Below are 72,089 nucleotides of genomic sequence, written 5' to 3'. Positions count from 1 at the left end.
TTTATTCAATGATTAAAATTCAAAGAAAAAATTACATATTCTACTTGCTTTGGTTAGGGAAACTTAGACTCTTGACTAGACACAAAGAGTGAAAAACAGGGGTTGTCAAAAACAAAAGACAACAGGGTTGTCCTCGTCCATACATTGCAATTTTACAAGCCCAAGAACAAGCTCTTAGCAATTTACTTAATCTCTGAGCAAATATTCTCCTTGAAAAGTATCAAATTGCATATACATGAAAGGTGATAAAACAACCTCTATGGTAATAACTTAGATAATTTCAGACTCACTCCATGGGGGTGAGGAAGAGGCATGGGTCAAGGTGCTAGCAGCCACTCATCACTCACAACAAAAAAAGCAAAACCTGACAAAAAAGACTAACCGTGTAAAACAAGCTCCCTTATGAGCAGCCAAGGGTCATGTGCTTTGCTAATTTAGACAGTGTCCTGATAAATAGAAAATCTCTCAAGGTACCTATCCCAAGGAGTGCCTTCAAATGACAAATATGTTAATGCAATGAATAATTCACTGCAGAAATTCCCCATTGCCAGATGTTCCTGGAAAAAATGTCTTTGAACCCTCTGCCTCAACCTTCTGAGTTCTCACCATTCTTTCTACTGTTCTTTTGCAAAACAATGGTCCAGGATGCTTTTTAGTTGCCCAGGAGGCCACCCAAACTTGCCTTCCCTCCAAAGGACTCCAGCTTCAGGTTCCCTTCAGGAATTTCTCTCTTTATCAATCCTGAGCACTACTGCCAACAAACTGTGTGAGGCTTTCTTGGAAGACAAGCTAGCTTTGGTTGATAGGCAAATTCATGAGAAGTTAATGACTGATAGTGGGTTTATTCACCTATCTCCATATGTATGATATTGAGTCAGCTACTTAACCTAAGCTTCAGTTTCATCACTTGTAAAACAAAAATGGTAATAACCTTATACAATTTATGAATTTGTCCTGAAAATTAATGAAATAATTGCATATGCAAATAGTGATAGTTTTACTTCTTTGCCATGTTGTCCGTATGATTATCACCCTAGCCAGTTCAACACATCGATTGGAGTGGGGGCCCATGGAGACCCTGCAAGGCAAGATGTTTTAAAACAAAGCTTTGTTGAAAAAGTGAGATATGAAAGAGAGAGAGAATTTTCTAAGTTTCTTCAGTATTTCAAGAATCAAGCCTGGAAACACTGAATCATACTGTTTCTTCCATAAGTAATAATAACACTGGCTAATGATCTGACATTATTATTATCTCCCATTTACAGACAGGGAAATTGAGGCATAAAACAGTTTAGAGAGTTACCCACGGTCACAAAATTTGAACCTAAACTGCCTGGCTTTAGGGTCTGTGCTCATAAGCACTATGCTTACTGCTTCTAAAGAAGAAGCCCTAGGCTTGGGTCTATGTCAGCATCACCATGGTACTTCTGAACCATGGGAAAAAGGAGAGATATGGACAGGAATGGAAAAACCAGGAGCCACCCCCTTCTGGAGAATGAGGGAGGGAGGGGCTGAGGAGGGAAACAAAGGACAGGAGCCCTGCTGCACAGGTGGAGCCCATGGGAAATGCAGCTTCACTTCCTGGTGAGGCAGGGCAGGTCCTCAGTTCAGTTTCCCCTAGCCACCTTTGGTCCCTGGGCAAGAATGGGATGCTGGTGGTGGGGCTGGGTCACCTGGTGAGCAACACAGCACACTGGCAAAGCTGAAAGAAAGACCCTGTGATGAGTTTCGCCAAGTAAACAGAATTTTGGTCCCCATGACCTTGGATCCCTCGTGAATATGTTACATTTCATCGTAAAGGAGATTTTGCAGATATAATTAAGGTTACTAATCACTGGACCTGAAAATAGGCAGATGACCCTGGATTATCTATGTGGGCCCAATGTAAAGCTGAGCCCTTAAAAACAGCTTTCTCCTGGCTGTGGGTAGAAGAGGCAGTCATACAGATGCAGCAGACAAGGACGTCAGGCAGGGCAGAAGAGGAAGGCAGAGGGATTCAAAGTGTGAAAAGGACTCAACCCACCACTGCTAGATGGGGCTATATGGAAAGCATGAAAAGAAATGTGGGTAGATTCTGCAAGCTAAGAGAGGGCCCTGGCTGACCGCCAACAAGGAAACAAGGACCTCCATTCTACCATCACTGGGTACTGAATTCAGCCAAAACCCTGAATGAGGTTGGAAGTGGACTCTTCTCTGGTGCCTTCAGTAAGGAACTCGGCCCTATCAACACCTTGGTTTCAACCTTGTAAGATGCTAAGCAGAGGACTCAGACCAAGTCCACCTGGGCTTGTGACCTGCAGAGAGTACAAGATAAGAAATCTGTGCTAAAAAATAAATAAATAATAGAAAAAAAAAGAAATCTGTGCTGTTTTCAGCTGCCAAGTTTGTGGTCAATTTTTACGGCAGCAATAGGAAACTATGACAGGTGGCTCTAGAATCTGTGTGTGTATCACAATCACCTGGAGGGCATCTTCATACACAAACCCATCCAGAGAGTTTCTGATTCATTAGGCCTGGGATGGGTCTGAGAAACTGTTTTATTTTTCTTTTCTTTTTTTTTTTTTTTTGCACTTGTAACAAGTACCCAGATGATACTACTGGTCCAGGAATCACACTTTGAGAACCACTGTTGTAATCACAGTTCACAGTCACACACGTCAGCAGAGAAGCAGTGATGAGGAAGATATGGGATATCTCTGTGGAGATCCTGGGACCAGAAGCAATAACACTGCTGTTATTCCAATTATCACTGGAATCATTATTATATTTTCTGAAAGGTACTTATGCTTTTTAGGGGATCCAATGCCTTGAAGCGATTCTTAACAGGGAAATGAAATGGCATACCATAATCATTCGGGTTTTTTTAAACCACATGTGTGCCAATCCCCAATATCCCCCAAAGTTCTGACAGTTTCTCCAGAAGATGCCTTTTCTACTGAGAATCACTGCCATAGTAGTGATCCCTGTGAAGAATGTAAAGTAACAGCGGGAGAGAGTCACATCCCTCAGTTCACCAAAAGCAGAAATGAAGGTCAAGGTATAATCGCTTAATAGAGAATAAATGTTTCCAAAGAAACTGTATTCCTAAGTACTTTGAAGTTATTTGAGGGCTACAAAAATAAGTCTTCCAAAAATGTTATCTAAAATACAATAGCAGTTCTCATTTTCTGTTGTTAATAAAGGAAGGTACCTCTAATATTCAGGCCCCCTATTGTAAGAGGGGCTTTTTTCTATAGTTGAGAAGAGTATGTGTGTATGTGCATCACAGGCAGGAGTAGAAGTTGAGAAACAAAACAGAGAAGGAGGCACCTGATTATACTTCAAACACCCCTAGAGAGTAAATCTAAATGGATGGTGAGGGGTATTCAGCACTCTTCCTGGTAGTACCCTGGGTATGGAAATGGCCTAATCAAGTAGCTTAACTATGGGAAAGTCCTGCTTCTTATTTTCCACCATTAGCTTTGCTCAACTTCAGCTCATTTTCTCTTCCTCTGACTCTAAGGAGGCAGCGTGTCGCCCATCACTGTCCTCTACGTGATAAGCATTCAAAGCCCTTGCTCAGTGAACTGACAGTTGACCCAAGATGCAAGTTGCTGCTGCAATTAGAAGATCCATCACCATTTTTAACCAAAATTGAAGTGATGTGTAATTTCCAACTGTTCTTTGCTATTTGCAGTGGAAGGGGGTGGGGCAGTTAACTCTAACACTACCCTCAAGTACTGCAATATCTTCAAGACTTCTATTTATGGTAAACCCGTACCTTTTAACAAAACACAGAAAGAAACACTGCTGAGCAAAAACATCATTCTAATAATTTTAAAAGGTTGCAATAACACTTCACGTCTAAGCAAAAATGCCTACTAAAGAATACCTTAATATTTTTAAACTCATATTAAATAAGTATTAAACTATTAAATCCTCTTCAGAGCCTCTTTTTGCTTCTACCCAGATAAACAAAATGTCACCAAAAAGGAATATATGAAGAAAGCTCCACAGCCTGAAGGCCGTCAGGGTGACAAGTTTAGACTAATAGTATATAGCCTAGAGCTTGCTGATTAAACAAGAAATAACCATGTCCATATCTCACTGAAATGAGTTTTTATACTTAAAATAGCATACATATAAAATTTAAAACTATGTGCCAACTTAATAGAAATTTACTACTCCTGGTGTATACTAATAGAAAGCCAGTAATTTGAAATTCAAAATGAAAACTAGTATCTGTCATATTCATTTCCTTGCTTTTCACTACATTCGTAGTCTCATCGTTTAAATTCATTTTGGAGCATAAACAGGCTCAGTCTACTCCTAAATTATGGCTTGTTTTCCATTCAGATGTGAACATATGTGTTATCCAGATAAGCAGTGCTGAATCTATATGCTGTTAGGTTTCCGAAGTCCCAACCAGCACTCTGTTTTTTCTAAACAAAATATATCTGACCAAAGGTTAACACTGTTCTACCTATTATCCTTCAGCAGCATTGCAATTCTGATTTAGGCAATAGATTCCAAAAACTGAAAATAAGAACCGTTAATATTTCAGACAACATATTTTTAGAAATTATCTTTATAATCCAAAAGTAACTTCAAATTATTTAATAGGAACATATTATTTAATTGGCAATTTACTTATTCTATGTCCTTCTAACCTCCTGTAAATTAGAATTCCATATGCAATGATTATATAACTTTAATCTTCATAAAAATCTCAACGGGCTTCCCTCGTGGCACAGTGGTTAAAAATCTGCCTGCCGATGCAGGGGACGCAGGTTCGTGCCCCAGTCCGGGAAGATCCCACTTACCCCGGTGCGGCTGGGCCCGTGAGCCATGGCCGCTGAGCCTGCACGTCCGGAGCCTGTGCTCCGCAACGGGAGAGGCCACAACAGTGAGAGGCCCGCGTACCACAAAAAAAAAAAAAAAAAAGAAATCTCAACATTTCAGATTCAGATTACAGCAAAATAAACATACACTGCTCTCCTTATCACCCAAACTAATTTAGGGAAACATTCCTTTTCTAGAACAAAGTAACTGCTTAACTCTCTTCTCCAACAAGTCCCAAGTCTTTGTAACAAGGCTGTCATTCCACTTTCTGACCATGGTCTAATGGATCTTATTTCTTTAACATAAGTCTTCTGCTCTAATCAGGTTTGGACCACATTATAATGTAGGGTTCATGCCACTTCCCAAAATCCCCACCTGGAACATATTCCTTGCCATTCTCCAAAATCCAGACACTGATTTCACATTGTGTCTTCTCCACAAACCCTAAATTGCTACTGGATTTACAGTCAGTAACAGAAGACCTTACTTTTCTCGTAACTGGCTCATTGTTAAGAAATTGACGTTAGTTTTACATGACCCACTAGATTTTAAACTCATTATGGCACAAATCAAGTTTTTGACCTCTTGTCTATCACATGTACAATAGGGAATTACATCCTTCATAAATGTTTGCTTAAGCATACATATATAAGATGTCCCAAATACCTATCTAATTTTTTTCAAATACCAATTTTTTATCTTTTTTTTTTTTTTTTTTTGCGGTACGCGGGCCTCTCCCACTGCGGAGCACAGGCTCCGGACGTGCAGGCCCAGCGGCCATGGCCCACGGGCCCAGCTGCTCCGCGGCATGTGGGATTCTCCCGGACTGGGGCACGAATCTGTGCCCCCGGCATCGGCAGGTGGACTCCCAACCACTGCGCCACCAGGGAAGCCCAATTTTTTATCTTTTCAATAGTAGAGTCTATTTCCTAGGAAGTAATAATTTTATAAATATCTTTTGGACATATTTTTAGATATAGGTCAGTACTTCTTAGAGACCTAAAACAAGTGATATCTTGGTATAGTTTAGAGAATATAAATTTATACAGTTTATTTATAAACTATGTTACACTTATATTTATGTTTAAATTTATATTTGGGTTTCTTTTTATTTACATATTTTTAAAAAATACACAGTTTCACTATTTATTTTAACTGGATCACTAGTTTTTATTTATTTTGCTTTAAATCTGGGTGTCATTTTGTTCAGGAAAAAGTAACCTGAGGGCTTCCTTCAGCAAAGTAGTGAGGTCTGCCTTGGTATTTGATTCTCTGCTGAGATCCACGTGGTGAACTCTTTGTGAAGGATTGTACAAGCTCTGCAATTTGGCCCACAATAGCCCTTAGGAAATCTTCTTTCTCCTCATTGACCCAAATTGCCTTTTGTCCCCAAGGCCCAATGACTTTTCCTTTCTCTGAATGCCATCAGTATTACATCTAATCAGAATAGCTGCCACATATTTAATTTGAATACAGACTGCCTTGTGCTGCTCTCTATAGGCTTTAGATAAATTTTGTCCTCTCAAATACACTCAGGGACAGGGACTCTGCCCCCTTTACAATGATTAGGACAGTACTGAACAATTAGGAAAAATGTTATGAGTACTTGTGGACTTGTTTCTTTGCCAAGTTCAAGTCTCACAGTCAGACACACACACAAGCACACACAAAATGACTCTAGTTAAAATACAATACCAGTGCTCTTATGGAAAAAGGAGATTTTCAACTCAGAATGCACCACTTTAGATACCACTTACCTGAAAAACGAAAGTGGTTTTCCTCCCTCAGAGTGCCTTCCATATTCTAGCAGAAAAGTCAAATCCCATATGCTCCAATTCTCCCTTCCTTCATCCACTTATCCATCCATTCACTCATTCACAGCAAATGTACTAACCAGCCAATGTGAGCAAGGCCCAGGTAAATGCTGTGGGAAACATCAAGGTGTATCAGACTTGTTAATGCTGATTGGTGAGATGAGACTGGCAAGAACCATTCACCGAGCAAGGAGTGTTCAGAGAGTGAGCTTGGCTAAGAATGGACACCTCTAGGGCCAGTATCCTTCCATTTCACCAGGGCACTTAAATCAGGTGGTAGGTAACCAGCATCTCTGAACTTTGCATGCCCTGGTGGAGCGATATTGAGTAGTTTGTGCAACAGAATAATGGGAAAATACTGAACGCCCTTTTGAACTGCTGCCAGAAAAATGCCAAGAACAAAAGTGGGCAAGAGTATGAAAAAGCATTCAAGTAACCCCAGGATGGAGATTCAAGAAGACAAAGAAATCAGAATATTAAGACATGATATAAAGAAATAAATACAGATATTTAAGTAACAGCTATTTTAAATTGTTCAGTGATTATAACAATACTTAGTACTTAAGGATCTGTATATTTAAAGCAAGCTCCGGTGTGTTATTATATTTTATTTTATTTTTTGTTTGTTTGTTTGTTTTGCAGTACGTGGGCCTCTCACTGTTGTGGCCTCTCCCGTTGCAGAGCACAGCTCTGGACGCGCAGGCTCAGTGGCCATGGCTCACAGGCCCAGCCGCTCCGCGGCATGCGGGATCCTCCCGGACCAGGGCACGAACCCACGTCCCCTTCATCGGCAGGCAGATTCTCAACCACTGCGCCACCAGGGAAGCCCTATTATATTTTATTTTAAAAGTCAAAGTTAAATCCATTGATGTACTGGTGAGTTAACACGGAATTAAGTTGCAGAAACTCAAATGATTTAAGCCTAATACCGCTGCCTCTTTCAGTTTCCCATTTTAAAGTGGCTTATTCACCCATGAGGTACTGCTGTGCATCTGTGGCAGCTTAGTAAAATGGGAGATGATTCACCTGCATTGTGTTATCCTTGCCCCATTCAACTGAATTACTAGACTTGAGAGGTCATAACACATTATAGCAATTATATTTGCTTAGAAGTCTTTTGTAGTGAAGATTGATATTTCAGTACCAGTGGTACTCAGCATATATGCCTGCTGGTAAATTACCTTATAAAGCTTGTTGTTATAGAAAATCATATGTGAAAAGAGAAACAATAACCCAGGTTTCCTTCTGGTCATCTGTGGCATTAAATTTTGTGCTTATGAGACAAAAAAGTACCTCATGTGATATGCTTTTGTAAATACAAAAATAAAATGTACCATGGCATTTAGGAAAAGAAAATGGGCTGTTGAGTCTGTACATTTCAAAGTAGTAGTCCTTTCCATTTAGTTCATGATATTTACATTTCACAGCAACAAAGATTTCTCTGAACCTGGCCCAAGATTTCTCCTGGTCATGGGCCAAAGTTTATAATCATTAAGAGTTTCATGTTTCTATCAGCAAATCCTGGTGTACAGGAGTTAAAGGGAGCCCTTGATCACTGAGAGTGACAAGATGTGTACAACAAAGTAATGTATGAAGACACTAGTATGTGGTGAACACTCACATATATTACTACCTTACGATATCTTCTATTTGCCCTGAGGTCAATACGATAGTATCCCAGTTTTATAAGATAAAAGAACTAATAGGAGCACCTCAGTACATAAGGCAAATACTAACAGCCATAAAAGGGGGAATCAACAGTAACACATTCATAGTAGGGGACTTAAACACCCCACTTTCACCCATGGACAGATCATCCAAAATGAAGATAAATAAGGAAACACAAGCTTTAAATGATACATTAAACAAGATGGACTTAATTGATATTTATAGGACACTCCATCCAAAAACAACAGAATACACATTTTTCTCAAGTGCTCATGGAACATTCTCCAGGATAGATCATATCTTGGGTCACAAATCAAGCCTTGGTAAATTTAAGAAAATTGAAATTGTATCAAGTATCTTTTCTGACCACAACGCCATGAGACTAGATATCAATTACAGGAAAAGATCTGTAAAAAATACAAACACATGGAGGCTAAACAATACACTACTTAATAATGAAGTGATCACTGAAGATATCAAAGAGGAAATCAAAAAATACCTAGAAACAAATGACAGTGGAGACACAACGACCCAAAACCTATGGGATGCAGCAAAAGCAGTTCTAAGGGGGAAGTTTATAGCAATACAAGCCCACCTTAAGAAGCAGGAAACATCTCGAATAAACAACCTAACCTTGCACCTCAAGCAATTAGAGAAAGAAGAACAAAAAAACCCCAAAGCTAGCAGAAGGAAAGAAATCATAAAAATCAGATCAGAAATAAATGAAAAAGAAATGAAGGAAACAATAGCAAAGATCAATAAAACTAAAAGCTGGTTCTTTGAGAAGATAAACAAAATAGATAAACCACTAGCCAGACTCATCAAGAAAAAAAGGGAGAAGACTCAAATCAATAGAATTAGAAATGAAAAAGGAGAGGTAACAACTGACACTGCAGAAATAAAAAAGATCATGAGAGATTACTACAAGCAACTCCATGCCAATAAAATGGACAATCTGGAAGAAATGGACAAATTCTTAGAAATGCACAACCTGCCAAGACTGAATCAGGAAGAAATAGAAAATATGAACAGACCAATCACAAGCACTGAAATTGAAACTGTGATTAAAAATCTTCCAACAAAGAAAAGCCCAGGACCAGATGGCTTCACAGGCGAATTCTATCAAACATTTAGAGAAGAGCTAACACCTATCCTTCTCAAACTCTTCCAAAATATAGCAGAGGGAGGAACACTCCCAAACTCCTTCTACGAGGCCACCATCACCTTGATACCAAAACCAGACAAGGATGTCACAAAGAAAGAAAACTACAGGCCAATATCACTGATGAACATAGATGCAAAAATCCTCAACAAAATACTAGCAAACAGAATCCAACAGCACATTAAAAGGATCATACACCATGATCAAGTGGGGTTTATTCCAGGAATGCAAGGATTCTTCAATATACGCAAATCTATCAATGTGATAAACCATATTAACAAATTGAAGGAGAAAAACCATATGATCATCTCAATAGAGCAGAGAAAGCTTTTGACAAGATACAACACCCATTTATGATAAAAACCCTGCAGAAAGTAGGCACAGAGGGAACTTTCCTCAACATAAAAAAGGCCATATATGACAAGCCCACAGCAAACATCATCCTCAATGGTGAAAAACTGAAAGCATTTCCACTAAGATCAGGAACAAGACAAGGTTGCCCACTCTCACCACTCTTATTCAACATAGTTTTGGAAGTTTTAGCCACAGCAATCAGAGAAGAAAAGGAAATAAGAGGAATCCAAATCGGAAAAGAAGAAGTAAAGCTGTCACTGTTTGCAGATGACATGATCCTATACATAGAGAATCCTAAAGATGCTACCAGAAAACTACTAGAGCTAATCAATGAATTTGGTAAAGTGGCAGGATACAAAATTAATGCACAGAAATCTCTGGCATTCCTATATACTAATGATGAAAAATCTGAAAGTGAAATCAAGAAAACACTCCCATTTACCATTGCAACAAAAAGAATAAAATATCTAGGAATAAACCTACCTAAGGAGACAAAAGACCTGTATGCAGAAAATTATAAGACACTGATGAAAGAAATTAAAGATGATACAAATAGATGGAGAGATATACCATGTTCTTGGATTGGAAGAATTAACATTGTGAAAATGACTCTACTACCCAAAGCAATCTATAGATTCAATGCAACCCCTATCAAACTACCACTGGCATTTTTCACAGAACTAGAACAAAAAATTTTGCAATTTGTATGGAAACACAAAAGACCCCAGATAGCCAAAGCAATCTTGAGAACGAAAAAAGGAATTGGAGGAATCAGGCTCCCTGACTTCAGACTATACTACAAAGCTACAGTTATCAAGACGGTATGGTACTGGCACAAAAACAGAAATATAGATCAATGGAACAGGATAGAAAGCCCAGAGATAAACCCTCGCACATATGGACACCTTATCTTTGATAAAGGTGGCAGGAATGTACAGTGGAGAAAGGACAGCCTCTTCATTAAGTGGTGCTGGGAAAACTGGACAGGTACATGTAAAAGTATGAGATTAGATCACTCCCTAACACCATACACAAAAATAAGCTCAAAATGGATTAAAGACCTAAATGTAAGGCCAGAAACTATCAAACTCTTAGAGGAAAACACAGGCAGAACACCCTATGACATAAATCACAGCAAGATCCTTTCTGACCCACCTCCTAGAGTAATGGAAATAAAAACAAAAATAAACAAATGGGACCTAGTGAAACTTCAAAGCTTTTGCACAGCAAAGGAAACCATAAACAAGCACAAAAGACAACCCTCAGAATGGGAGAAAATATTTGCAAATGAAGCAAATGACAAAGGATTAATCTCCAAAATTTACAAGCAGCTCATGCAGCTCAATAACAAAAAAACAAACAACCCAATCCAAAAATGGGCAGAAGACCTAAATAGACATTTCTCCAAAGAAGATATACAGACTGCCAACAAACACATGAAAGAATGCTCAACATCATTAATCATTAAAGAAATGCAAATCAAAACTACAATGAGATATCATCTCACACCAGTCAGAATGGCCATCATCAAAAAATCTAGAAAAAATAAATGCTGGAGAGGGTGTGGAGAAAAGGGAACACTCTTGCACTGCTCATGGGAATGTGACTTGGTTCAGCCACTATGGAGAACAGTATGGAGGTTCCTTAAAAAACTACAAATAGAACTACCATATGACCCCGCAATCCCACTACTGGGCATATACCCTGAGAAAACCAAAATTCAAAAAGAGTCATGTACCAAAATGTTCATTGCAGCTCTATTTACAATAGCCCAGAGATGGAAACAACCTAAGTGCCCATCATTGGATGAATGGATAAAGAAGATGTGGCACATATATACAATGGAATATTACTCAGCCATAAAAAGAAACGAAATTGAGCTATTTGTAATGAGGTGGATAGACCTAGAGTCTGTCATACAGAGTGAAGTAAGTCAGAAAGAAAAAGACAAATACCGTATCCTAACACATATATATGGAATTTAAGAAAAAAAAAATGTCATGAAGAACCTAGGGGTAAGGCAGGAATAAAGACGCAGACCTCCTAGAGAACGGACTTGAGGTTATGGGGAGGGGGAAGGGTGAGCTGTGACAGGGCGAGAGAGAGTCATGGACATATACACACTAACAAACGTAGTAAGGTAGATAGCTAGTGGGAAGCAGCCGCATGGCACAGGGATATTGGCTCGGTGCTTTGTGACAGCCTGGAGGGGTGGGATAGGGAGGGTGCGAGGGAGGGAGACGCAAGAGGGAAGACATATGGGGACATATGTTTATGTATGACTGATTCACTTTGTTATAAAGCAGAAACTAACACACCATTGTAAAGCAATTATACCCCAATAAAGATGTTAAAAAAAAAAAAGATAAGAGAACTAAAGCACAAGAATATTGTTATTTTCCCAAAGTTGATGGAATTCAACCAAGATTTGTTTCAAATCTGTTTTCCCCACCATACAATGCAAACTTCCCTAGGTTAAATACTTTACTTCACAGGGGGCAGACAAGCTAACAAAGTACACAGCTTCAAGTAGCTTCACAGAAATATGTAGATAATAAATCTTAATAGGCTATTTAAGGTAACTAAAGCATTTGGGGACCATTTCTGACCTTACATCTTGTCAGAGAAGACTAGACCTTTCTGACACACATCTCTTGGCATTGTTCTCAGGATACAAGTGAATAGATAATGCATCTTATACAATATGGCAGTTTTTTTATTTCTTGCAAGTTCAAAAAGACTTCATCAAATAACTGACTACTTATGGGTACCAGCCATCTTCATTCTGAGGTGACCAGAATCACCTCAGGTGAGTCATCCATAAACTTATCAGCATATTTTCCCACTCTCTTCTCCTCCCCTGTTGCCTTCTTGGAAGATAGGTTTGGTCCCTCTTTTCTACACCCCTTCCCTTCCTGCCTCCTAAGGCCTCGATTCCATAAATCACAACCTCTAGTTTGCATCTTCAATTCATCCCTGATTGCTGGCTCCTTCTAGTCAGTGGGAAGTCCTTGTCCAAGTAAAAACTGAAAATACAAAAGAAAAAAAAGAAACTCCATCCTACTCCTTTCTTGACATCTTCTACTTCCCTTTCCCTTCGCAGCCTGGTTTCTTGAGAGGGCGGTCTACAATGTTTGTTCCATTTCCTCACTGCCTACCCATTCCCCATCCCACACAATCTGGCTCCTACCCTCACCATTCCACTGAAATTAGCCTGGCAAAGTTACAAATGATCTCCTAGTTGCTTAATTCAATGGACGCTTTGTGCTTCCCCAGCTTATATACTAAAATTGGAAAGATGTGGAGAAGATTATCATGGTCTTTGGACAAGGATGACAAGCAAATTCATGCAGTGTCTCATATTTTTATAGTAGGAACTCATTTTGTTATATATAGACATATATCTAGATAGAGAATATATTTACATATAGGAAAAAATCTAGAAAGACATACATCACAATTTTAGCAATAGTTCTGTTGGGTGATGGGATTTATGGCAGTTCCTAAATTATACATAATTATGTATATTTCCACTAAATATATATATTTTCACTATATGTATATCTATCCATATATATTCAACTTACATAATGGTTACATATACCTTATCTAAATAAAGATAAATCTATCACCTCAAAATATCCAGTGGCCCCTTTTCAGTTCTTATCTTACTTGACCTCTGAGCAGTATTTGACAATATTAATATTGTACTCTTTCCTTGGCTTCAAGGACACCACTCTCTCCTGGTCACCACTCACTCTCTCCTGGTCTTCCTCTACCCTCTTGGCAACCTGTTCTTAGTCTTTCCATGCTCTACACGCAGTCTCTGGGTGGTCTCATTCATGTCTGTAGTTCACATTATGTTGAAAGCTCCCAAATCTATTTCTCTAGCTCAGGGCTCCTGCTCGGGTTTCAACCTCTTATAAGCAATTATTTATTAATACTAGTTTACCAAACACTTCAAAGTCAACATGTTTAAAAGTGAACTCATCAGTTTCCCCCCAAACTGGTCCAACTCCTATGTCATATGTCAATGAATAGAACCACTCACTATCCATCAAGCCCTGTCAGAAATCTAGGAGTCATTTTTAATTCCTTTCCTTTTCCTTACCTCCTACATCAAAACACTCATCCGGTCAAATATATTCTACCTCTAATATTTCATAAATATCACTTTGTGTTTCTCCATCACTACTACCTTGATCAAGGCTCTCATTATTTCTTCCTTAGATTATTGAGAAGCCTCTTGACTGGTCATGTTGCCTTCAGTCTTAGCCCCTCTGATTCCTCCCCTATTCTGCAGTGATTTTTTTTCCAAAATATAAATTACATCAGGTCACTATCTATAGAAAAGCCTCTGATGACTTCCACTGCAAAAGGATAAAGTTCCAATTATATTTACTGTCCTTCAGTATTGACTCATTACTCAGCATTCATCCACCTTGCATCTTAAGTTTTTATGGACTCTAGATTTAGTGAACTGCTAGTTGTTCTCCAAATATATTATATTCTCTGATACCTCTAAACCTTTGCCATGTCATTCCTTCCACAGGGAAGCTCCTTACCCATTTTCTTCCCTTGACTTACTCTCAGTTATCCTTTGAAACTCAACTCGGGCATCATTCCTTGACCTGCTCAGACCCACTCTTGTTCTGAGAGCACATTATGCTTCCCTCCAGTGTGCCCTAAATCACACTCTATTTTAATTGTTCATTCATTTGTCTTTATCGCATTAGAATGTTGGAATCCTTGAGGACAGTACTGAGAATTTAATTTTTTTAATAAACACATAAGTAATGATTGGTATAAAAGAGGCTGATGTGATGTGAGGGAGATACAAAACAAAGCCTCTTGAACAAATTTACCCGCAAAACATTACTGTGTCACTCTTCAAAATCACTAAAGTAAACATAGGTGCATCTAAAGGTATTTGTTCAACCCCAATACTGACAGCTTGAAGAGCTCAAAATTCAAGAACAACTCAAGGAAAAAAATTAGAACTTGAATTAGAGCCATCCCCACTGACAAGCATAAGGTCTTTCGAGAAGGCACTTTGCTGCAGGAATGTCATGATGTAATGCAGGGAACATAGCACAGGAAGTGGGAAACCCAGTTGTTTTTTTTGGTTTTTTTTTTTTTTTCCCCAGTTTTTACTTATATTTTTACTTTCCAGCCACCCAAATGATTCTCTTGGCAAATCACCTGCTTTACCTGAAATTATAGGGCAGCATGTTTGTGAGCCAGAAAGAACCAGATAGTCTTCTATATTCCCTTTAACACTAAAATATTCACAACATTTCAGTGTGAATGCTTTTCAACCAACTATTTTCAGTTTTTATAATACAAACCATATGACACACTAACTAGGTATGATTATCTGGGGGCTTATTGAAGATGTTCCTTAAGGACTACCAAGTAATCTTTGTTAACCAAATTTAAATACTGTCTTTCACACACTGGTATTAGGGACCTCACAACAGGAAGTATGACTCTACATTGGCTTTTCAATACTAGAGAGAGATTACCTGTAATCAATGGGTAGAACCTTGATTCAGGCTCCTCTCTCTCCTCTGACCAAAGACAGGCATGCATGAATACTCCCTCTGACTAGATAAAAACAGAGGGAAACAAATGGTCTCAAATAGCATTGGTATAAATTATAATATAACTGATATGGAAAATACTGCACCTCACAGACATTTCCTTCCACAAATCCCTCAAAGCTTGCTGCTCTTTCTTTCAAACACAGTCTCAGTTCGTTCAAATATTGTACATCCACAGCTTTGAGTTAGGGCTTGATCCTTCTCCAGCCCGAGAAAGAATCATAGTCTTTTTCCACGGCAATTACGTGGAATTCCACATGATTGGAATTTCCACTTTGCCATTTCTTAGTTTAAGTTTGGGTTTGTCACCAAATGAGATCTAACAGCAAGTCAGCTAAGGACTTCTGGGAAAGGTTTCCTTAGGGAACAGACAGACATGTTATCCTTCCCTGTGCATTACTATAACTACATGTGACTGCTGAATCCATTTGTGATAAAGAGAAGAAATAATGACCACAGCTAAGGATAACAGAGTAGAAAGAAGGAAGCCACTTGGGTCTTTTATGACAATAATACATTCAATTAGCCAAGACTGAAACTATCCTGTCTTTAGAAACAGTAGATATGTTTTCATATTATTTGCAGCCCAAAACCCTCCTAACTGACATACTACTGATTGTTTTCAAGTATTCTTTATGTTGAAATTGGCAGACTTGCAGTACATACAAAGGGGCTGGCAAACTATAACCCAAAGGCAAACTCTGCCCACCACCTGCTTTTGCAAATAAAGTTTTACTGGAACACAGTCATCCCTTTTCATATTGTCTACAGTTGCTTTCTGCTACAACAGAAGAAGTGTTGAGTAGTAACAGAGACTGTGTGACCCACAAACCTGAAAATATTTAGTATCTGGCTCTTTACAGAAAAAAGTTTGCCAGCCCCTATTCCATATCAGCAGATCTCAGCTCGGGGCTGTATCACCAGATAACATTTTCTAAGGGCCATTGTGGATGTTCCAATCATCATGAAGTTCTACAGGGTCAGGGTTGATTAATGTCATGCAAAGTTGAAGTCCCATGCTAAAAAGGATACCCTCACCCAAAATATCAATAGTGACCTTGTTGAGAAATACTACTTATACCTAAAATAACCCTTAATTCTATGCCATGTCTTGGGCCACATGAATATTTTTTTCACACTACACCTACCACCACAAGTGTGGTAAGTTTACCAGCTCAGGTAAATAACAAATTAGAAGTACATTGCAGAACACACTATTGATCCTCATTAGATATTTGTTGATTAATTAGAGGAAATATATGTATCGTTTAGGAGATATTTTTAAAATTAAAATTTTCTGTTTTAGGGGCTCATTTAGATATAAACAGAACACTCCAAGTTCTGTTCTAAAATACAAGTTGGCTCAGCACACAATTTTTATTGAAGCATACTTTATTTTACGTTCATGAATTTTTAAGTGCTTTCTACTTTCAATTTTACAGAGTGATTGTAATTTCTTTGGAGTTCCTTTTATATTAAGCAGTATTTTATAAATAATGATAATTATTCTAATTCCTGCTTTAATAAAAAGACCTTAAAATATTTCATTGGAAGGAATTAAATTAGCCTCAGTATAGAGACCTGAGATCTGGAAGAAAAGCACATGCACCTGAAACCACTGGAACTGTTCCATAATCCAGAAATATATACCCCTAACTACACAGTCAGCTGAAAGTGAAAATTATAGGGGTATAAAAATATGTGAATTGCATTCATAAAAACAATTCAAGGGATATAAAACAAATCTATCTTCAGTGGAATATACCAGAGGTCCTAGAAATCTTAACTCACCTAAAATTGTTATTTCAATCAAGATACTGCAAAACTAATGCCTAGGAAAATCAGGCTGAGGCACTGCTTCAGTGAGACCAGATGATGATGGAGTTAGTGGTTTAGGCATTTAGAAAATAAACAGATAGCACTCCACCTTTTCAGATTTGAGCCAATTGTTTTTTTTCTGCTTTGCAGAATATGGAAGACAACAAGAGGAAGGCATTAATGTGCTCTGAACTTCATTTGTCACAAATATTATCCCAGTTTACTACTAATTCCTTTCATGTTCTTTGAAAGTTAGGGCTTCTTGTATATTTATAGGCCAAAACCACCTAAAGATTTCCTCAGCATTCATGAAAGAAGTGTCACCAACTCCTCTCCTAACTAAAATGGCTGCGCTGTATATATGAAAATGATTCACTATGAAACAACCCCCTGGTTAGACAGCAAACACTGTTAAGGTACTTCTGCCTGGGAGACAGGCAGCGGTTCTGTGACTCTGAGCAGTGGAAAAGTCATTTCAGCTTGGACCCCAAATATGAATAACCTTGCCCACACAAAACACACAAAAGAAGCGTAAAAAAAAAGTGTAAGAGTATACACCTCTCGTGGGCATACAGGACATTGATCCTAACAAGCATGTAGCTGGTGGAGATAATACATGCAGGACGCTACACCCACATTGGCAGAACTGGTTGAACAGACAGATAAAAGCAAAATTTAGGACTTAGCGTATCAGGCATACAGCATTATGAACACAGCATAGGAGAGAAAAGGGAACCCTCCAAACGACTGTGCTTGGAGAGAATGCTGAGAAATACACCAAAGAAACTCAGAGCTTCAGTAAAATGCAGCAGCAAAAAAAAAAAAAAAAACCTGCCATGGAACACACAAAACAGGATCCCACAACATAGGAGAAAAGAACACAGCCAGGAACAGAGCCTGCACAATGAAGCGTTTTAACCAGTTTTCAGTGACCAAGAAGTGGAAATTGTTATCCCAATATACTATTGATTATTTGTACTTTGTTACATTTATGTGTATAGTACAATGTACATAATTCTCAGTTTAGAGACAAACTCAACCATTTGCAAAGGGAAAAAAAAACTTTAGTTGTAGAAAGAAGTTGAACGCTCACCCACACCGTGTTGTTTGGTACATGTACCTGGATCAGTGGCTCCTCCATCTCAGTCACAATCAAGGTTTTAATGCCCCAAAGGGGCAAAAGTTAGGTTAAGTGACACCACCTTTAAACTTTGAATCATACAAAATGATTCATAATAATTGGAAAAGAATTAGGAAATACATATAAACAAAAAGAAAGGTTTTCCCAAATTCCGCTCAACATTTTGATGTATTTCACACCAGACTGTTTGTTTCTGTGTCTCACACTGTGTATGCTGAAAGTTCTTCTTTAAAATTGGAAACAGCATGTACACTGTTTTAAACAACCTTCCTTGTTTGTTGTTTCTTTTACATGGTAGATTGGTTTTCAATGTTACTGTGTTTCTGTGTATAAAAGCTACATAGTAGGCTATTTTATTTAATTTTCTGGCCCAATTCTTTGTGGTTAGACACACACAGCGTCTCCCCATTGTTGTAAATGTGGCTGGGATTTAATTCACAGAGGGGACTGAGTTATGGAGAAGTCAGTGCCATTGAAAGAAGCTTTATTACAGTTACCAAGAAAAGGAGGCATGCTATATACCACAGGGCCACATGGGGAAGCACGGGGGTTTGTCAGGAGGCAGAAAGGGATGAGGGAAGAGCAGGGTCCAGAGATTTTATCATGGTTTCCAAGGGAAGAAATGGGTGACTCAGGATAGGTAAGTCTAAGTAAGTGCAGAATTGGATAGTTTGAATCATTTCAGCAGGCTCTGAACTATAGGGGAGGGTCCACAGTGGTCTGATACCTAGCCCTGGAGTGATTTAGGACAGGAGAAATATTGGCTTGGTGTGTGAGAGTTAGATAAATTAGGTGGTTGCATCTGTGGTTTGGATTGGTTGGTTTACACATGAAAGGCATGCTCTCAGGCAAGTCATTTACTGTCTTTATGAATCAGCCAGTCCTGGGAGGGAGGCTCTCTCCAGGACTAGTAAGGCACCAAGATGATAAAACATCGTAAAATACAAAAAAATATATAAAACATGATTACTACAGCCATACAAACAGATACTTAGTGAGCATCCCTTCAGCAGTGTCTCCTCCCTGTATCATCTGTCAAGACACTAGGATTCAATCCACCTATATCACTGATGCCTTCATCACCTGGCACCATTCTCCTTTAACCTTTGGTGCGGGCCTCTCACCGTCGTGGCCTCTCCCGTTGCGGAGCACAGGCTCCGGACGCGCAGGCCCAGTGGCCATGGCCCACGGGCCCAGCTGCTCCGCGGCACGTGGGACCCTACTGGACCGGGGCACGTACCCATATCCCCTGCATCGGCAGGCGGACCCTCAACCACTGCGCCACCAGGGAAGCCCGGTATTATTCTAGATGACCTCAAAGTCCTGTGTCTAAATCATCTAACATTCCAAATTGTCCAGTCTCTGACTTTTACTTCTCTCCACCTCAGCCACTCATTCCACACAACTACTTCCTTGGCCTATCAATCATCAGAACCAGCACCACCCCAAAAGGCAGTGCTGGAAGCTATCATGCCAAAGGATTAAGGGTTTAGGAATTCTAAAAACTAATTAATCAACTCAAAGCTACGTTCTTCTCATGTTAAAAAGATTACCAAAATATGCCCAAGATTAAGATACCTGAAAGGGCATCAATACAAGTTTGGGAAACAAGTACTCTTCACTCTTCTGCATAGACAGTTTTTTGTTTTTTTTGTTTTTTTTTTTTTTGCTGTACGCGGGCCTCTCCCTGCTGTGGCCTCTCCCGTTGCGGAGCACAGGCTCCGGACGCGCAGGCTCAGCGGCCATGGCTCACAGGCCCAGCCGCTCCACAGCATGTGGAATCTTCCCGGACCGGGGCACGAACCCGTGTCCCCTGCATCGGCAGGCGGACTCTCAACCACTGCGCCACCAGGGAAGCCCTAGGCAGTTGTTTTGAGGGCAAACTGGTACTCTACTTTTTCAATTGAAATTTTTAATTTTCATATATTTTACCCCTGAAATTCAAATTCCAGTCATTTATTTCACTGATAAAATTTATAAAACATGATTCTCATTATGTTTATGTTCTCATAGTGTTTGGGCAACTGCACAAAGGCCAATGTGGCTAGAGCACAGAGGAAGAGGGAAAGGGAAGAGATGGGACAATTTGGAGTGTTAGATGATTTAGACACAGGACTTTGAGGGAATTTGAGAACTGGGAAGCGGACAGGTCACAGGAAGGCTCACAGGACAAGGGCAAAAATCTGGACTTTATTCTCAGTGCAAAGAGAAACCAACATGGGGTTTTTAGCAGTAGAGTGAACCCCAAAGGCAGAGTTGTTGGGTTTCTGAAAGATACGCCTGAAGGGGCACAGCTGTGAAGAGGGGGAAAAAGAACAAAGCTGCTGCCAATGAGATAAGAGAGAAAAATCTCTTGAAAACAATGTAAAAGGATAGGAATAATATTGTCAAGTGGAAGAAAATAAAAACAATAAAGAAGTTGGTGAAGTTGGGAGAAAGTAAGTCAGAGGTTATCTAAAAGCTATAGGAGAAAAATTCCATTGGGGAAAATATCTTAACAACAAATTAAGTGATATCCCTGGCAGAAAAGAGAAATCAGAGGAATAATCTGTATTGGTTCCCTGGAACAAAAACTAATTCAGTCTGGACCATACTCTTTAGAGAAATGTTAATAATTCTTTAATGCAAAAATAATAAACTTTTATAAAGAAAAAAATTCAGTTGTTCCACAATTGACAACTTCACCAACTTCAGGCAACTTCTCTGATTTTAAATTGTTAATTTAAAATAAATATGTTTTTGAAATTGGAAAAACCTAGGTCAAAATATCAACTAAGTTCCACAAGGACCTGAAGAATGACTTAAAATCACAAATAGACTATTTTTTCAAAAATAAATCTGCACTATGGAACTATACATTCAATCTATTGAGCAAAGAATTCATCATTCTGTATTATAACATCCTTACTATTTGGCACAATGTCAAGGCTATTCAAGCAATATGTATCCTCTCATTAAGTAGAATGTCTGTGTTAAAAAAAAAAACATGTTTTTAAGACATCAAGTATCAAAAACCTTGAACAAGAAATGTTAACACTTTCAGGATGTGTAATTAAATACTAAATTAACTATAGCTCCAAAAATAAATCATCAACTGAATGTGTTTAGACAGGGAGTTACATGAAAAATTTCTAAGTCATTTGAAGCACAAAAGATGAACCATCAAAATATACCAGAGTGGAATTCCATTTTGATACCAACAACAGAAAGTATGATTTAACAGAGAAGTACCATGATATAACAAGGGAGTTCAACCGTATGTTTATGGAGACAGAATTTAAACTGTGATGTAATCACAGTTAAGATATATCCAGCCAAAAATAGTGAAATTGCACTTTATCTGTTCTACCAGATTGGTCACACACCCATTGGAAATCTGCTACTAGGAGGAGGTGGCAGGCAGCTCTGTACAGGGTATTTACAGGATAATAATCATCCCACAAATTTCCTCTAAAGTTGCTGTGAGAACATGGATGTGTAGCACTACTATTATTGTGTCAAACCCTCCTTGGCATATTTCAAACAACTCTGGGAGCTTCTATACTCCTTGAATTCATATGCTAACTTGATTTTATGGTTTATGGCAAAACAGAAGGCCATAGCTGAAATAACTAAGAACTATAGGCTTTTAGAGTTGGAAGAAATCTGGTTTTTTGAAACAACACATTCTTCCCTTGGAAAAACCATCTGTATCTTTAGAATCAACTCTGTAACTCTTTCCTTCATGTTTAAATGGTGATCTCATAATGTAGGACCAAAATACATTCCCAGAGCTACAGTATCCAGAGCTTCTGCCACAGAAGCAGTCTTGAGGAGAAAGAGTTACACAGAAGGTAAGACCCAGGGAAAGGAGAACTTGGAAAACATGCATCTAACTACACATCTTTACCAAAATGAATCAATATTCACTACCTAAGCAAAAATATTAAGTATTTAAAATTGCTAGTTATATAATATTTCTACAAGTGTTCTGGAAATGTTTCCTACTGTAATATCACTATCTCCCTGCCCCAATCTCAGACCCCTCCATATAGCCTACTGCACTAGCCCCAGAGCAACTTTTCTAAGCTACAATCCAATGTTGTCTTTTAAAAGACAACCTAAAATCCTTCAGCTACTTGCCATCGTCTCCTATCACACAAGGTTGTTCATCATCTAGCCCTGCTTTCCTGTCCACGCTGCTCTTCATGCCTCCTCCATCATACTTTCCAGCTTCACATTCATTTTCCACACCTTTCCCATCTCAGCAGTCCACACACACACACACACACACACACGCATACACACACACACACAAACACACAAACCCATTTGCTATTCCTAGGACACATATGCTGACTCAAATATACAAGATTATGCAAAACCGCTCTCTGTGTGGGTCTCTCTTGCCCAGCAGACAAACTCCCACTGATCTGCCACGTCTCAACAAAAGCATGCTTTTTTCAGTCTTCTACGTTTCTTGGTTCACAAAGCATTTCTAGGCAGAGATTTGACTACTTGGCACAGCAAATTATCCTTTACTTTAATTAGGTGTTTATATGTTCTCCCCTCAAACAGGCAGAGTCTCATGCATCTTCACATCCTGGAACCAAACGCACTGTCCATTATACAGGACACTTTTAAATCAATGCGTCAATGAAATCAATAATTCAGTGCATACATGTATCTATGAACTTGAAAAATCCATTTCTACTTATTCTGATTTTACTATATATGCTTGCAAATTAGAAAATGATGCAAAATAAAACAGCTCTATTTCATTGGAAGATGACAGCATTCCCCACTATACAGCAAATAAAAGACAATCCTTATGCCCTGGACATTTATTACATCTTACAGATACTTAAAAGAGAAAAAGAGAGGTAGAACACTGAATTCATCTTTCATTATTAGTTGTATAATAATATTGGAAGACTACTCGTAACCTTAGAGTTTTAAGAAGTGTGTAATTTTTCTTTTTTAGCTTTAATTTAGATACATATATATTTGTTTATTAAGACTTTATTTTTAGAGCAGTTAAGAGTACAACAAAATTGAGTGGGAGGTACAAAAATTTCCCACATACGCCTTGTGCCCCCATATGCATAGCACTCTCCATTATCAACATCACTCACCAGAATTGTACATTTTTTACCAACAATGAAACTACACTGACTCATCGTAATAACCCAGAGTCTATACTTTACCTTAGGGTTCACTCTTGGTGTTGTATTATCTATCGGTTTGAATAAATGTATAATGACATACGTACATCATTATAATATACAGAGTGTTTCCACTACCCTAAAACCCCTCTGTGCTTGCCTATTCTTCTCCCACCTGGCCCCCTACTGCTCCTGGCAACCAAGGGTCTTCTTATTGTCTCCATAGCTTTGTCTTTTCCAGAATGTCATATACTTGGAATCATACAATAGGCAGACTTTTCAGATGAGCTTCTTTCCCTTAGCAATATGTATTTAAGATTCCTCCATGTCTTTCATGGCTTGATAGCACACTTCTTTTCAACACTGAATAATATTCCATTGTCTGAATGTATCCCAGTCTATTTACCTGTTAACACACTGAAGGATATCTTGGCTGCTTCCAAAACTCGGAATTAACGAGGAAAGCTGCTGTAAACATCCTTGTGCAGGTTTTTTTGTGTAGATATAAGCTTTCAAGTCCTCTGAGTAAGTACCGAAGGACGTGATGGCTGCATCTTATTAGAGTACGTTTAGTTTTGTACAAAACTGCCAAAACTGTTTCCCAAAGTGGCTGAACCACTTTGCATTCCCCCCAGCAGTGAATGAGCGTTCCTACTGCTTCACACCCTCACCAGCATTTGGCGTTGTCAGTGTTCAAAACTGTGGCCATTCTAGTAAGTGTGCACTGGTACCTAATTTTTGTTTTAATTTGCATCTCCCTGATGACATATGCTATGCAGCATCCTTTCATACACTTATTTACTATCTGTATATCTTCTTTGATGAGGTACCTGTTAAGATCTTTGGCCGATTATTTAATTGGGTTTTTTGCTTTTTATTGTTGAGTTTTAAGGGTTCTCCGTATATTTCGGATAACTGTCTTTTATCAGATATGTCCTCTGCAAATATTTTCTCCCAGTCTGTGGCTTATCTGCTAATTCTCTTGATAATTATCTTTTGCAGAGGAGAAGTTTTTAATTTTAATGAATCCCAGTGTATTTTTTTTCTTTCATGGATTGTGTCTTTGGTGTCATAGCCAAAAAGTTATCACACACCCAAGGTCATCTAAGTTTACTCCTGCTATCTTCTAGTTTCATAGTTTTGAGTTTTATATTTAAGTCTCCAATTCATTTTGCGTTAATTTTTGTAAAGAGTATAAAGTCTGTGTCTGGATTCATTTTTTTTTTTTGTATGTGGATGTCCAATTTTTCTAGCACCATTTGTTGAATAGAGCATCTCTGCTCCATTGTATTACCTTTGCTCCTTTGTCAAAGACAGGTTGACTATATTTATGGTGGTCTATTTCTGGGCTATAAATTCTGTCCCACTAATCTATTTATCTGGTCTTTCACCAATACCACAGTCTTGATTTCTGTATCTTTATAGTAAGTCTTAAATTTGGATAGTGCCAGTGCTCCAACTTTCTTCTGCTCCTTCAAAATTGTGTTGGCTATTCCGGGCCTTTTGCCTGTCCATACAAACTTTAGAACCAGTTTGTTGATATCCATATAATAACTTGGTATTTTGATTGGGAATGCATTGAATCTATAGACCAAGTTGGGAAGAACTGACATTTTGACAGTATTGAGTCTTCCTATCCCTGAACTTGGCATATCTCTCCATTTATTTAGTTCTTTGATTTTGTTTATCAAAGTTTTGTAGTTTTGCTTATAAAGGTCTTATACATATTTTGTTAGATTTTTACCTAATTATTTAATTTGGGGAGGTACAAATGTAAATGATACAGTGTTTTCAGTTTCAGATTTCACTTGCTCATTGTTAGTATATAGAAAAGCAAATGGGAGAAGGCGGAAGATGGCGGAAGAGTAAGACGCGGAGATCACCTTCCTCCCCACAGATACACCAGAAATACATCTACACGTGGAACAACTCCTACAGAACACCTACTGAAGGCTGGCAGAAGACCTCAGACCTCCCAAAAGGCAAGAAACTCCCCACGTACCCGGGTAGGGCAAAAGAAAAAACAGAGACAAAAGAATAGGGACGGCACCTGCACCAGTGGGAGGGAGCTGTGAAGGAGGAAAAGTTTCCACACTCTAGGAAGCCCCTTCGCGGGCGGAGACTGCGGGAGGCGGAGGGGGGAGCTTCGAAGCTGCGGAGTGCACAGCAACGGGTGCGGAGGGCAAAGCGGGGAGATTCCCGCACAGAGGATCGGTGCCGACCGGCACTCACCAGCCCGAGAAGCTTGTCTGCTCACCCGCCGGGGCGGGCGGGGCTGAGAGCTGAGGCCGGAGCGCAGGGAGAGGACTGGGGTTGGCGGCTTGAACATAGCCTGAAGGGGTTAGTGCACCACAGCTAGCCGGGAGGGAGTCCGGGGAAAAGCCTGCACCAGCAGAAGAGGCAGGAGACTTTTCCTTCCCTCTTTGTTTCCTGGGGCGTGAGGAGAGGGGTTTAAGAACGCTGCTTAAAGGAACTCCAGAGACGGACGCGAGCCGCGGCTAAAAGCGCGAACCCCAGAGACGGGCGCGAGCCGCGGCTGAAAGCGCGGAATCCAGAGACGGGCGCGAGCCGCGGCTGAAAGCGCGGAATCCAGAGACGGGCGCGAGCCGCGGCTGAAAGCGCGGAATCCAGAGACGGGCGCGAGCCGCGGCTGAAAGCGCAGAATCCAGAGACGGGCGCGAGCCGCGGCTGAAAGCGCGGAATCCAGAGACGGGCGCGAGCCGCGGCTGAGGGCGCGGACTCCAGAGACGAGCGCAAGCCGCGGCTAAAAGCGCGGACCCCAGAGGCGGGCGGGAGACGTTAAGGCTGCTGCTGCCGCCACCAAGGGGCCTGTGTGCGAGCACAGGTCACTCTCCACACCCCTCTTCCGCGGAGCCTGTGCAGCCCGCCACTGCCGGGTTCCCGGAATCCAGGGACAACTTCCCCGGGAGAGCGCACAGCGCGCCTCAGGCTGGTGCAAAGTCACGCCGGCCTTTGCCACCGCAGGCCCGCCCCGCACTCTGTGCCCCTCCGTCCCCGCCGGCCTGAGTGCGCCAGAGCCCCCAATCAGCGGCTCTTTTAACCCCATCCTGTCTGAGCAAAAAACAGACGCCCTCCAGCGATCTACACGCAGTGGCAGGGCCAAATCCAAAGCTTAGCCCTGGGAGCTGTGAGAACAAAGAAGAGAAAGGGAAATCCCTCCCAGCAGCCTCAGAAGCAGCGGATTAAAGCTCCACAATCAACTTGATGTACCCTGCATCTGTGGAATACCTGAATAGACAACCAATCATCCCCAATTAAGGAAGTGGACTTTAGGAGCAAGATCTATGATTTTTTCCCCTTTCCTCTTTTTGTGAATGTGTATGTGTATGCTTCTGTGTGAGATCTTGTCTGTATAGTCTTGCTTCCACCATTTGTCCTAGGGTTCTATCCGTCCATGTTTTTTTTTTTTTAAATTTTTTTTCTTAATAATTAATTTTAATAACCTTATTATACTTTACCTTCGTTCTTTCTTTCTTTCTTTCCGTCCTACCTTCCCTCCTTTAGACAACGAATCATCCCAAATTGAGGAGGTGGTCTCTGACAGCAAGATTTAGGATTTTTCCCCATTTACCTCTTTTAGTGAGGGTGTATGTGTATGCTTCTGTGTAAGATTTTGTCTGTATAGCTTTGCTTCCAACATTTGTCCTAGGTTCTTTCCGTCCCTTTTTTTTTTTTTTCTAAATAAGAAGTTTTTAATTCAATAACTTTATTATACTGTATTTTATTTTTACTGTATCTTCTTTCTTTCTGTCTTTTTTCCTTCTTTCCCTCCTTCCTTCCTTCCTCCCTCCCTCCCTCCCTCCTTTCTTTCCTTCTTGCCTTCTTTCCTTCTTTGCTTCTTTCTTTCTTTCTTCCTTCCTTCCTACCCTCCTTTCCTTCTTTCTTTCCTCATACTTCTACTAATTCCCTCTACTTTTTCTCCCTTTTATCCTGAGCCTGTGGATGAAAAGCTTTTGGTGCTCCAGCCAGGAGGCAGGGCTCTGCCTCTGAGGTAGGACAGCCAACTTCAGGACACTGATCAACAAGAGACCTCCCAGCTCCACATAATATCAAACGGCGAAAATCTCCCAGAGACCTCCATCTTAACACCAGCACCCAGCTTCACTCAACGACCAGCAAGCCACAGTGCTGGAAAACCTATGCCAAACAACTAGCAAAACAGGAACACAACCCCACCCATTAGCAGAGAGGCTGCCTAAAATCATAATAAGGCCACAGACACCCCCAAACACACCACCAGACGTGAACCTGCCCACTAGAGAGACAAGATCCAGCCTCATCCACCACAACACAGGCACTAGCCCCCTCCACCAGGAAGCCTACACAACCCACTGAACCAACCTTAGCCACTAGAGACAGACATCAAAAACAGGAGGAACCACAAACCTGCAGCCTGCAAAAAAGGAGACCCCAAACACAGTAAGATAAGCAAAATGAAAAGACAGAAAAACACACCGCAGATGAAGGAGCAAGATAAAAATGCACCAGATCTAACAAATGAAGAGGAAATAGGCAGTCTACCTGAAAGAGAATTCAGAATAATGATAGTAAGGTTGATCCGAAATCTTGGAGATAGAATGGACAATAGATTGGACAAAATGCAAGAATCAGTTAACAAGGACCTAGAAGAACTAAAGATGAAACAAGCAACGATGAACAACACAATAAATGAAATTAAAAGTACTCTAGATGGGATCAATAGCAGAATAACTGAGGCAGAAGAACGGATAAGTGACCTGGAAGATAAAATAGTGGAAATAACTACTGCAGAGCAGAATAAAGAAAAAAGAATGAAAAGAACTGAGGACAGTCTCAGAGACCTCTGGGACAACATTAAACGCACCAACATTCGAATTATAGGGGTTCCAGAAGAAGAAGAGAAAAAGAAAGGGACTGAGAAAATATTTGAAGAGATTATAGTTGAAAACTTCCCTAATATGGGAAAGGAAATAGTTAATCAAGTCCAGGAAGCACAGAGAGTCCCATACAAGATAAATACAAGGAGAAATACGCCAAGACACATATTAATCAAACTGTCAAAAATTAAATACAAAGAAAGCATATTAAAAGCAGCAAGGGAAAAACAACAAATAACACATAAGGGAATCCCCATAAGGTTAACAGCTGATCTCTCAGCAGAAACCCTACAAGCCAGAAGGGAGTGGCAGGACATACTGAAAGTGATGAAGGAGAAAAACATGCAGCCAAGACTACTCTACCCAGCAAGGATCTCATTCAGATTTGATGGAGAAATTAAAACCTTTACAGACAAGCAAAAGCTGAGAGAGTTCAGCACCACCAAACCAGCTTTACAACAAATGCTAAAGGATCTTCTCTAGGCAAGAAACACAAGAGAAGGAAAAGACCTATAATAACGAACCCAAAACAATTTAGAAAATGGGAATAGGAACATACATATCGATAATTACCTTAAATGTAAATGGACTAAATGCTCCCACCAAAAGACACAGATTAGCTGAATGGATACAAAAACAAGACCCTTATATATGCTGTCTACAAGAGACCCACTTCAGACCTAGAGACACATACAGACTGAAAGTAAGGGGATGGAAAAAGATATTCCATGCAAATGGAAGCCAAAAGAAAGCTGGAGTAGCAATTCTCATATCAGACAAAATAGACTTTAAAATAAGGACTATTAAAAGAGACAAAGAAGGACACTACATAATGATCAAGGGATCGATCCAAGAAGAAGATATAACAATTGTAAATATTTATGCACCCAACATAGGAGCACCTCAATACATAAGGCAAATACTAACAGCCATAAAAGGGGAAATCGACAGTAACACATTCATAGTAGGGGACTTAAACACCCCACTTTCACCCATGGACAGATCATCCAAAATGAAAATAAATAAGGAAACACAAGCTTTAAATGATACATTAAACAAGATGGACTTAATTCATATTTATAGGACACTCCATCCAAAAACAACAGAATACACATTTTTCTCAAGTGCTCATGGAACATTCTCCAGGATAGATCATATCTTAGGTCACAAATCAAGCCTTGGGAAATTTAAGAAAATTGAAATTGTATCAAGTATCTTTTCTGACCACAACGCCATGAGACTAGATATCAATTACCGGAAAAGATCTGTAAAAAATACAAACACATGGAGGCTAAACAATACACTACTTAATAATGAAGAGATCACTGAAGAAATCAAAGAGGAAATCAAAAAATACCTAGAAACAAATGACAATGGAGACACAACGACCCAAAACCTGTGGGATGCAGCAAAAGCAGTTCTAAGGGGGAAGTTTATAGCAATACAAGCCCACCTTAAGAAGCAGGAAACATCTCGAATAAACAACCTAACCTTGCACCTCAAGCAATTAGAGAAAGAAGAACAAAAAAACCCCAAAGCTAGCAGAAGGAAAGAAATCATAAAAATCAGATCAGAAATAAATGAAAAAGAAATGAAGGAAACAATAGCAAAGATCAATAAAACTAAAAGCTGGTTCTTTGAGAAGATAAACAAAATAGATAAACCACTAGCCAGACTCATCAAGAAAAAAAGGGAGAAGACTCAAATCAATAGAATTAGAAATGAAAAAGGAGAGGTAACAACTGACACTGCAGAGATAAAAGAGATCATGAGAGATTACTACAAGCAACTCTATGCCAATAAAATGGACAATCTGGAAGAAATGGACAAATTCTTAGAAATGCACAACCTGCCAAGACTGAATCAGGAAGAAATAGAAAATATGAACAGACCAATCACAAGCACTGAAATTGAAACTGTGATTAAAAATCTTCCAACAAAGAAAAGCCCAGGACCAGATGGCTTCACAGGCGAGTTCTATCAAACATTTAGAGAAGAGCTAACACCTATCCTTCTCAAACTCTTCCAAAATATAGCAGAGGGAGGACCACTCCCTAACTCCTTCTACGAGGCCACCATCACCTTGATACCAAAACCAGACAAGGATGTCACAAAGAAAGAAAACTACAGGCCAATATCACTGATGAACATAGATGCAAAAATCCTCAACAAAATACTAGCAAACAGAATCCAACAGCACATTAAAAGGATCATACACCATGATCAAGTGGGGTTTATTCCAGGAATGCAAGGATTCTTCAATATACGCAAATCTATCAATGTGATAAACCATATTAACAAATTGAAGGAGAAAAACCATATGATCATCTCAATAGATGCAGAGAAAGCTTTTGACAAAATTCAACACCCATTTATGATAAAAACCCTGCAGAAAGTAGGCATAGAGGGAACTTTCCTCAACATAATAAAGGCCATATATGACAAGCCCACAGCAAACATCATCCTCAATGGTGAAAAACTGAAAGCATTTCCACTAAGATCAGGAACAAGACAAGGTTGCCCACTCTCACCACTATTATTCAACATTGTTTTGGAAGTTTTAGCCACAGCAATCAGAGAAGAAAAGGAAATAAAAGGAATCCAAATTGGAAAAGAAGAAGTAAAGCTGTCACTGTTTGCAGATGACATGATCCTATACATAGAGAACCCTAAAGATGCTACCAGAAAACTACTAGAGCTAATCAATGAATTTGGTAAAGTGGCAGGATACAAAATTAATGCACAGAAATCTCTGGCATTCCTATATACTAATGATGAAAAATCTGAAAGTGAAATCAAGAAAACACTCCCATTTACCATTGCAACAAAAAGAATAAAATATCTAGGAATAAACCTACCTAAGGAGACAAAAGACCTGTATGCAGAAAATTATAAGACACTGATGAAAGAAATTAAAGATGATATAAATAGATGGAGAGATATACCATGTTCTTGGATTGGAAGAATCAACATTGTGAAAATGACTCTACTACCCAAAGCAATCTATAGATTCAATGCAATCCCTATCAAACTACCACTGGCATTTTTCACAGAACTAGAACAAAAACTTTCACAATTTGTATGGAAACACAAAAGACCCCGAATAGCCAAAGCAATCTTGAGAACGAAAGAAGGAACTGGAGGAATCAGGCTCCCTGACTTCAGACTATACTACAAAGCTACAGTCATCAAGACAGTATGGTACTGGCACAAAAACAGAAAGATAGATCAATGGAACAGGATAGAAAGCCCAGAGATAAACCCATGCACATATGGACACCTTATCTTTGATAAAGGTGGCAGTAATGTACAATGGAGAAAGGACACCCTCTTCAATAAGTGGTGCTGGGAAAACTGGACAGATACATGTAAAAGTATGAGATTAGATCACTCCCTAACACCATACACAAAAATAAGCTCAAAATGGATTAAAGACCTAAATGTAAGGCCAGAAACTATCAAACTCTTAGAGGAAAACATAGGCAGAACACTCTATGACATAAATCAAAGCAAGATCCTTTCTGACCCACCTCCTAGAGTAATGGAAATAAAAACAAAAATAAACAAATGGGACCTAATGAAACTTCAAAGCTTTTGCACAGCAAAGGAAACCGTAAACAAGACCAAAAGACAACCCTCAGAATGGGAGAAAATATTTGCAAATGAAGCAACCGACAAAGGATTAATCTCCAAAATTTACAAGCAGCTCATGCAGCTCAATAACAAGAAAACAAACAACCCAATCCAAAAATGGGCAGAAGACCTAAATAGACATTTCTCCAAAGAAGATATACAGACTGCCAACAAACACATGAAAGAATGCTCAACATCACTAATCATTAGAGAAATGCAAATCAAAACTACAATGAGATATCATCTCACACCAGTCAGAATGGCCATCATCAAAAAATCTAGAAACAATAAATGCTGGAGAGGGTGTGGAGAAAAGGGAACACTCTTGCACTGCTGGTGGGAATGTGAATTGGTTCAGCCACTATGGAGAACAGTATGGAGGTTCCTTAAAAAACTACAAATAGAACTACCATATGACCCAGCAATCCCACTACTGGGCATATACCCTGAGAAAACCAAAATTCAAAAAGAGTCATGTACCAAAATGTTCATTGCAGCTCTATTTACAATAGCCCGGAGATGGAAACAACCTAAGTGCCCGTCATCGGATGAATGGATAAAGAAGATGTGGCACATATATACAATGGAATATTACTCAGCCATAAAAAGAAACGAAATTGAGCTATTTGTAATGAGGTGGATAGACCTAGAGTCTGTCATACAGAGTGAAGTAAGTCAGAAAGAAAAAGACAAATACCGTATGCTAACACATATATATGGAATTTAAGAAAAAAAATGTCATGAAGAACCTAGGGGTAAAGCAGGAATAAAGATGCAGACCTCCTGGAGAACGGACTTGAGGTTATGGGGAGGGGGAAGGGTGAGCTGTGACAGGGCGAGAGAGAGTCATGGGCATATACACACTAACAAACGCAGTAAGGTAGATAGCTAGTGGGAAGCAGCCGCATGGCACAGGGATATTGGCTCGGTGCTTTGTGACAGCCTGGAGGGGTGGGATGGGGAGGGTGGGAGGGAGGGAGACGCAACAGGGAAGACATATGGGAACATATGTTTATGTATGACTGATTCACTTTGTTATAAAGCAGAAACTAACACACCATTGTAAAGCAATTATACCCCAATAAAGATGTTAAAAAAAAAAAAAAAAAAAAGAAAAGCAAATGACTTTTGTAGATGAATGTTGTATCCTACAACCTTCCATAATCATTTATTAGTTCCAGGAGGGTTTTTTTTTTGTTAATTCTTTTGCATTTTCTACATATATGATTGTCATTTGCAAACAAAAATAGCCTTACATCTTCTTATCTGATCTATTTACATGTTATTTCCTTGCCTTGCCTTATTGTGTTAGCAACATTTTCCAGTATGATTTTGAAAACCAGTGGTGAGCAGGCACCACCCTTGCCTTTTATCTGATCTTAGTGGGAAAGCTTCAGTTTTCTCACTATTACATTTGTTGTCAACTGTAGATTTTTTTTGTAGATATTCTTTATCAAGTTGAGAAAGTTCCCCACTATTCCTAGTTTACTGAGAGTTTTATTAGCAATGGGTATTGGATTTTGCCTAATGCTTTTCTGTACCTATTGATAGGATCACGTGATATTTCTTCTTTAGTCTGTTGATGTGATGAATTACATTATTTGATCTTCAAATACTGAGTTCAACTATGTTATTACTGATTTTACTGCCTGCTGGATCTGTCCATTTCTGAGAGAGGTGTGCTGAAGTCTCCAACTATGACAGTGGATTTATTGGATACATCTATTTCCCCTTGTGGTTCTAGTTATTTTGCCTCATTTGATGTTCTGTATTTAGATGCATACATGTTAATAAGTGTTATGTCTTCTTGGATAACAGACCCTTTTATCATGATATAATGCTTCTATTTAACCCTGATAACTTTCCTCCTTTTGAAGTCTCCTTTATCTGAAATTAATAAAGCTATTCCTGCTTCTTTTAATTAGTACTAGCATACAATATTTTTCTCCACCCATTTACTTTTAATCTATATGTGTTTTTATACTTAAAGTTGGTTTCATATAGACAACATAAAGTTGGGTAATGCTCTTTGATCCATTATGACAATCTCTGTCTTTCAATGGTGCATGACATTCTAATATTGTTGATATAGTTGGATCAGTATCAACCATATTCATTCACTGTTTTCTATTTGTTGCCCTTGCTCTCTGTTCCTATTTTTGTGTTCCACTCTTTTTCTGCCTTTGGTGGTTTTAATTGAGCATTTCATATGATTTCAGTTTCTCTCCTTTATTAGCATATGAGTTATACTTCTTTTTCTTGCAATTGTATTTTAATTTTTTAACCATTTTTAAAATTAAAAATTAATCCATGTTTATTGTAACTGGTGAAAAAGGAATAAATATATGAAGAAAAAGTGAATAAGTTTAGCCCAACTCATTCTATCACTGCGTTCCTTAGGAAACATGGAAACTATCTCAATTGTACTCTTCCACGGTCTTTCTCAGAACACACAAACATCAACAATGTGTATTTATTGATATAATTTTGTTTGCTTTTATATAAAAATGAGATTACATTATATAGAGGAAGTACTCTTCAATTTAACAATATATAATGGGCATCCCTTCAGGTCACTAAATAAAGACCTAGATAATTCTTTTTTATAACTCTATGCAGTGGACAGACTCCTCCCTCCCAGCATTCATACATTATGTAGTCACTTTGCTTAAATGCAGGAAGGACCCGGCTTGCTTCTAAGCAGCAGAATACAACAATGATGATGGGATGAATGTGATTATGTGCACATGACTATGTACATAAGATTGTAACATCTGTCTTGCTATGAGAAACACTCTCCTTTGCTGGCTCTGAAGAAGCAAGCTGCCATGTTGTGGGCTGCCCTATAGAGAGGGCCATGCGTCAAGTACCTGAGGGCCACCCCTAACCACCACCCTCCATCTGGCAGCATGGAAGGAAAAATATGTTACCAACAAACATGTGAGCTTGGAATTAAATCCTTCCCCATCTGATCAGAAAGAGCTCCAGGTGACACCATGATTGTAACTTTATGAGACCTGAAACAGAGGATCCAGCTAAGCCATGGCTGGACTTCTGATCCACAGAAACTATGAGATAATAAATGTTCATGGTTTTGAACCACTATGTTTCTGGCAATATTGTTACACAGCAATAGAAAACTAATACACTGCATAATATTCTATAGTTTGGATATGCCCGTGTATACAAACATTCTGTTGACAGACATTCTGGTTTCTAGGTTTTGCTATGATGTAATAAGCATCATTGAAGACCTCTGCTTATTTCTATGGGATACACTCAGAAAAGGTACAGCCACATCAAAAATATGTGAAAAAAATAGATAATTTTCATTTTAAAATACGTTCATGGGCTTCCCTGGTGGCGCAGTGGTTGAGAGTCCGCCTGCCGATGCAGAGGACACGGGTTCGTGCCCGGTCCGGGAAGATCCCACAGGCCGCGGAGCGGCTGGCCCCCGTGAGCCATGGCCGCTTAGCCTGCACGTCTGGAGCCTGTGCTCTGCAACGGGAGAGGCCACAACAGTGAGAGGCCCGCGTACCGCAAAAAAAAAAAAAGTTCATTATTTCTGTCAATATTACTGGTCCATTCCTCTATTCTCCTGTGTCCTAATTTATTCTAAAATCTCCTAACAGGTCCCTTTTCTCCCATCCACAATCTACAATGTATTTTTCATGCTACAGCTAGAGTGAGCTTTGTAAAATTCAAATATGATTATCTAATTTTGCTTTTTAAACCATTTTAATGGCTTCTCATTGTTCTAAGGATAAAGTTGAAACTCCTTACCACTGCTCCTATGTCTGTTAGGACTGGCCCCTAATTTATACCCTCAGACAAATATCTCACTTATATCATCAGTCAGATATCTTTACTGTAGTAGTGAAGTCATTCTATTCTCCACAACTTGAACTTGCCATGTGCAAATTTCACGAGTCCTGTGTGTATGTAGTTCTTTTTCTCAAAAATATGTGGTTTCACTTCCCCCACTCCATTCTCCACCCCTGGGCTAATGTCTAATTATGGTTTAACATCAAATTTACACATCTCTTATACGGAAAGCCTCACCTGAAGTCCCTGCTCTGGGATTGCTGTGGAATCCTGTTTCTAAGCACAAAGCACATTCTATTAAAACTGAAGATACGAGGGTCACCACAGAAGGCTCACTTGCTGTCTTGTATAAAATGCTGTTTAAAGATGTGATTGCTGAGATTAACTTTCTAGCTCACAGACCTAAAAGAGGATGTAGACCTCATAGGAAATTTGTTTTCTCACCAATCAAAGCAGATGAAGCAGAGTTAAATGCCCTAATACATGCATGCAACTACTCCTTCCCTAATTTCCCCAAACTGAGCCAGAAAGAATAGAGATCTCATCCAAGAAGCCCAGGAATCTCCAAACTTGTCAGAAGGCCAATGAGAATCTCTGAAGGTTGCAGAATATAAGCTCATTAATTAACCACCTGCAAAGGGCAGATACCTATTCTGAGCTAACCATGATTCTCAATTTATCTTCATCACAACCAAGGAAGTACCTGGAGGATTTGAGATTGCTGTCACTTTGGGACTGAGGCATGGGTGTCCACGTGGCCACTACAGTCATCAGTTTGGCTCTGATGTCGATGGTTCTTACTTCAGGCTCAGGAGTAAGAGAGCCAAACATATACAGATCCTGGTCTCCTCATGCTTCCCCTGGTTCCTTCTTGGCATGTAAACCACCAGGAAACTGGTCCTCCCCATTGCAGTGACTTTCAGACTATTTGACACCAACCCACAGTAAGAAAAACATCTTCCATGTCCACCCAGGGCACACAAACATGTATCTGTATAGTCAGAATAAAAGTTTTACAGTACCTACTTTTTCAGATGCTCTTTTCTGTTTTATTCTATTTTTTAATCATTAATCAGGCCTCAGCATATTGATTTCACAGCCCATTAATATGGATTTACCCCTTAGTTAGAAAAATACTGGTATTTTCTAAAGAGGTGTAAGTATCTTATTTACAGTATTGAGAGCCATAATCTTCTAGTTCTCAATTACAGCAATTATCATATCACAATCTATGACTCATTCATCAAACAAATATTAATTGAGCCTCTATTATATGATCCAAAGAGTCCTTTGTTGATCATCCTCTCTCTTTCTGTGTATCTCATTTTATAATATCACTCCATCAATGGTTAAACTCTAGCAACGCTGAATTTACCTTAAATTTATTTCCTATCTTTTGATATTCTGTGCAAAACAATCACGAATTGTCTCCCCAAATATGTCAATTTGCAGACCATTGCTAACCCTTCAGGACTTTGGATTCTACCTCTCCTTTTGTGTGCCTTCCCTAACACATCAGGGAATGATTTGGCACTCCTAGTATACTCTCCATGCAGCAATATACTGGCACATACTGCCATAAGAACAGTAATTATGCTCCAGTGTAATTACCTGCATAGCCAGCCCCTGAAGCATGAACAAGGGCCATCTAGATGATCCTATGGCCATCCTGGGTCAGAAATCCCTTTCCCCACCTGCCACGCACACCCCACACAGTAATACTCCACAGAACTGCATACTTATCACCATAACTATAGTTAATTACATTTTATTCCTAGTTCCCCTTCTAGAGTATATACTGTTTTGATTACAGAAACGGTGTTCCCAGCAATTATTCTCCCAGGATCTGGTACAGAAGTCAAAGCTTAAATCAATATTGATTTAATTAATTAATTAATGCTCACCACCAAAAACATACTGGTGACTTAGCTTCTACATGCTAGTCTTGAACCAGCATCGTCTACCTGATTGAAATCCTCCCCCACATTACCCTTCCTAAAATATCCTCCCAATTGTACTGTGTTCCCTGAATTGCTCTTCTTTTCACATTTTCCAATCCCTTCTCCTCGCTCGGCTTCATCTACTTCCCTCACCTGGTAAACATTCTTCAATTTTAATTACATGCTTATTGTGATGAATAACAATTGAAGTAATTTTAGAAGGTGAGATATTTGCTAACTATAAAGGAAAAAAGCCTTATGAAATTCAAGTATCTTTCCTTGCTTATTACCCAAATTTACAGCTGTTTGCATAGCTCTACCTAATGAATATAGCTATTTTCATATCCAGCTGAATCCCTAATCTCTTTCTTGTTTCTGTTTAAAACTGTCTATCCTCCCCCAGAAATCAGGAAATAACCTTTCTTTTTTAAACTTGATTTGCCTAGAGCTTCCCTCACATTTGCTGTGGAAGAAATATTAAAACATATTTTGGGAGTTCCCCTAAAAAAACAGTAGAAGAAAAGAAGGAAAACAAGTAGGGGGCAGGTGAGGGGAGAGATGCGGGGTGCGGGAGGAGAGAGAGAGAGGGAAAGAGAAAGAGAAAGAGAAAGAGCTCTTCCACATGGCTCAAGAATTCTTTTTTTTTTTTTTTTTTTTTGCGGTAAGCAGGCCTCTCACTGCGGAGCACAGGCTCTGGACGCGCAGGCTCAGTGGCCATGGCTCACGGGCCCAGCCGCTCTGCGGCATGTGGGATCCTCCCGGACCGGGGCACGAACCCAGCAGGCAGACTCTCAACCACTGCGCCACCAGGGAAGCCCTCAAGAATTCTTTCACAACTGATGAAAGTCAAATTATGGAGATACTACTAAGAATGTGCCTGAGATGATGGATTGTTCCAGGTTTTGTCAAAGCTCTAATAACCTAAATTGTAAAATTTGAAACAAAGTAAAATCACAGTGAAATTAATCTTCCAGCTCTTTCAAACTAAACTGAATTTCCTTTCCTTCCATTTATTGTAAATCATGAAAAATTTAACTTCTTGCATAAAAATGTTTATTTATAGAATATACTGTATACATTATATATTTTTTGCATACTTGTCTGCAATAGTAAAAATTAGTTACTTAAGATTAAAGGTCTACATTCTATAATTTTAGTAATTTCCCTAACCCCATGTTGAATCTAAGAAGCCCATATAAAAGAACTTGTTAAATCTGTAATGATTATAAGACATTTTATGTCCAGAGTCATGCAAATTTCAGGCTTACGGTATTTCAAAAGGATATTCTCATCAGCATTTACTTGGAATGGAAGGAATGGATGCGTTGTGATAGGAGAGACTCTTACAAAAGCCTGGAAGCACAAAAGGCTGATTAGTCTGGCTTATTGTTTTCTGTCCTAAGTCCCTGGTAAAAACTCTTCATGGGCTACTTGCCCCTGTAGGTGTATATGCCCAAGTCTGTATGGATAACGCTAGCCAGCCTCCCAGGAAATGCAACAGTCACAATTGCACAGAAAATGGATGAGCACACATTTCTCACCATCATCAGAAAAATGTCAAGTACACGCACAGAGTTCAGAACATCCTCTCTGCATTCAATAGCTAACACAGCGTTATTAGCTTTAGGACAATCAAAGGCTTTTCTCGTAACAACAAAAATGAAATGCTGATAGACTATGATTCATGAACATCTCCCTCCTACAATCACCCCTAAAAAGCTTATTTATTTCAAAACAATAAAAACCTACTAAGATGGTTTTGCAACAATGTTTATTGAACTCCAGTGTTAGTCCTAGCTCTCAGTCCATCATCGGTGAGTTACACAGTTAGTGGGCAAACAAAAAGTGATGCTATTAAGAAAGGATAATGCCTCATTAAAAATTAGTTTGCTTCTATTATTCAAAGAACTGTTTTTTAGTTTATATGAGTGATAGTGAGGTATCTTCTACAGACCTGGCTACCAAAATTCTCCCTCATGTCCCTCCCCTCCCCTCCTCCCCTCTCTTACTTTTCCCCATGCCCCTCCCCTTCTCTGTCCCCTTCCCCTTCCCTTTCCCCTTCCTCTTTCCCTTCCCCTTCCCCTTCCCCTCCCCTTCCTCTTCTTACTCTCTCTCTCTCTGGCACAGTGCGTGAAGACTGGGAAAAAGGACTCCAAGGCCACAGGGGATGGTTCAGCCATGACAGAGAAAATGTCTACATCTTTGAGTCACCCTGATAAATAGTCATCCAATTACAAATGCCTGTTCTGAACTCTGCTTGCATTGAAATATACTGAAATGAGGAGCCAGGGAGTGTTTATTATGCATTTAACTTTCCCTAACTAATATACCAATTGAAAAAATAGTGTTTTCGTAGCATTGTTATTTAGATAAATGTTTTTGTTTGTTTGTTTTCTTTGCTAGGAGGGATGTTAAAAATGTCGTTTATCAAACATCCATCATAGTTTAAATGATCATGAAATAAACTCTTTCTCCTCTTAAGAGCTGTTATGTAATTTATGTATGGCGTTTTCAGAGTCTAATGCATCCAGCTTGGAAAGACTGAAACTTTCAGCAAATAAAGGGAGTAATACACAGGAAATTCATAAACAAAGCAGGAAATTTAAGAAAATGAAATAAATTCTAGCCACTGGATCCCTAATAATTTCTTAAATACTGAGGCAGACTCATTCTTCAAATTCATATTGAACATTGGTAAAGATTGGAGAGAACTGAAAAAGACTCTCCATTTTTAAGGTGCCTTTTTTGTTTATTTGTTTTGAGTGAAGAATATACCTTATTCAGATTTCCTCAGTTTTTACCTAACGTCCTTTTTTCAGTTCCAGGATCCCATCGAGGATAGCACACTACATTTCATTGTCATATCTCCTTAGTCTTCTCTAGGCTGTGACAGCTTCTCAGATGTTCCTTGTTTTTGATGACTTTGACAGTTTTGAGGAGTACTGGTCGGGTATTTCATAGAAAGCTCCTCATTTAGGGTTTGTCTCATATTTTCTCATAATTAGACTGGGGTTATGCGTTTGGAGAAGATGACCACGGATGTAAAGTGCCACTCATATTACATAGGCTATCAACGTGACATCACTATTTACGTTAAATTTTATCACCTGGCTGAGGTAATATTTGAAAAGTTTATCCACTGTAAAATTACTCTCCTTTTCCATACTGTAGCCTTTAGAAGGAACTATGTGCAGCCCATGCTTAAGGAGTAGAGAGTCACGCTATATAAATTAAAAAAAATGTCTGCATGGGAAATTTGTCTATTCTTCATCATTTATTTATTTATTCCATCATGTACTTACATCAGAATGGCCTTATGGATATTTTACACTTTATGTTATAATACAATAATAGTTTATTTTATAGCTCCAATTGTCCCAACTTTGGCCACAGGGAGCTCTCTCAATTGGCCCCTGTGTCTCTTTCACATGTCCCCATTGTTGTGTTTTCATTTGATTATTTTATTTTTTAACATCTTTATTGAAGTATAATTGCTTTACAGTGTTGTATTAGTTTCTTATATATATAATAAGGTGAATATATATATAACAAGGTGAATCAGCTATACGTATACATCTACCCCCATATCCCCTCCCTCTGCGTCTCCCGCCCACCCTGTCTATCCCACCCCTCTAGGTGGTCACAAAGAACCTAGCTGATCTCCCTGTGCCATATGGCTGCTTCCCACTAGCTATCTATTTTACGTTTGGTACTGTATATATGCCCATGCCACTCTCTCACTTGGTCCCAGCTTACTCTTCCCCCTCCCCATGTCCTCAAGTCATTCTCTACATCTGTATCTTTATTCCTGTCCTGCTACTAGGCTCATCAGAACCTTTTTTTTTTTTTAGATTCCATATATATGTTTTACTATATGGTTTTTGTTTATCTCTTTCTGACTTACTTCGCTCTGCATGACAGAATCTAGGTCCATCCACTTCACTACAAATAACTCAATTTCGTTTCTTTGTATGGCTGAGTAATATTCCATTGTAAATATGTGCCACATCTTCTTTACCCATACTTCTGTCAATGGACATTTAGGTTGCTTCCATGTCCTGGCTAATGCAAATTGTACTGTAATAAACATTGTGGTACATGACTCTTTTTGAATTATGGTTTTCTCAGGGTATATGCCCAGTAGTGGGATTGCTGGGTCATATGGTAGCTCTATGTTTAGTATTTTAAGGAACCTCTATGCTGTTCTATATAGTGGCTGTATCTATTTACATTCCCACCAACAGTGCAAGAGGCTTCCCTTTTCTCCACACCCTCTCCAGTGTTATTGTTTGTAGAGTTTTCGATGATGGCCATTCTGAGCGGTGTGAGGTGATACCTCATTGTAGTTTTGATTTGCATTTCTCTAATGATTAGTGATGTTGAGCATCCTTTCATGTGTTTGTTGGCAATCTGTATATCTTCTTTGGAGAAATGTCCATTTAGGTCTTCTGCCCATTTTTGGATTGGGTTGTTAGTTTTTTTGATATTGAGCTCTATGAGCTGCTTGTATATTTTAGAAATTAGTCCTTTGTCAGTTGCTTCATTTGCAAATATTTTCTCCCATTCTGATGGTTGTCTTTTCGTCTTGTTTATGGTTTCCTTTGCTGTGCAAAAGCTTTGAAGTTTCATTAGGTCCCATTTGTTTATTTTTGTCTTTATTTCCATTTCTCTAGGAGGTGGGCCAAAAAGGAACTTGCTGTGATTTATGTCAAAGAGTGTTCTTCCTATGTTTATCTCTAAGAGTTTTATAGTGTCTGGCCTTACATTTAGGTCCTTAATCCATTTTAAGTTAATTTTGGGGTATCATATTAGGAAGTGTTCTAATTTTATTCTTTTATATGTAGCTGTCCAGTTTTCCCAGCAGCACGTATTGAGGAGGCTGTCTTGCCTTCTTTGGCAAAGATAAAGTGGCCATATGTACGTGGGTTTATCTCTGGGCTTTCTATCCTCTTCTATTGATCTATATTTCTGTTTTTGTGCCAGTACCATATTGTCTTTATTACTGTAGCTTTGTAGTATAGTCTGAAGTCCGGGAGCCTGATTCCTCCAGCTCTGTTTTTCGTTCTCAAGATTGCTTCAGCCATTTGGGGTCTTTAGTGTTTCCATACAAATTGTGAATTTTTTTGTTCTAGTTCTGTGAAAAATGCCATTGGTAGTTTCATAGGGATTGCATTGAATCTGTAGATTGCTTTGGGTAGAATAGTCATTTTCACAATGTTGATTCTTCCAATCCAAGAACATGGTATATCTCTCCATCTATTTGTATCATTTTTAATTTCTTTCATCAGTGTCTTATAGTTTTCTGCATACAGGTATTTTGTCTCCTTAGGTAGGTTTATTCCTAGGTATTTTATTCTTTTTGTTGCAATGGTAAATAGGAGTGTTTTCTTGATTTCTCTTTCAGATTTTTCATCATTCATGTATAGGAATGCAAAAGATTTCTGTGCATTAATTTTGTATCCTGCTATGTTACCAAATGCATTGATTAGCTCTAGTAGTTTTCTGGTTGCATCTTTAGGATTCTCTATTTACAGTATCATGTCATCTGCAAACAGTGATAGTTTTACTTCTTCTTTTCTAATTTGGATTCCTTTTCTTTCTTTTTCTTCTCTGACTGCTGAGGCTAAAACTTCGAAAACTATGTTGAATAATAGTGGTGAGAGTGGGCAACCTTGTATTCTTCCTGATCATAGAGGAAATGGTTTCAGTTTTTCACCATTGAGACCAATGTTGGCTGTGGCTTTGTCATATATGGCCTTTACTATGTTGAGTTAAGTTCCCTCTATGCCTACTTTCTGAAGAGTTTTTTATTATAAATGGGTGTTGAATTTTGTTGAAAGCTTTTTCTGCATCCATTGAGATGATCATATGGTTTTTATCATTCTCTTTGTTAATATGGTGTATCACATTGATTGATTTGCATATATTGAAGAATCCCTGCATTCCTGGGATACACCCCACTTGATCATGGTATATGATCCTTTTAATTTGTTGTTGGATTCTATTTGCTAGTATTTTGTTGAGGATTTTTGCATGTATGTTCATCAGTGATATTAGCCTGTAGTTTTCTTTTTTTGTGACATCTTTGCCTGGTTTTTGTATCAGGGTGATGGAGGACTCATAGAATGAGTTTGGGGGTGTTCCTCCTTCTGCTATATTTTGGAAGAGTTTGAGAAAGACAGGTGTTAGCTCTTCTCTAAATGATTGATATAATTTGCTTGTGGAGCCATCTGGTACTGGGCTTTTGTTTGTTGGAAGATTTTAAATCACAGTTTCAATTTCAGCGCTTATGATTGGTCTGTTTATGTTTTCTATTTCTTCCTGGTTCAGTCTCGGAAGGTTGTGCTTTTCTAAGAATTTGTCCATTTCCTCCAGGTTGCCCATTTTATTGGCATATATTTGCTTGTAGTAATCTCTCAGGATCCTTTGTATTTCTGCAGTGTCAGCTGTTACTTCTTTCCATTTCTAATTTTGTTGATTAGAGTCTTCTCCCTTTTTTCTTGATGAGTCTGGCTAATCAATTTTGTTTACCTTCTCAGAGAACCAGCTTTTAGTTTTATTGATCTTTGCTATTGCTTTCTTCATTTCTTTTTCATTGATTTCTGACCTGATCTTTATGATTTATTTTCTTCTGCTAACTTTGGATTTATTTTGTTCTTCTTTCTCTAATTGCTTTAGGTGTAAGTTTAGGTTGTTTATTTAAGATTTTTCTTGTTTCTTAAGGTAGGATTGTATTGCTATAAACTTCCCTCTTGGAACTGCTTTTGCTGCATCCCATACATTTTGGGTCGTTGTGTTTTCATTGTCATTTGATTCTAGATTTTTTTAATTTTCTCTTTGATTTCTTCAATGTTCTCTTGGCTATTTAGTAGCATATTGTTTAGCCTCCATGTGTTTGTATTTTTTACAGTTTTTTCCTGTAATTGATATGTAGTCTCATAGTGTTGTGGTTGGAAAAGATACTTGATAAGATTTCAATTTTCTTAAATTTACCAAGGCTTGATTTGTGTCCCAAGATATGATCTATCCTGGAGAATGTTCCATGAGCACTTGAGAAGAAATTGTATTCTGTTGTTTTTGGATGGAATGTCCTATAAATATCAATTAAGTCTATCTTGTTTAATGTATCATTTAAAGCTTGTATTTCCTTATTTATTTTCATTTTGGATGATCTGTTCATTGGTGACAGTGGGGTGTTAAAAGTCCCCTACTATGTGTTACTGTTGATTTCCCCTTTTACAGTTGTTAGCATTTGCCTTATGTATTGAGGTGTTCCTATGTTGGATGCATAAATATTTACAATTGTCATATCTTCTTCTCGGATTGATCTGTTGATCATTATGTAGTGTTCTTCTTTGTCTCTTCTAATAGTATTTATTTTAAAGTCTGTTTTGTCTGATATGAGAATTGCTACTCCAGCTTTCTTTTGGTTTCCATTTGCATGGAATATCTTTTTCCATCCCCTCACTTTCAGTCTGTATGTGTCCCTGGGTCTGAAGTGGGTCTCTTGTAGACAGCATATGTACAGGTCTTGTTTTTTTATCCATTCAGCCAGTCTATGTCTTTTGGACGGATCATTTAATCCATTTACATTTAAGGTAATTATCAATATGTATGTTCCTATTACCATTTTCTTAATTGTTTGGGTTTGTTATTGTCGGTCTTTTTCTTCTCTTGTGATTCCTGCCTAGAGATGTTCCTTTAGCATTTGTTGTAAAGCTTGTTTGGTGGTGCTGAATTCTCTTAGCTTCTGCTTGTCTGTAAAGGTTTTAATTTCTCTCTCAAATCTGAATGAGATCCTTGCTGGGTAGTGTAATCTTGGTTGTAGGTTTTTCCCTTTCATCACTTTAAATACGTCCTGCCACTGCCTTCTGGCTTGTAGAGTTTCCACTGAAAGATCAGTTGTTAACCTTATAGGGATTCCCTTCTATGTTATTGTTGCTTTTCCCTTAGTGCTTTTAATATTTTTTCTTTGTATTTAATTTTTGATAGTTTGATTAATATGTGTCTTGGCGTGTTTCTCCTTGGATGTATCCTGTGTGGGACTCTCTGTGCTTCCTGGACTTCTGACTATTTCAACTAAAATCTCTTCAAATATTTTCTCAGACCCTTTCTTTTTCTCTTCTGCTTCCGGGAACCCTACAATTCAAATGTTTGTATCTTTACTATTGTCCCAGAGGACTCTGAGACTGTCCTCAGTCCTTTTCATTCTTTTTTCTTTATCCTGTTCTGCAGTAGTTATTTCCACTATTTTATCTTCCAGGTCACTTATCCGTTCTTCTGCCTCAGTTATTCTGCTATTGAATCATTCTAGAGAATTTTTAATTTCATTTATTGTGTTGTTCATCATTGTTTCTTTGCTGTTTAGTTCTTCTAGGTCCGTGTTAAACATTTCTTGTATTTTCTCCATTCTATTTCCAAGTTTCTGGATCATCTTTATTGTCATTACTGTGAATTGTTTTTCAGGTAAGCTGCCTATTTCCTCTTCATTTGTTTGGTCTGGTGGGTTTTTACCTTGCTCCTTCATCTGCTTTGTATTTCTCTGTCTTCTCATTTTGCTTAACTTTCTGTGTTTGGGGTCTCCTTTTTGCAGGCTGCAGGTTCATAGCTCCTGTTGTTTTTGGTGTCTGCCCCCAGTGGGTAAGTTTGGTTCAGTGGGTTGTGTAGGCTTCCTGGTGGAGGGGACTGGTGCCTGTGTTCTGGCAGATGGGGCTGTATCTTGTCTTTCTGGTGGGCAGGGCTGCCTCCGGTGGTGTGTTTTGTGGTGTCTCTGAACTTATTATGATTTTACACAGCCTCTCTGCTAACTGGTGGGGTTGTGTTCCTGTCTTGCTAGTTGTTTGGCATGCGGTGTCCAGCACTGGTGCTTGCTGGCTGTTGAGTGGAGCTGGGTCTTAGTGTGGAAATGGAGATCTCTGGGAGAGCTCTTGCTGACTGATATTACATGGGACCGAGAGGTCTCTGGTGGTCCAATGTCCTGAACTCGGCTCTCCCACCTCAGAGGCTCAGGCCTGACACCAGGGTGGAGCACCAAGACCCCGTCAGCCACACGGCCAGGTACATGGGGAGTTTCTTACCTTTTGGGAAGTTGAGGTCTTCTGCCAGTGCTCAGTAGGTGTTCTGTAGGAGTTGTTCCACATGTCAATGCATTTTTAATGTATTTGTGGGGAGGAAGGTGATCTCCATGTCTTACTCCTTCGCCATCTTGAAACACTTTAGTTTGATTTTTGTCCCCTTATTTTCTGGCACTTTAAGACACTCTAGGCTCATGTTGTATATTTCTGGCTCAAACCTAGAATCAGCCATTTCTCGAAGGAGTCCTGGTTCCTTTTATTGGAGAATTTTATTAGAAACCACGTTCTGAGTGCTGGCATGATCATTGTTTCTAAGCCCTCTCAGCTATCAGAAAATGGAAAACTGCATGTGTATACTAACCCAGGTATATACACATATCTATAAACATTTCTATAGGTAACCACCTTTATCTATATAAGTAAACATGATTTTATTTCAACTGTTTCCCATCTGTGGTTTTCCTCACCAAAACCCATAACTCCAGTCTAATCATGAGAAAAAAATTTAGTGATTCAAATATTCCATACTCCTTTCACAAATTACAATGCAACAGGCAGGCAGTATACTTTTGGTAGGCACTGCCAACAGCACTGTTCTTCAGTGGTCTCATGCCACAGCCTTCAAGGAGGTCCAGGGTCAGGGTCAAAGCCATAGCCATGACCTCAGATCAACTGAGGTGAGGAGTTAGAAAGCTGGAAGGGGCTGGAATGAGTGGGCTTCATAGGCTGTGATCAGGAGTTTGTAAATTATCAATGGGTGATGGAAGTTAGTGAGGAATATTAAAACACACAATGACATAAATAGATTTTCTGCAAATCCTGGCTACAAACATTTTAGTGCTGTGGGTACAGAGAATGACAAAGCCAACTCAGAACACATCACACTGAAAAAAAATATCTTTTTTACTTACTAAGGAAAAGAATCACATAGTATAGCATCCTACTCATGTTACTTATTGTAGATTGTTACCATTTAAATTGCAAAAATAGCTTCAAAAGTCTGAAAATCAAGTGAGTCAGTGAAAAAGAGAATTTTACGTTCCTTTCTTTATAAGTACACCTCCTATCTGCAAGGGAGAAAATGTTCAAGTCTGCCATTAAGTGCTGTATTGCTGGGCAAATTTTCTGGCTCTCATGCAAGATGCATCTGCTTTTAAGTCAGTGACATTATGAGATGCAGAATCTGTCTGAAACATTTACTATCAGTAAAGCAGGCAACAGCAGCAGGGGTATTTTTCATGACACACCTATTGAAATGTGATGCTATGTTCAAACACTTTCTTAATGACAACCATTCACCCACAATATTAAGGAGCCTCAAAGAAGGTGTTTTTAAATCTGGAGATTCAACTCTTGTGTCAAAACAACTCAAGACATAAAGTGAAAATCACTATTTGGAAACTAGAAAAGTAATAAAATTAGAAAACTGCAATAAATGATGGCAGCAGGGCCCACTGCAACCAAGGTTAAATAATCTGTTCTTCAGTAATTATTAAGCCAGTGAGATCTCAAGTCATGCTAGCATTGCTATTGGGGGCACAACCTCGGACATCTGGAGCTGATACCCAATTATCACTCTTGGTGTAGGATCTGGCATGGCAGGGCCCTTCTTCTTCTTTTTTTTTTAATTTTCATCACCAGATAAGGAGAGCATGTGCTCATTCTCTTCAAAGCGGATGGAGAATAGTGGCCAGCAGTCTTCATTTAATGCTCATCTACATATTTTTGTGTGCACATCCCTTCTCTCCAGCTGCAAACTGAGCCTCTGGAAGTCTAGCCCGTGAGTGAAACACTTGGGAACTTTCATAGTGTTTAACACAAGGACGGGCCCTTATATGCACTCTTGCTCCAATTTACTTCAAGGCTTAATTTACTGAATGGTAATTTTGGAGTCCAGAAATAAAGAGGGAATATACAAAGTCCTAGAGACTTGGGGAAGAAAAACAAGAAGGGAAGATGAGGGACGCATTCAGGGAACATATGTTACAGAACTTACATGAAAGAACATTTAAGAGCATACACTGTCCTCAGGATTTAAGAGGCTTATCTCAGGCATTTTTTTAAAAAATTCATTTTATTCAAGTATAGTTGATTTATAATGTTGTATTAATGTCTGCTCTACAGCAAAGTGATTCAGTTATACATATGTATACATCTTTTTCCATATTCTTTTCCATACCTTATTTGAGGCTCTTTAATATTGTGGGTGAATGGTTAGCATTAAAAAAGTGTTTGAATATAGCATCACATTTCAATAGGTGTGTCATGAAAAATACCCTTACTGCTGTTGCCTGCTCCACTGATACTAAATGGCTGATATTATATCACTGAATATAGTTTCCTGTGCTATACAGTAGGACCTTGTTGTTTATCCGTTCTCTATATAATAGTGTGCATTTGCTAATCCCAAAGTCCCAGGCATTTTTTTTTTCCTTTTTTCTCTTCAGCAAACTAAACCTCCCACTGACATAGGAATTAAATTTTCATACCTGAAAAGTAACCCCAAACCATTACCCTTAAGAACTGGTTCTGAACCAGTTAGGCAGATGAACTGAATCCTTTAACTATCATACAAAGAAGAATGCTTGCAGGGAAAAGAAAAGGGAAAGGAAATATGACAAAATCTTAAGCAAAAATTTTAATATACATTGGGAAAACTCACCTATGAGGAAATTCAAACAAAATAGGATCTTCTGAAAAAGATTTTAAATAAGCACATGGCAGACATATTGGCTGTTGCCCAAAGAATACACCCCTTTCCTCCATGCCCCAGACATTAGGTGTCCAGCCTTGGCACATCCCTCAAGGCTTAAGGCTTACCTAACTCCTTCCTGCTTACCAATCATTAGTCTAAGGGTGTGTGTCTGTGTGTGTCGTGTGTGCAGGCCTCGCTCTGATTAAAGGGACATGAAGGGCCTAAAACTGGAGAGATTTTCCTCTCTGATTGCACAGAAAAAAACTTTTTGACACCATCCTCCTTACTTAGTGCTTTGAAACCAACTTTCACATAAGAACAGGAGAGGAGTTGAGACAGGCATTTTTTGACCCCTAAGAGGAACTAGCACTCTGGAGTGATGCAAGAAGAACAAGAAGCAGCTGGGCCCCTGATGGCCTCATGGGGCCCCTAACCAAACTTGGCCTGCTTTCCTCCAGACGTCTCATTCATGAACAATAAAGCTGCATGATTTTATCACTATTGGTCAAGCTCTCTGCTATCTGTAAATGCATCCAAATTTATACAGTATGTTTAAAGCCCTTAGAAATATAAAGGAAGGAGTAATAAACATAAATCAAAACCATGAATTATTTAGCAGAATGGTGAATAAGAGTCCTGTACAGTTATATTATATTTATATTAAACATAAAAATATGAAAATAAAAAATGTAATCACTAATGAAGTAGACTGGATAAATACAAAACTAAAGAGAAAGTAAACGAAAGAAAGCATAGAAAGATCAATCTATGAAAAACAATGAAGAAAGTTAAAAGAGAATATATTAAGCAGCTCCAATATAAGCCTAATAGGAATTCCAAAAACTAAGAAAGAAAGAAATATTGGTGAAGTACTTCCTGAAGAGATAACGGCTGAGAATTTTACTGATTTACTATAATAGATGAGAAAGAAATATTTTTATTCCTAGAGAATGTGGGGACTTCAGAATACCAAGGAAAAAAGAAAAATATTAGATGCTATTTGGAAGGGAGCAGGAGGAAATGACAGATTCCACAGGACAATGGAATAATAATTACAAATTACATAGGGGATCTAACCACCAATCAAGCATTTTACTCATGAGTTAAATTCTCATTCTAGAGTGACGGAAAATGTAAGGCCTTTTTGGAAATATAAAGACTCTCACCGAAATATTTATTAGGTAAAAAGAAAAGGGAACCAAGAGGAAGCTTTGGGATGCAGGAAACTATGAAATGCAGGCAGATATGAATAGGTGGTTAAGTAGGCAATTGGTAGATAGATGGTAGAGTAGGAGGGCAACAGCTTGGTCATTGCTATTTTTTACAATGGTAAGATTTTATTTTTTAATTAATTCTATTTTAAACGTTAATAGTAATATATGTTAATTGCAACAAAAACTAACCATTGAACATATTGAATACTGCATTCAGAAACCAAAGAGTTAATTTAAAAGTACCTGCCATTCTTTAAATTTCATGTCCACAAACAATCACTGTTCACATTCTGTTGTACATCCTCCATACCTAGGTCTCCTTAGAAATCATAAATATGTAATGATTTGGAGATGAAGAGGGTATTCCAAAATATTTCCATTATGCATATTGTTCAGCTACTTATTTTTCTTAATCTAACAATATGTCAAAGATATAATTACAAGTGCACAATATCATTCTATTTTATTATTTTCAATGAGTGCATAGTTTAGACGAGGGTTGCCCAACTTTTTCTGTAAACGGCCAGAAAGTAAATATTTTCGACTTTGTGAGATATAAGGTCTCTGTTGCAATGTGTCAACTGTTAGATTATAGCACAAATGTAACCACAGTCCGTATGTCTTTCCACTCAGCTCTCCGCTCCCCTCTGTCCCTCTTCCCTTCGTAGCAGGGGCATGGCAAGACCAGGGTTTCTGGCATGTGCCTAAGGGAAAGTTGAGTTAGGGGTTTGGATGTCATAGGATATATTTACATGGCTCAGAGTCACCTGCATGTATCGCTGAGTGACTGTTAGACATTGCCCCACACCCCCTTTCATGGTGCAGAGATGAGGAATTCTCCTCCCATCCATTTGGCAAACTCAAGTGGCACTGTGACAAGAAGGGGCTTGGCTAGAGATTGTAGAGTGATAGGGATGTGCTTTACAGAAGCACATGTACTGTGCCCAGAAGCATATATGTGTATAGTGTAGAAGTGTAAATATGGATAATGGAGGAGAAACAAAGTTTAAAATGTACAATATCAGAACTTAGTCTGGGGAAAATTCCTCCAAACATCAGAGGTGTAAACCTGTACACAGAGGATCAGTTTTCATTTCCACCTCCGCAAAACAGTTCTCTCCTGTCAAGAGAGGAATGTCAAGAATATATAACAGAGCATGTATAATTTAAAATGCACTATATTTTTATTACTGTTTTGATGGAAATGAAATATTTAATAAAGCTCAAGTATTCCACTGTAAATTAAATCTTGGAATATTTCAGTAAAGCAAGAGGGCCATATGGGCTCAATTTGTTTGTATAGAAAAGTCAGCTGTTTAAGTCATCTTTGAATCCATTTTTGAAAAACTGAAAGAATATTCAGGAGAAAACTTAATGGGTATGGGACAAAGGTGACAAACATAAGCAATGAAATCAAGTCAAAAGAAACTATTCTGACATTTAGAAATAAATTATACCAAACTTTGTCAGATTATGCATAAGCTAACTTTATTAAGAGAAAAAAAATTTCAAATAAAAGTAATTAACAGGTACTTTGGTTATTTGAGAATCCAATTAAAGAAGAGGACAGAATTATGGACATGCTAGAAAAATATTAAATTTCTTGATAATTTTACACAAAATATTGACATCTACTAAATATGTTTTCTCTTCAGCCACAAGCTAGCTAATGAGTGTCAGAATATTTAGGATTAGTCACTGCTTAGGAAACTTTGAAATCCCCTGAAATCTAACAGCTCATACATGAAAGAAACCTGAGAGAAGTTTACCTAAATTTAAAAACAATCTCATAAATTTATATGTAACTTTATCAAGAATTAGTTTTAAAGCTAAAAGATACTTTTCTAAACTCGTAATAATTATACATACACACACTTCAATCAATTATGCTAGAGGAAAGACTGAATTATCTCATTTCTTCTATAGAAAATATTATAAAATTTTGCATATGAAGAGGTGATCAAAAGGTATGCAGCCAAAAATGTGGGCAAAAATATAATATTGATAAGTTAGGTCATTAGTAAGAATATTATTAAGTTTGCTGAATTTTTAGACATTTGTAATATTTATCAGTCTTTTAAGATGTATTTTGTTGTGACTTTTTCTCATTCTAAATATACATCCACATTTCTACCTGTTTTCATATTCCTAATTCTTATTCATTTTCTTGAGTAATCAGGGCCTGAAATTGAATATTTTCTAGGCCCCACAAAACCAGGATCTTTCCCAGAGAGAGAACTGGTTATAAACAATCACTTCCTAGGAAAATGCTTACAAGTATTAAAACAGGATTTTAATATCTTTAGATCAAGAGCTTTTGACATTTCAGAATAATGAATACACGTAATATAATCCAAAGTGCTTTCTAGTTAGCTTAGTTAATAAACATGCAAAAAATACCTCTGAGCCCAGAAATGAAGCCACATTTACATGGGCAATTAATCTATGACAAAGGAGACAAGAATATACATTGGGGGAAAAACAGACTCTTTAATAAATGGTGTTGGGAAAACTGGACAGCTACATGCAAAAGAATCAAACTGGACTACTTTCTCACAACATGCACAAAAATAAATTCAAAATGGATTAAAGACTTAAATGTAAGACCTGAAAATCATAAAGCTTCTAGAAGAAAAATGCGCAGTAAGCTCTTTGGTATCAGTCTTAGTAGTAGTTTTTTTGGATATGTCCTCCTCAGGCAAGAGAAGCAAAAGCAAAAATAAACAAATGGGACTAGGTCAAACTAAAATGCTTTTGGACAGGGAAAAACTATCAACAAAATGAAAAGGCAACCTATTTAATGGGAGAATATATTTGCAAATGATGTATCCAATAGGAGATCAATATCTAAAATATGCAAAGAATGCACATAACTCAACATCAAAAAATACCCCAAACAACTCAATGAAAAATGAGCAGAGGATCTGAACAGACATTTTTCCAAAGAAGACATACAGATGACCAACAGGCACATGAAAAAGATGCTCAATGTGGCTAATCATCAGGGAAATGTGAATCAAAACCACAGTGAGATATCACCTCACACCTGTCATAATGGCTATTATCAAAAAGACAAGAAATAACAGTGTTGGAAAGGATGTGGAGAAACGAGAACCCTCACTGTTGGTGGAACTGTAAATTGGTGCAGCCACTATGGAAAACAGTAGGGAGATTCCTCAAAAAATTAAAAATAGAACTACTATATGACCCAGCAATTCCACTCCTGGGTGTTTATCTGAAGAAAACAAAAACACTAATTCTAAAAGATATATGCAAACCCTGTGTTCACTGCAGCATTATTTACAATAGTTAAGATATGGAAGCAGCCTAACTGCCCATCAATAAATGAATGGATAAAGAAGATGTGATTATATATATATAAAAAACTCAGCCATAAAAAAGAATGAAATCTTGCCATTTTCTACAACATGGATGGACCTAGAGGGTATGATGCTAAGTGAAATAAGTCAGAAAAATACAAAATACTACATAATTTCACTTATATGTGGAATCTAAAAACAAAACAAATGAACAAACATAACATAACATAAACAGATATAGATACAGAGAACAAAGAGGTGTTTGCCAGAGAGGAAGACAGTGGGAGGAAGAAAGAAATAGGTGAGGGAGATTAAGAGGTACAAGCTTACAGTTGCAAAATAAATGAGTCATGAGTATGAAGTGTACAGCGTGGGGAATGTAGTGAATAGCAATGTGATATCTTTGCATGGTGACATAACTAGACTTATCCTGGTGATCATTTTGAAATGTATAGAAATATCAAATCACTGCGTTGTGTAACAGGAACTAACATAGTGTTGCAGGTCAATTATACTTCAGAAACAAACTCATAGAAAAAGAGATCAGATTTATGATTATCACAGTCAGGGGTCAGGGAGGGGGAACTGGATGAAGGCAGTCAAAAGGTACAAACTTCCAGTTATAAGTACTAGGGATGTGATGTACAACACAGTAAATATAATTAATACTGCTGTATGTTATATATGAAAGTTGTGAAAAGGGTAAATCCTAAGAGTTCTCATCACAAGGAAAAATATTTTTTCTTTCTTTAATTTTGTATATGTATGAGATGACGACGCTCACTAAACTTACTGTGATAATGATTTCACGATGTATGTAAGTCAAATCGTTATGCTGTATACCTTAAACTTAATACAGTGCTCTAAGTCAGTTATATCTCAATAAAACTGAAAGAAAAAAATACCTCTGAAATGTACTGCGATTTTCTTGTTTTTCAACACCAGGTTATCCTTATATTGTGACTCAGCAGAAATAAATAGTACAACATAAAATATGAATAGAGAAGACACTGCTGTTAACATTCAGCTTACTTTTTAATGCTATACATCCACCATCAGTCTCACAATTATATGTTTCATTTTCAATCTCTGTGCATTACCTCCTTGGTCAGATCTTTTGGAAGAATTCCTAGGTCTCCCAAAATAACAATTTCAAGAGCAGATTGTTTGCTAAATTGAATTTAGTACCTATTTTCTTCATTTTCTTCTCATAAGGTTTAGAGTAAATGGGATTCTCTATCCTGAACTTACCATGAAAAATGCAAAAATATGAATAGGCAAAAAGTGGGATTTAGCCTACATCTAGCTACCAAGTCATCTCATTTACAGTAATATATATTTAATGAACTCAGTACATTTGCTTAGTACTAGAGCTTCACAAAACCAAGGTGCTGATCAGCAGCAGTAGTACAGCCTCGTGTGGAGAGGGTAGGCTGTGCAATTATTAGACTGCTTGCTCTTGTTTGAATCCAGATCCTGCTTGTGATAGCTTGCAGACCTAGAGCAAGTTATTTAACCTGACTATATTTCATTTCCCAACGATAAAATGAGCTGGCAATAATAGTGCCGTTATCAAGAGGTTGTTGTGGAGATCAAACTGAATAATCCAAGTATACTGCTTAAAAAAAATATGGTACATAGTAATTAAACCCCTGATAAATGTTAGCTTTTATTATTATCAATCATAATTCCTCTCTATCATTTGGTCTTTAATTTTTATTTAAAGTATTTAAAGTAAAAGCCAACCACATGATATACTACCTGAAATACAGGGAAGCAAGCACAGGAAGTTTGTCTTGAACACAGCAGATCAGATTCAACTATTGTTATATTGTATATTCTTTTTTACACCAAGAACTATATAGGCTGTTGACTAAAGGTATTAGAACTACCTCTAAAACTTGTAGCTATCTCTTCCTATTTAGAAAAAGGACTGTGACACCCCAAACAAGGACCATGTTATGTACACTTTCTGAAAGTTTCAAAACAGTCTTACTGAAAACAGCAGGGCGATAAATAAGCCCAGAAAAATTTGTAAGGCTGATATAACTTCCTAGGTTGAAGCTTGACCACACATTCTCATTCTTAAAAGGAGATATGACTCAGCACGTGTGTAAACAGCATTTATTGGTCTAAACATTAGACAGTGTTAACATAATGGTGGATGTTTTCATCTTAGCAAAATTGGGCCAACTAAAGCATTACCAAAATTGCTTTCAGAACTTATTTGTGATGAAATCTGTTGACGTCAACTCCCAAGCAAAACGAGTAGTATTGTCATGATGGTTTAAAGATGCAAAATCATGTAAAATTAATTTGAATCACTAACAAATGCCATTGTAGTCCAATGAAATTTATTAATTTTTACATAAGAATGTTTCTTAAAGGTGGATATTTTACATTCTTTTGCCATGCTTACAAATTTAGGAAAACAATACTACACAAATCATATAAATAGAAATCGGCCATTCTCACAAATCTTTAATAAGAATATGAAGATTAACTTCTGATCCAAGGATTTAAATTTTCATTTTTATGAACCCTAGATCCATGACTTCCTCAATTTAAATGCTTCACAGCAAATGTAACAAAAGAGAACTTAAATAACAATTTTCTGTACTGACAGTTAAAATGGGTAATCCATCAGATTTTCTTAACATTTTCCAAATTTGATTCATTCTTTAAATTGCTAGGTTATTTTTCTATTGATATTAGGCCTAAATCACCTTTAAAAATAAAGCAAATGCTTTCTTTATTCCATGCTCTCATCCCCACTAACTTAAGTCAAGCAAGAGAACTTGTTTAAGAGTAATCTGAATACATTTTTTTCCTTAAAACAAGTGTAAGTTAACATTCAATGTGAAATCCTCACTTATCTTTTTAAAGAAACATCTTTTTAAATAGTGTACTGTATTGCATCCTAATAGTGAATCATTGGTACTACAAAGTGTGGGTTGCCTCTACACTAATGAGGCAAGACATAATATAGAGCAGGTGCTCACACACTGGTTTGTTATGAAAACAGTCTACCTAACAATAAAAACAGCCACGTCCCCCACAAAAACAAGCCACAGATTCTGATTTAGAAACTGCTGTTCAAAAGTATTTGAGGTCAGCATTTATTAAAATCCAAACAGCTTCCCCCTTAGTTACCAGTAAAGCAAATATGAAATGTGTGCTACATTGTATACCTTGGTCTGATTTGGATTAGTCAGAAGGTATTCAGGGAAGAATGACCATTTGGGCCAGTCACTGACATATGGAATATTGCACTCAGGATACATTTGTTCTACCAGTTTTTGAAATAATCAAACAGTTGCTACGATCACCACATTGGCACCGTGGAAAATGTGCTGACTGTAAAGCATCCCGGAATAACATTTTCTGCACTGTAGGTGAAAACTTGGCCTGTTTTTCAGGGTTCAAGCAACCAGTTAAACTTGAGCATCTAGGAGAAATCTACTACATGGGAGAGAGGTAACATATTTGACACACCATCAGCCTTCCCATGTCAGTATACTGATTTTTAATCCATGATTAACTCATAATGACAAAAGTCGGAATTAACCTAATTTAAAAGTGTGAATAGTTATTTATATCATTGATTTGTACAATTCAATTGAAAAAATGAAAAACACATTCTTAATAACATCAAGGTTTATGCCTCTCCTACTACAGTGAATTAAATGTCAAAAAAAGACTAACTATGGAAACTGTTATGTGAACGAACACAGTTGCAAGTCCCTCTTCAAATTCGCTCTTCAGAACTTCGAGCCACGTATCTCACTGCAGCCCCACCTGCAGCCCCACCGCCTAAGACTATTCCGCCTTACCTCACTGTGGACATCTTGCCAATTCATAGAAGCTTTTCCTGACCTCCGGATATTAGGTACCTCCAATATATGATCTCACAACACCTGTACTTCACTTTTACAGCACTTTTCACAAATTTAACTGAATAACTGTCTGTTTAATTCTCTACTTAATGTCTTTCTCCTCCCTAGATGAGCGGCTCCCTGAAGGCAGGGATAGCCCTTCCTTTCTTCACTGGGTATCAAACACTCTGGGCAAAGGGCCCTCGGTGCACAGGTCCTCACATAGGTTGTTGGATGGCTCTTACCTGTGAACCGAGCCAGGCTTACAAAAAGGACAGACATTAACAGCATAGAAGCTTATCTACATTCTCACCTCAAAACAGCTAATCAACAGTGTGCCAAATTTTTAAATATATTTTTTAAAAATAATTATTTCGAAACAACTAAAGCTTCATCCCATCTCTTCTCGCTCCTTTCCAGGAGTGACCTCTCGCTTCAGCTGGTGTGTATTGACCCCATATTTTATAGCAAATGATTTCCTTAACTCAGTGGACACCTATGTATTCATTAGGCATGCAGATCATGGTTCTGCTTAATTGATACTTACATATTTAAGTTATATACATAATAAATGGTATAGTATATGTATTCATTTGCAGTTATTATATTTTTGAGATATATCTATGTTGGATACATATAAATCCAGATTATTGTTTTATGTGCAGGTGTTACTGGTTCTTCAGAGTCATATTGTATCCACTATTTTTCATGTTAACAGCTTTATTCAGGTATAAATGCACATATTCAAAGTCCACAATTTGCTAAGTTGTGGCATATGTGAAACCATAACCACAAGCAAGATTTTAAACATAGCTGTCACTGCCAAAACTTTCTTCTGCTCCTTTATAATTTCCTCCCTCTCTCCCATTTCCATCCCTATCCCTTCTACCTAGACAATCACTGATACATTCTCTGTCAAAAGTTACTTTACAATTTCTAGAATTTTATATAAATGGAAGCCTATCTTCTTTCATTCCACATAATTATCTTGAGATCCATACATGTTGTTTGTATCTTAGTTCACACATTATAATTGCTGAGTAGGATTCCATTACAGGCTTGTACCACAATTTGTTTATCCATTCTCCTGTGGATGGACATTAGACTGATTTCCAATTTGGGCTCTTATAGAAAAAGCTGCTATAAACATGCACTTGCAAATCTTTGCATAGACATATGGTAGTGTGTGTTTAACTTTTTAAGAACTGGCAAACTGCTTTCTAAGTGATTTTACTATTTCACTTTCCCAGCAGCAGTGTATGACAGTTCAAGTTGTCGCACATCCTTACAAAGACACTGCATGATTAGTCTTTTTAATTTTAGCTACTTGAATAGTATATATCACATTGTGATACTGATTTGCATATCCCTAATGACAAAAATTTTGAACTTATTTTCATGTGCTTATTTGCCATTTTTATATCTTATTTTTTTAAGTCTTCAAATATTTTGTCCACTTTAAAATTGGTTTATTTCTTTTATTATTATTTCTTATTATCAAGAGTTCCAAATATGTTCTAGATACAAGTCCATTGTCAGATATATAATTTGCAAAGATTATCTTCCAATATATGGCTGGCAGCGATAACAATTCCTTTCAAATTTTTTTTTACTTTTGATGCATTCCCAATTTATTGATTTGTTTCATGGATTTCACTTTTTGTGTTGTATCTAAGTTCACAAAGATTTTTCTCCTATGTTTCCTTCTAGAAGTTTTAGAGTTTTATGTTTTATATTCAGATTATATTCCACTTTAAATTAATTTTGTTATAGAGTGAGAGTCACAGACTGACGATATTTTGGTATACAGATTTCTAAATGTTCTAGCACCATTTATTGAAAAGACTATCGATTCTCCAAAGAGCTGCCTTTGCACATTTGTCAAAATCACTTAACCATAAACCATATATGTGTTGGTCTATCTCTAGACTTTGTTTTCCTACTCTGACCCACTTGCCCATATTGATATCAATACTGCATTGTCTTCATTACTGTCTGTACCTTTATAATAAGACCTGAAGTCACAAATTGTTAGTCCTCTAACATTGCTCTATCTTTTCAAAGTTATTTTGGTTCTTCTTGATCCTTGGAATTTCAGCATGAGTTTTAGAATACGTTATTTTTACATAATTTTGCTAATTTTTACCAAAAATCCTACTGGAATTTTTATTGGGATTGTGTAGAATCAATCTCCTGAACTGTTGACAGATTTAGTAAATAAAAACACAGAAAGGGATACACTTATTCTAAAACTTTTAATTGTTGCATTAAGTTTAAACTTAAGTGGGTGTCCTGCATTTTATCTGGCAACTCTAATTTGAGAATTAACATCTTAATAATACTGAGTATTTTGACCCAGAGTTTATTTACTTAGATCTTCTTTGATTTCTCTCAGTAAATTTTTGCAGTTTTTAGTGTACAGATCCTGCACATTTTTTGTCACGTTTATCTCTAACTAAGTGATATGTTTTGATGCTATTACAAATGATATTCATTTTTAAATATCAATTTCTGATTTTTCATTGCTAGTACATTGTTGTTTTATATCCTACAACCTTGCTCAACTCACTTGTTAGATTCTGTGTAGATTCCATCACACTTTCTTCACAGACAATCACATTTTATCCAAATTAATTCTTTTCCCAATCTGGATATCTTTCTTTTTTTTTTCTTGCCTAACTACACTGGCTAGATCCTCCAATACAATGTTAAATAGAAGTGGTGAGAGCACACATAGTATCTTATTCTTGATCTTGAGAAAAATGTATTCATTTTCATCAGTTCTTTACCATTTAATTTTTGTTTGCTATAGGTTTCATGTAGATGCTCATTATCAAATTGAGGAATTTTCCTCTATTCCTAGTTTACTGAAAGTTTTATAAAAATGGATATGATTTTCAAATATCTTTTCTATAGTGATTGAGGTGATCACATGGCTTTGCTCTAATGATTTATTATGATTACACAGATTGATTTCTGAACAGAAAGCCACCTTTGCATTCCAGGGATAAATCCTAGTTGGTAGGACGTACTCTCATTTTTATATTTGGTTGAATTCAATTTGGTGAACTGTATTTAGCCTTTTGTATCTATGTTCATGAAAAATATGGTTCTGTTTTTTTCTCCCTTATGGTATTTTCATCTGAAAATTTGGTATCAGGCTGATACTGACCACATAGAATGAGACAGGAATTACTACCATCTCTTCAGTTTTCAATGAGAGTTGTGTAGAACTGGTATTATTTCTTCCTTACATGTTTGGTAGATTTCAACAATGAAGCTAGAGGACCTGGAGATATTTTTGTGGGAAGATTTCTAAATACAAAATAAAATTTTAAATAGCAGATTATTCAGGTTATCTATTTCTTCTTAACTGAGCTTTGGTAGTTTGTGTCCTTCAAGGAATTTATCCATTTCATTTATATTGTCCAACTTATTTGGCATAAAATTGTTCAAAATATTTCCTTAGTATCATTTTATACCTGTAGACTTGTTAGCAATTAAACCACTCTGATGCCTGCTATACTAATATATTTTTTTTAATTTTTCCTTTTAAGTCTGGCTAGAGATTTACAAGTTTATCAAACTTTTCAAAGAACCTGCTTCTGTTTCCACTAATTTTTTTCTATTGTTTTTGTTTTCCATTTCACTGACTTCCATTCTGACCATTATGATGTCATTTCTTTTGCTTACACTGGGTTTACTTTGCCCTTTCTTCCTAGTTTCTTAAACTGAAAACTGAGGCAATTAATTTGAGGTATTTCTCTTTTCTGATATGTGTGGAGTGCTGGGAATTTCCTCTCTAAGTTTGACTTTAGAGGTATTCCACAAATTTTTGTTTGTTGTGTGTTTCACAGTTCCTGTTTAAAACATTTAAAAATGTCCCTAAGAAGTTGGTCTTTGACACATGGAATATATAGACATGTATTTAGTTTCTCAATATTTGGGGAATTTTCCAGATTTCTTTCTGTTATTGATTTCTAATTTAGTTATATTATTGCCAGAAACATACTTATTAATTAACTTATTTTAATTAACTTACTAATTAATTTATGCCTGGAATTCTTTTGAATTCATTGAGATTTATGTACCACAATATGGACTACCTTGGTAAATGATCCATGTGCACTTGAAAAAAACTGTATATTCTGCTGTTTTTGAGTGAAATGTCCTATAAATGTCAATTAGGTCCAGTTGAATGACAGTGTTGTCCAAGTCTTCTATGCCCTTCTGGACTTTCTGTCTACTCATTCTATCCATTAGAATACTGAAAATTCTGATTGTAATGTAGATTTGTTTGTTTCTCCTTGGAGTTCCCGTAGTTTTTGATTCATATATTTTGATGCTTTTTTATTAGGTGCATATTTATGGTCATAACTCCCTTTTGATCCCCATATTATAATGAAATGAACTTCTTTATCCCTAGTAATATTACTGGCTCCAAAACCTACTTTTTCTGATATAGTCATTCCAATTTTCTTTTGATTAGTGTTAGCATGGTATAACTTTTTCCATTCTTTTAATTTTAAGCCTTTGAAGTATGTTTCTTGTATGAAGCATATAATTAAGTGTTGTCTTAATCTATAATCTGATAGTCTCTCTAATTGGGGAGTTTTAAATTACCTATGTTCAATGTCACTGTTGATACGGTTAAATGTAAGTCTATGATCATGCTATTTGTTTTCTTTGTCCCATTCATTCTTTGTTCCCTTTTAATGTATTTTTAGGCCTTTTTCTGGATCGACTGACTACTTTTTATGATTGTATTAGGTTGGCCAAAAAGTTTGTTCAGTTCTGTAACATTCAGAAAAACCTGAACGAACTTTTTGGCCAACCCAATACTTTACTTTCTTCATTGGCTTATTAGCACTGCTTGATTATTTCAGAGACTGCTTTAGGATTTATAGCATTTTCCTTCAACTTATCACAGTCCACATGCAAGTTATTCTATATAATTCTGCATATAGCATAAGAATCTTACAACACACGTATATTCATGTATATTCTCATGGACTCTATGCAATTGGTACACATTTTACTTTCACATATTTACTAATTATACTACATTTTTATTATTTCTGTTTAAACATTCAATGATTTTTGAAGAGATTTTAATAAGAAAAAATTTATTGAGTATTTACCCTTATGGCTACCATTTTCCTTGCCCTTCATTTATTTTGATGTATATTTTTTTCTGGTGTTTTTTTCCTTCATGCTGACGTACATATTTGTCATGCCTTTTAGTGATGGGCCAAGTATTGGTTTCTTTTAGCTTTTGTATGTCTGAAATAAAAGGTCTTCTTTTGCCCCCATTTTTTTTTACATACTATACAGTTAGATTCATCAATAACATTGTCCCTAGTTATTTATATTTAAATCATGACAATTGATTTGAAAGAGAACCCAGAGCCAAGTTTATTTTTTTCCAAATATATATATATATATATTTTAACATCTTTATTGGAGTATAATTACTTTACAATGTTGTGTTCACTTCTGCTGTATAACAAAGTGAATCAGCTATGTCTATACATGTATCTCCATATTCCCTCCCTCTTGTGTCTCCCTCCCACCTTCCCTATCCCACCTCTCTAGGTGGTCACAAAGCACCAAGCTGATTTCCCTGTGCTCTTTTTTTTTTTTTTGGCTCGCTTATGTGTGTGTGTGTGTGTGTGTGTGTGTGTGTGTGTATGTGTGTGTGTGTGTGTGTTTAACATCTTTATTGGAGTATAATTGCTGTACAATGGTGTGTTAGTTTCTGCTTTATAACAAAGTGAATCAGCTATACATATACATATATCCCCATATCTCCTCCCTCCTGCATCTCCCTCCCACCCTCCCTAGCCTACCACTCTAGGTGGTCACAAAGCACAGAGCTGATTTCCCTGTGCCCTCATTTTGTTGTTGTTGTTGTTGTTGTTTTTACTGCGGTACACGGGCCTCTCATTGTTGTGGCCTCTCCCGTTGCGGAGCACAGGCTCCAGACGCGCAGGCTCAGCGGCCATGGCTCACGGGCCCAGCCGCTCCACAGCACGTGGGATCCTCCCAGACCGGGGCACGAACCCGTGTCCCCTGCATCGGCAGGCGGACTCTCAACCACTGCGCCCCCAGGGAAGCCCCCTATGTGCCCTCATTTTTAAAATACATTTTTGCTGGGTATAGAAGTCTAGGTTGATTCCTTTTTTTTCCCTTTGTCACTTTAAAGACCTTATTGTACTGTCTTCTACTTTGCATTGTTTTAAATGAGAAAAATGCTGTCATCCTTATCTTAGTTTCACTGTATTTAATGTTTCTTTCTTTCCTCTGGCTGCTTTTTCTTCTGTTCCATTATGAAAAGTTTCTATTGCTGTGTCTTGAAGTTCATGAATTTTTTTTCCTGTCATGTCTATCTACCATTAATACCATTCAGTGTATTTTTCATCTCATTAATCATAGTTTTCATCTCTAGAAGTTAGTCTGGGTCTTTTAAATTTCTTTGATATCTCTACTTAACTATTCAAGTATCTGAAATACACTTCTAATAGCTGTTTTAATATCCATTTCTGCTACTTATAACATCTGTGTCAGTTCTGAATCAGTTTTGATTGATTGATTTTTGTCCTTATTAAGGGTCATATTTTTCTACTTCTTTCCTCACCTTGTAATTTGTGATGAGACGCCAGAACACTGTGAATTCCACCTTGTTGGGTGCTGGTTATTTTTGTATTTCTATATATGTTCTTGAGCTTTGTTCTGGGACACAGTTAAGTTACTTGAAACAGTTTCAGCCTTTTGGGTCTTGCTTTCAAAATTTATTAGGCAATACCAAATTGTTGATAAATCTAGAGTTAATTATTCTTCAATACTGAGGTAAGTTCCTCTTGAGTCCTACAACCAACGTCTCATAATTCATGAGATTTTTCCAGTCTGGCTGGGGTAAACAGGTGTTATCCCTGAATGTGTGTGAGTACCAAGCACACTTCCTTCTAATCCTTTTAGTGATTCTTTACCCAGCCTCAGGTCTTTTCTTCACAAGTATATACTCATCAGGACTCAGCTGATTACAGGAGGGAAACTCTGAAAATCTCCAGAATTCTCTCTCCATGCTGCTCTTTCGTCTCCAGTATTCTGTCCTACAAACTCTAGGCACCTCAGTCTCCCCATAATCCCAGCTTGGTTTCCTCAACTCAGCAAGTCCACTGGTGTATGACTGCATTCATATGCCTCCACTGTGCACTCAAAACTCTTGTTAATGTAGAAATATGGGCAATATTATGGCTCATCTCTTTTACTGCCCATCTCTCAAGGTTCACTGTACATTCATGTCTAATGGCCATTGCCCTGAAAACTGTTGTTTCACATATCTTAAGGCAGGAGCTAAATCTTGTCTCTGTCACTCCATCTTAAACAGAAGTGGTAATCCCCATTGGGTAAGCCTCCTGTTCCTCCAAATGAGAACATGGTTTATTTTCACTATTAAAAATGGTGCTGCAATCAACATGCCTATATGTCTCTTTCTGGCTCCTGTTTCTAGGGTATATGACTAGGAATTGAATTTTAGGATCACAAGGTACATACATCTTTAGTCTACTGAAAAATTATTCTCAAAGTCAGCTGTACCAATCCATATTGCCACCAGTAATTTAAGGAAATTAGTGTTCCCCCATATCTTCACCAGCAATCCATCAACAGTAGCAGTCTTAGTAGTTTATACTAATCTGCAGTTTGCATTGTCCAGATTATCAGTTTAATATATATTGGGATTTCTTCCTCCAAAATTTGCCTGTTCCAAACCTTAGCGCATTTTTATTTGAAGTATAGTTAATTTACAGGTTTATGTTAGTTTCAGGTGTACAGCAAAATGATTTAGTTCTATATCTACCTATCCATTCTTTTTCAGATTATTTTCCATTATAGGTTATTACAAGATATTGAATATAGTTCCCTGTGCTTTATAGTATATCCTTGTTGTTTATCTATTTTATATAGTGTGTATATGTTAATCCCAAACTCACAATTTATCTCTCCCTCCCCCACTCCCACTATCCCCTTTGGTAACCATAAGTTTGTCTTCTGTCTATAAGTCTATTTCTGTTTTGTAAATAAGTTCTTTGTATCATTTTTTTGGATTCCACATATAAGTGATATCATGATATTTGTCTTTCTCTGTCTGACTTACTTCACTTAGTATGATCATCTCTAGGTCCATTAATGTTGCTGCACATGGCATTATTTCATCCTTTTTATGGCTGAGTAATAGTCCAGTGTGTGTGTGTGTGCACGCGTGTATACATATATACATATATGTATACACATCACATCTTCTTTATCCATTCATCCTTCAGTGGACATTTAGGTTGTTTCCATGTCTTGGCTATTGTAAACAGTGCTGCTATGAACACAGAGGCACACGGTATCTTTTTGAATTAGAGTTTTCTCTGGATATATGCCCAGGAGTCAGATTGCTGGATCTTATAGTAACTCTATTTTTAGTTTTTTAAGGAACCTCCATACCATTCTCCATAGTGGCTGCACCAATTTACATTCCTACCAACAGTGTAGGAGGGTTCTTTTTTCCTAAGGATGATTCTTAAAGTGATGATTCTTAAAGTATTCATTGCTTCCATGATTATTTGGAGTTTTTAATATAAAATGAGTGATAATCCATTGTGAGTTATGTTTTTCAAATATCTTCCCCAGTACCTGAGGCTTTTCTTCTCACTTCGTTATTGAATTGTAGTTTTTGTCACTCAGAAGTTTTAAATTTTAAGATAGTTGAATACATCATTTTCTCCTTTATCATCTATGTGTGTTTGTCTTGTGTAGGAAATCCTTCTCTAATTCAGGACTTGAAGGCTGTCTTCTAAGATTTCTCTAAAATGTTTACTTTTATAAATAATGCTCCAGTGAACATTACGGTGCGTATATCTATCCAAATTAATATTTTTTGTTTAACAGATGAATAGGTAAAGAAGATGTGATACACACACACACACTACACACACAGCCACAGCCACACACACACACACACACACACACACACACACACACACACACACGCACACAATGGACTATTGCTCACCCATAAAAAAGAATGAAATCTTACCATCTGTGACAACATAGATGGACCTGGAGGGTAATATGCTAAGTGAAATAAGTCAGAGAAAGACAAATACTTTCATGTGGAATCTAAGAAACAAGACAAAAAAATAAATATAACAAAACAGAAACAGATTCACAAAGAACAATCCAGTGGTTGTCAGAGGGGATGGCGTGGAGGAATGGGCCAAAGAGGTAAAAGGGACTAAGAGGTACAAAGTACCAGTTATAAAATAAATAAGTCACAGGGATGTAATATACAGTACAGGGAATATAGTCAATAATATTATAATAACTTTGTATAGTGCATGATCTATAAAAATATTGAATCACTATGTTGTACACCTGAAACTAATATAATATTGTAAGTCAACTAAATTCTTAAAATTTTAAAATAAAACATTAAATGTTTACTTTTAGCATTAGGTCTTTAATCCATCTCCAACTAATTTTTGATATGTGGAAGATCTAAATTATCTTTTTCCATAAGGATAGCCAGTAGTCCCAGCATCATTTACTCAAGCACTTTTCCATGGCTATGTAATGTCTCTCATTTATATGTAGAAACATTCTTGGCTCTTTTGTTCAGTTAGTCTATTTGACTATTCCTGCACTAATATACCACTGTTTTAACTGCTAAACGTTTAAAATAAAGTTCCATTACTGGAAAAGCAAATCTTGACTATTTGGGGAATTTTGACTTCTATGAGAATTTCAGATTCATTTTGCCACATTCTATGAACAACTTGTTTGGATTTTTATTGAAACAACATTGAAATTATGGATTAATCCTTGATTTCTCTCATTCACAAATATTATATACATATCTTGTTTCTTTAGCTCTTCTTTTATGTCTTTCAATAAAGTTTTACAATTTCTTTCCATGAAGGTCTTATAAAACTTTTGCTCGATTTATTAATAGTCTTCAATTATTTGTTTCAGGTATAGAGGAGTGCTGCTGTTTTTTATATGTTGGTCTAATATCCAGCAACCTTACTTTTCTCTAATTAGTTCAAATAGCTTGTCTCTATTTTTTTTTTAATTTTAAGAAAACTTGTCACCTTATAATGAACAGTTTTGATTATTTGTTTTGGATTCTTATAATTTTTTATTTTTCATGTCTCACTACCATGGCCAGAATCTTGAGTCAGTGGTAAGTAAAAGGAGTGATAATGGGCTTCAATTTCTCCCAATTTCAAAGAAAAATTGTCTTGCCTTTTAGTTGTGTTATTTGCTATAGATGTTTAGTGGATCCTCTTTATTACATATCTAGTGTTTTTCCTTTTTATTCATGAATGGGTGTTAAATTTAACAAGTGCTTTTTCTGGATGGTTAATAGGATGATCATATGTTGTCATTTCAAATAGTATTTTATTGTGATGAATTATTGGTATTTCTAATACCAAGCCAACCTTGCATTTCTGAGATAAACCCTACATGGTCATTATATCTTTCCATTTTTTACATATAACTATGTCTAACTATGCCTTATATTTTTAATTGGAATTGTATCATGCACAGTATTTATTATCTGAGGGCTTCCATGCCATGGGAAAGTTTTTTGTGTCTAACTACATAGCTGAAATATTTTTATTTTATTAGTAGCGTGCTTTTCAATACCCAGTGTTAAATATTCTTCTCTCTTAAATAATACGGTATTTATCAGGTAATGAATATTTATACTAATCAATACCAATGTCTCACCCAGATATTCTTGAACCACTTTTTCCAATTTTGTGGGCTTTAGGAGCTACTACATCTAACAGCTGACACAACTTCTATATCTGCACATGACCCCATCCCTTGACCAATGAGTGACAGTTGCAGGGTATGAAAGCCCAGCTCCCCAGCCTCAGATCAGGACAAGCCTGAGGACTACTCATATGTCAGAGTTCCCAAGGCACCCTCTCGCAGGACTTCACCTGTGGTCATGCTCCCTCCACTGTCCTACTTCTCCTATTCTCCTGTCCATCACCCAAGGAACAATTCCTTAGTAAACCACATGTACATGAATCCCTAATCTCAGGGTCTGCGTCTGGAACCCAACCTCAAAGAATATCTTATAAATAAGATTGTACCTTCTTGGAAAAGTACATTTTAACGCTTTTGACTTATTTCCCCCTATCGAAGTTGGTAAATTCTTATTTCTATCAGTAATATGAGTTACTGTTTCTCCTCATCCTCACTAACATCAGAGATGTGTATATGCATGTATATATGCACACACACACACATACATTTTAATCTTTCCCAACTGAAAAACGAAAATGGTACTTCATTGTTATTTATATTTCTTTATTTGATCACTGAGGTTGAACGTAATTTGTACATTTTTACTTCCACGTATAGTGAAACTCTCACCTACTGCATGAATCTACTCCACACAACTAGTCACACATCTACTGTTAATAGCCAAGTGGTGAGGGAGCTCACTGCCTTTTGGTATAGTTTAACTCAGTGTGCAAATCTTACTATTATCACCCCCTGCCTATCAATGGGGAGTGATGGCTAATTAGGTTTTAATCTGCATTTTGAAAGTAACACAAAATTAGTCTAATCTATCTGTCACACAATGACTCCTCAGGTATGTGGAGAAACAGATCACTTTCCCCAGTCTCTGTGTTTCGCTCCCTCAAGTTTTCTTACCTCCAGGACAAAACATTCTTATATCCTTCAATTTTCCTCACAAGACTTGGTTAGGAATTCAATTAACATCTCTTCAAGATCTAGTCAGCCAGGTGCCAAAAAGGATGCTTTCTCAAAAAGTCAAAGCAAAAATGGCAAAGGACACTTTCCCTTAGTATAAGGAAAATTCATTGCCTTAGTAAGTATTAAAGATTTTCCTTGAAATATCTTACTTAAAAATTCTCGGGCTTCCCTGGTGGCGCAGTGGTTGAGAGTCCGCCTGTCAATGCAGGGGACATGGGTTTGTGCCCTGGTCCGGGAGGGCCCCACATGCCGTGGAGCGGCTGGGCCCGTGAGCCATGGCCGCTAAGCCTGCATGTCCGGAGCCTGTGCTCCGCAACGGGAGAGGCCACAACAGTGAGAGGCCCGTGTACCCACCAAAAAAAAAAAAAAAAAAAAAAATCTCAGATTTCTGTAAATTGATTTTCTGTATCCTATAAATACAGATACAGTTTCTATTCCCACCATTTCTGACAATTAATATACTTTTCCAATTTTATTTAAGAATGCTGGAGAAGGGCATTCAGTTCAAACATACAATTCCAGTGGCAGTGATGTCCAAAGACAGCCTATTGCAGATAAAATCACATTGAATATAGGTCCCAGAGAACCTTTTTGTAATCAATATTAAAATGAAATTTAGTTCTGTGTATTATTTATTCATAAAAATATTATAATGAGATTTATTTTTGTCAATGTTATATGTACAGCAACAGACTAAATATTTATTCATATTTCTCCATTTATATCCTTAATATTTACAGGTTTATTTTGCTCATCATCTTAATATACTTTAAAAAATATTTTAAACTTTTAAAAATATTCTAAACATAGAATAGCCCACTCAATACCAAAAAAAACAAAGTCAGGGGACTGACACACCCAACTTCTAGACTTACTATAAAGCTACAGTTATCAAGATGGTGTGGTGTTGGTGAAATAATAAACAAACAGATCAATGGAACAGAATAAAGAGTCCATAAATATATCAACTGATATACATCAACTGATCTTTGGTAAGGGAACAAAGGTAATGCAATAGAGCAAAGATGGTCTCTTCAACAACTGGTGATGGAACAAATGGAAATCCACATTTGTAAAAAAAAAAAAAGAAAAAGGAAAGAAAATGAACCTAGACACAGACTTGGTACCCTCCACGAAAATGAACTCAAAATGGATCACAAATCTAAATGTAGGATGCAAAACAATAAAACTCCTGGAAGATAACAGAGGAAAAAAACTAGATGAACTTGGGTGCAGTGGTGACTTTATACATAAAAATCAAAGGCATAATCTATGAAAGAAAGAATTAATAAGGTGGGCTTCATTAAAATTAAAAATTTTTGATTGCAAAAGACACGTCCAACAAAGAACTATTATCTAAAATATACAAAGAACATTTAAGACTCAATAATAAGAAAATGAACAAGCCAATGAAAATACGTGCCAAAGACCTTAACAGACACCACACCAAAGAAGATATACAGATGTAAATAAGCATATGAAAAGATGCTCCAAATCATATGTCATCAGGGAAATGCAAATTAAAACAACCCACTACACACCTATTAGAATAGCCAAATCCATAACACTGACAACACCAAATGCTGGTGAGGATGTAGAACAACAGGAACTCTTATTCATTACTGGTGGGAATACAAAATAGTAGAGCCACTTTGGAAAACAGTTTGGCAGTTTCTTACAAAACTAAACATACTCCTATCTTCCAATCTAGCCACTGAAATCCTTGGTATTTACCCAGGGGATTAAACCTGCACAGGGATGTTTACAGTAGCTTTACTCATAATTGCCAAAAACTGGACTGAACCAAGGTGTCCTTTAGTAGGTGAAATTAGCTGGAGTACAGTCAGTCAATGGAATACTATTCAGCACTAAAAAGCACTGGGCTATCAAGCCATGAAAAGACATGAAGGAACCTTAAATACTTATTGCCAAGTCAAAGAATCCCATCTGAAAGACCACATTTTGTACGATTCCAACTATATAACATTATGGAAAAGGCAAAACCATAAAATAAATAAAAAATATAACCAAAAAAAAAATAACCATAAAAAGGTTATTTAGGGGGAAAGTTAGGGGAGTTGGGGGAAGGAGGAGCACAGAGAAATTTTAGGGCATGAAACTATTCTGTATGATACTACGATGGTGGATATGTATCATTACATATTTGTGCAAACCCATGTGTAACACCAATGTGAATATAACAGCACCAAGAGTAAACCCTAATGTAAACTATGGACTTTGGGTGATGACAACGGGTCAGTGTAGGTTCATCAATTGTAACAAATGTACCACTCTGATGGGGGATGTTGATAATCGAGGAGGCT

The sequence above is a fragment of the Grampus griseus genome (genome assembly GCF_964374135.1).
Source record: "Grampus griseus genome assembly, chromosome: 15".
Taxonomy (NCBI): domain Eukaryota; kingdom Metazoa; phylum Chordata; class Mammalia; order Artiodactyla; family Delphinidae; genus Grampus; species Grampus griseus.
Note: the sequence above shows the minus strand (reverse complement) of the source record.